Raw genomic sequence first — 72,089 nt, forward strand, 5'->3', positions numbered from 1 at the left:
GTTTCACACTAAAATTATTCATATATAAAAATTAAACTCTGTTAAATAACTAATACCCAACCAACCAATTACTAACTAACTTATTAATAATTAATATTTTTAAATTTTTAAATTATCATTAATTAATAATTATTTAAATTATTTTTAAGAATATAAAATTAATAAATATTGATTATAATTATTTAAAATTGTCTAATTAAAAATTATTTTAACTATACTTTTTCATAAAAAATTTTAGCCTAAAATTGTAGATTGTAAAATTGAATCACCACTAAATAATGAAACAATCCTAAGTATCACAACTTGTATTTTAATAGATTCTTTTTTTTCATCTCTACTCACAATTAGGGTTGGCAACATGCATCTTACCTATGGATATTCAACCCGTTCCTATCTGATCGAATAAGATTGTCAATCTCATCTGCAGTAGGTAGAATAGAGTGCGAATAAGGTTTTCGTGTGGGTCGAATAGGGTGGGAGTTGAACCTCAATCCTATCCAACCAATCCACACTATATATATATATATATATATATATATATATATATATATATATATATATGTTTTAAGTAGATGATGAATCAAAGATTTTTCACTAAATATAAAAGATCTTTAACATTAATAATTTAATACTTTTTTTTACATAAAAATCAATTCTATTTTAAATTATCATCAAGTTTATAACAATATTATATTTTTTCACAACTCGCAAATAAAATTAAATACTCACAAATTAAAAAAGATAAAACAAAAATTAAAATATTCTCAATTTACAAATAAAATAAAATAAAATTTATATAAAAATCTCAACCACTAATAAAAATAAAATTGACTTCAAACCTTACTTTAACTTTCCTATTGTCGCCCCTATTCACCATGGCAGTAGATCAGACACGGAGCTTGGGTAGGCGGATGTAACAACTTTTATTCAATTTTCCTTCTCCGTAATTATTCCATCCCAACCAACATGAGGAAAAGAGCAATACGAGTTCCCTGAAACCAACAACACTGGATTTACATTTTTATCCATGCTAGCCTTGAGCATGATATAATAGAGCATTTAACCAGGACCCAATGGTAATTAACATCCTTCCGCAGACTCCTAAACACGAAAAACACGTCAGAGACAGAGTCACACTTCGTTTGCATCGACAGCTCTCACTCTCTCCGGAGCTCCCAAAGCTCACACACACTGCCAACACTGCTAACTAACACCCAACTGAATCCCCCCTCTTTAGAAACCAATCTCTCTCTCTCTCTCTCTCTCTCTGGCTTCTTCTCTCATTTCCCATTCTCGCGTCCTTCTCGGAAGAACAGTTATGGCTTCTCTCTCCGCTTCCAACTGCGTGGCCTTCCGAACTGCCAACTTCTCCTCCTCCGCCGCCGCCGATAACTGCAAAATCGGTCATCTCCGCCAATGGTCTCCGATTCCGACTAAGCTCTATCGCCCGCAAGGCCTCCGCTGCGGATCCAATGCTCCGTTTCGCTTATCCGGTACTGATCTCTGTGTGTGTGTGTGTGCGTGTTTCGATTTGTGTTTTTGAGTTTTGGTTTGATTTGAACTGCAGGTGTGAGAGCGCAGGTTGCTACGCTTGAGGAGGCAGGAACAGTTGCGTCTCAGAATGTGGAAGCACCGGTTGTGGTGGTCACCGGAGCCTCCAGAGGTATCGGCCGTTCAATCGCGCTGGCATTGGGAAAAGCAGGTTGCAAGGTTAGTCCTTGCAAACTCAAGACTATTTTTCGCGACTTTTATGTGTTGTGTCTGTAACTTTCAAATGTTGCTTAAACTTGGTGTGTATTTGGATTAACATATTTTAAGTTAAACGTAGGTTATAATAGAAGCTTCCTAGACGTCTCTAGAAATAAATTAAAACAGCAAATCATGCTCTTACTTGTGCTTCTTCAAGTAGGCAATTACATTTCTCTTTTAACTTTAATCAAGCAAAACTAAAAGGAAGACAAATCTGTTGTGTCGATAACAGTGCAGTGTGTGTTCGATGATGTGGTTCTTTGGTTAAAACTTGTTTACTTTTCAATTAATTTACTTTTGTGCTAATGTGATTTACTTTTGATCCTGATGCTCAGTTATTATTTGGGCTTTGTATTGCAGGTGCTTGTTAACTACGCAAGGTCATCTAAGGAAGCTGAGGAGGTTTCCAAGGAGGTACCAGACCTCTCATTTTATAGCATTTTGTCAATATTATTCTGTGCAGTGTTGCTGTTTTGTTATATAGTTTTTGACCCGTTGATTTCATGTTAACTGTGATTAAGCATACTTTTTTAGCAAGCATAATTCAAAACCTTATGCAATTACTTTCATTTCATACATGTTCTTCATAATTCTTTGGCAATAATGCACAAAACTCGATAATGTATAAGATTAGATAGCTTAATTCTCAATCTACTTGTTAGTGTTAATGTGTTATCAGTAAATTTCTAATGTGAAAATTCGTCTTTCTATTCCATTTTTGTTTGATGTGTGTCATTTTCCTTTCCACTAGAACAAAATGTTTAATTTGTCCCATGCTTGAACATTTGCTTCTTATTTTATTTGTGAAGTCAGCTCTTTTTTGTTTGTATTATTTATAGATGTTGTTCACTATGTTATATCAATTGATTTGGCTGCATTTATTTGACTATTACCTTTTAGATCGAGGCATCTGGTGGACAAGCTCTTACATTTGGGGGAGATGTTTCCAATGAAGCTCACGTGGAATCCATGATTAAAGCTGTAAGCTTCTATTCTCAAATTATTATGCTGAGATTTTTCTGTCTTGGCTGCTTTCATGACTTCCGTATATGCAGGCGACCGATGCTTGGGGAACTGTTGATGTACTGATAAACAATGCAGGTACCTTAAGCTCTTCTGCTATCATTTTTCTTTTCGTATTCAAATATCATACTCATAAGATATTATGGATTCAGGAATTACTAGAGATGGTTTGTTAATGAGAATGAAGAAATCTCAATGGCAGGAGGTTATTGATCTAAATCTCACAGGGGTTTTTCTTTGCACACAGGTAAGTCAGTTAATAATTTGAATGGAGTTAAAATATATTTAGCTTTCTTTATGGATTGGATCTGACATTTTTTTTGGGCAGGCTGCAGCTAAGATTATGATGAAGAAGAAGAAGGTAACATCCACTTAATAAACCAATTGATTCCATCTCTGGCATTCTTCCAGCATCATTAACCAATTAAGTGATTGTTGTTCCTAGACTGGAAATAATTAGCATTCAGTCTTTTGCTGTCTAATGGTCACTAATCTCTTTATTTTCATATATATCAATCCACCTGTGTTTCACAGGGAAGGATAATCAATATTGCATCAGTTGTTGGTCTGGTTGGCAATGTTGGACAAGCCAATTATAGTGCTGCAAAAGCCGGAGTAATTGGCTTAACAAAAACTGTTGCAAAGGAGTATTCTAGCAGAAGCATCACTGTATTTCTTTAAATCTATGCATTTCTTCCTGATATCAAAGAGCAAATAGCCAGTTGATGGAATGAACTAAAACCGGATTTTACTTGCCAGGTTAATGCAGTTGCCCCAGGGTTTATTGCATCTGATATGACTGCAAAGCTAGGAGAAGACATTGAGAAAAAGATTTTGGAGACAATCCCATTAGGTGAACACTGGAACTATGTCGATGGATGCTTTAATTAGTTGGTGTTATTAACTTACAATTTCTACCATGGATTCAGGGCGATATGGTCAACCAGAAGAAGTTGCTGGGCTGGTGGAATTTTTGGCTCTTAATCCTGCTGCTAGTTACATCACTGGGCAGGTAGTTTATTCTATTTCCCTATTGCTTTCTAATGCAGAATTACTTTATTACACTAGTCACCCTCTCAGTGCAATACATATAATTCAAGACATACTGAAATTTGTTGATGAAATACTCTAATAACTTGTCATATCATTTTTTGAAGGTTCTGTAACGTGTTATTTAGCCTCATTTCTTTTCTAGCCAATTAGGCACTTACAGTTAAGCTATTAAATGTGTTGCAGGTGTTCACCATTGATGGAGGTATGGTGATGTAAATCAGCAACCAGAGCTACTGAAGTGCAGAGTTCAAATAAAGGGCTTTCAACTTCTGTTGTACGGTGATAGTTAATTCTAATGCTGATTTTTCTCTAGTCCTGCTCTACCTGATGACTTTTATTAAAATCTCATTTTAGCTTTTCGACAAAACCAAAGGTGTAGTGCAGGCAAGCTTCGAAACAGATTGTATTTTGGGTGTGGTTGCATTTTGGTCATTTTAACAAAATAGGTTTAATTTAACTTTTATATTTTAAGCAACTCATGCTTCGAGTAGTAGCTCTTCCTTTTGGACCTGCTTTTAAGGGAGCCAGTTTATTTATGCATTTTACACAATTAGTTCACGTAATTAATACGTGAAGTGATAAATAAAACAAGATGTTTCGTGGCTATAGCTAAGCAACTATTTGGCATATGCTGTTCTCTTCATAACTTAATTTACAACTGCACAAGTGCTCCTGTGAAGCTTAAAGGCACATACATTACTATGTCATTTCCTGATTTCCAAGAGTATACTTACAGAGGAAGGCACGTAGTATAATAAAATTGTTTTATATAAAACAATGAATACCAATAACGTCACGAATTCCGAGTTACTTTCAATATAATATAACAATGCACAGCAAAATTATGTACAACTCATGATACATAAAGGAACACTTCCCCGTGATGAAGCGAGTCACCATTTGAATCAATTCAAATTCTGACTGAGCCAAAAATAAGATTGCTTCTACTAGTGGATACAGGATACCTGTAGAAAATTAAACTAGTGTATATTGTTAATCATAACAGCAATGCTACACATTAACAATGTTTCAGAGTGGATTCTAATTTTTACTCAAGAAACATGAGGGCCTGTGTGAGTTGAGAGAACGGGAAGAAGAGGCTGGCTGAGGATGAGAATTACAGATCCAAAGTAATCTCCCCATCCTTTTTTTAAAATCACTTTTACACTCTTTCATGGGCTAAACATGCATGAGACTCAGATTACATATTCTGCATTCTAACTTTTCTAAATATTTAAGTCCTAGCCAAAAAATAAAAACAATATCTATAAATTTCACATGTTACTCCAAAACACAGGCTAAGATGCATCACTGAAAGCAATTTTCCAGAGCATGAACGACAGTTCAAGGGCTGTTACGAATGCGCACCTCCTGACTACAGATGCTCCGAAACTATTCATATGCCAATAACTGATGCATTAATTTTGTCGGAACCACCACGATAATCAAGCTCTACAAAAGTACCCCCTCCTTCTCCCTTTGTTAGTCTTCCTGGATTCACAGCAATGCATTTCTTGCAGTTTGTCTCTTCACTTCCCACATTAAGCACCTATGCAGTAATGAATAAAGTCTATTTCATCAGAAATTAGTATCCACCACCTAATTCTCAAAAATTCAATCACCGTCAAGGATTGAGAAAAAGTAACAAGCACAAGGTAAAAAACATGTGTACCTTGACAAAGTACTTGATATCCGAAGGCAAGATAAGAAGATCTGGAACCAACGGGAGTTGAAGGGCTTCTGGTGCAAGAGAAAAATCCAAAGGAACACCTTCTGCCGGCGGATAAAGTGGATAAAAGCTAATCCAAAAATCAAAGGGTGTCAACTGTTTGTGATGATTTCTGAAAGCAAAAAATCACAGGAGATCAGACCTCACCTTTGCTGGCTAAGAATATGATTTGCAAGCCTACTCAAGCGATCAGTAGGTTGTCCATCTGGCGCAGTTCGTGATATCTCTTCCCCACTGATCTGCTTGAGAATATCTACACTGCAGCAACCAACTTTGACCTGAAAAGCAATAACAAATGGTAACTCTTACATGCTCCTCTCTAGACACAGCAATTAACTAAACCTTGTACATTTTTTCTTCCACTATTTGGCCAAGAGAATCAGTAAGTGGATAATAAAACCTAAAAGAAATTTAGTAAAGCATACTATGTGGTACAGCAGATGTATTTGCAAAATATGCATCTTGTGTCGGTCAATTTTTATTTTTAAAGCCCAGAGGTATAACATGGGAAGTAGAACACAATAAATTACCAAGTCATAAAATGAGATCACCAATGCAATACCTCGTTTGCCTCAAAGATTCCAGGATTAGTGAGACTGATTATCTGTATAATAGAATAGAATAATTACGTAAGCATCAATGTTAATAGTGAATGATATTTTTGTAAGTACATGCAACAGTTCCAAGATTATTTTGTCAAATGCTTCGAGATAATTTACCTGAGATTTGAGATCAGGAAGATTGATATCCAGTTCAGGCTGCATAAAGAAATAGTCGATCTCAATATTTAGATTTGGGATTGAAGGAAACAAATATACTAGCATCGTGAACAAAAATCACCATATCTTAGTTGATTAAATTCTATCTGTACCTGAGGGAAAACAAAATCATGGTTCGCATCTCGTATAGATGGTACAAGAAGAACACGTGCAGCAGCACCCATACATTCTACATAATCTTGTAACTGGATACCAAAAGTGATACAAAGGGGTTAGAAAAGAACTAAATAAAAATTCCCAAAAACAATGTCTACTGTTAAGAATTATTACCTTGCTCAGGATGTCGTTATGAAATATTTCATCAAAGGTTCTGTCAACGGTTCCTTTCTTAATGTTGGAGTGTTCAGAATCAACAAATGGTCCCAACTGAGATAGTCCAGTATGCAGGATCGAATAATCAAGGTTTGCATATTATCTAGGACCTAAACTAAAAAGATGCAGATTATGCATAGGTGGTATTACCAATACGAGTAACTGTGGCTGTCTTCGCTTTGCATATGCTAACAATTCTACAAGGGGCTCAAAAAATAAATTGTCTGTTGTTGTAAAAGGGCCTGCTGCAATAATCTGTTAAGCACCAAGAGCATGTGTATAATACAAATTATTAAGAGAAATATTCTTCATATTATCACAAAATTATTTTTAAAAAGAACATGAGATATTTTAAAATCTATAATATGCGTCAAAATGCAAGTAAATAAACAGCTACAAGGTTTTGCTTCACATGACTGCCTTATAACCATACTTTGGCTGGCTAATTAAGATGTTAGTAATTTGTCATTGTTAAAAAATAAACTATAGTAAAAATCTGTAAAATTTTACCAAAATACCAAAAATGGAACCTAGTGCATAATATAATTTTATAACAGAGCTCAATGACTAAGAAACAAGTAGAGTAAATACCATGGACAACTCTGTCTTTTTAGAAGTAATATCAATTGGTTGACTTTTATCAATAGCTAGCTTCTTTGCTGGATTCAAATCCTTATCATCAGCAACAGAGGTAGGTGGTATAGAATCTACCAATTTAGATGCAACTAAGCAATGCCCACTAGGATTATGCCCTTCAATACCAACAACCTATCAAAAGATGAGATCCTTGTTTCATAACCCATAATTCCAGCACAATTTTTTACTTTCAAAGCCTGAATTTAACCTGCCATGCCATTACTCACCTGCCCAGGGAAAATTGAAAAATGGCTTAAGCGTTGCAAGTCCAGACGAACACATTCTCCTCCAGAATGTTCAACACTGTCAACATATCAGAAAATAGACCATATATGATGGTAGATAAGTTTGTAGAGCTAAATGGTAGTGAACATAAACTCTTGGTCAAGCTGAATTGATCAGTTGACTGACTTTTGTTTCTCCATTTCGTTCATTAACAGATCCAACACCTAGTATTTAGATATATCAAGGTTACAATATACTTGTATAAATACTATCTATATGGTGATATATAGTGCCAATTTACCTGCCCTGCAGCATGACAGACTTGTCATTTAGACGGCCTTCTGCATCACAGCAAACCATACCGACAGCAAAAATGCTTCTCTGATAAAGTATATTAGTTTAAACTATCAGACCCATGCAAGGAGGATTTAATGTAGATACAGAGGTTTAAACAAGATAGCAAATAATCTCATTAGCCAACAGACAATCATACAATTAAGTAACAGCTTCCGAATGATTGTAAAGGCCTACTACAAAGAACATTTTGTCTTGAAATATTCTGCAAATGCATCAGTAAAATAGTTAGATGCATTAAATATACCTGTGAAGCAATTGTAGGGTCTGTTGGTTCTCCATAAATCCCAGAAGCAACAAGGGCCCTTGTATGTTTGCGAATTCGATTTTCTATTACATTCATCTAAACAACCAAAATCAGAGTTCAATAAACCAATGAACAAGGCCAAATATCTAAGAGATAGACCATATATCATACCCTATCCTCTGTCCTATCATGCATGAATCTGCAACCACGTTTAGGCCCTGATCCATGAACCACCAATGAACACCTTTTACAAGGCATAACTTTCCTAATAACATCATCCTCATCGATCTCATGATTCGGCACTTGTATTTCATTCTCTATATCAGGCACTGTGTTGATGCTAAATTTCACAGCAAACCTATCAGTTCGCTTTGAAAAGGGTGTCACCAGCTCAGTTGGTTTTCCAGAAGATAAAATATTCCCATGTGTTAGAGACATTGCTTCGTGTGCAGGTGAACGAAGATGTTCATCATTATTTGTTGGAGTCCCAGGAGTACTAAACTTAGCATCATCATCATTATTTAAGACCCTACAAAGAAGGATTGTTATGAAAATATCTGTAGCTTAGCGGAAATTCTGAAATACAATTCAAACAGTTTTGTCCACTTTATAACTTATTAGGCTATTACACAACCCAACAGGAGATAACGATAAATAAAAACAAACAAGAATCAGTGTAAGCGATAGACAAGAGCAAACACAATTCTAATGAATACATAAAGGGAAGGGACCTGACCAATAACAGAAGTTGTAAGAATGCAGCAGCCACAATACTTGCACTTAAATTTTAAACTATGCAGAAGGTTGGGTCTAAATAAAACAATAAGCTCTTACCCCCCTTAAATAAATAAAGCTGAAATCCCACCCTCCCCTCACCCCGCATAAATTTTACGGTTAAAGCAAGTCAATCATTAAGCAAAACACATAAGAAAACCACACACGAATTTATTGTAAATTTAGTAAGATGTACTTACATTTCTACATCTCTGATAGAGTAACTATGCAAATTAGATTCCTCCTTTATAACTTCTTCTTTCTTGTTAGTCTGCAGGTGCATCAAAAAGCCATCCATTTCAGCATTTTGCACTGTTGGCTCATTCAGTTGTCTGTCGGATTGAGAGAGATAGAGAGAAAGAGAAGAATTAAGCCATAAAGTAGAATTACCACAATTTTCATTTCAGATATTTTATAAAACAATGCACTGTTTTTTTCTGTGGAACCATTAGCAACGCAGCAGAGTGTATCCTTCATAAACTCAGAAATTCAAAAAAGTGCAGAGAATAATTCAAAAATTGAAACAAGTTTTGACAATTAAACTTAAAAATATATATATATTGAAAGTTCATTCTAAAATTAATCTAATTACCAAACACACAGCTTTAGCTTCAAATATAACAGTAGAGAGAGAGCGCAAAAACCTGTTGAGGTAATAAACCTCCCAGTTTGAGACGAGATCTGCAGGGCTGAGGCTGTAGTTGATGCAGAAAGTCATACCTGCAAGCATATGCTACATACATTAGCACATTCAACGCTTTTTCTTTCTTCTTCTTCTTCTTCGTTTTTTTTTTCTCTACTCTTCAATAATCGAGAGAAAGGAATTGGAACAAACGAGAAAGAAGAACTACTTACACTTGTTCAGTATTTCTTCTTCTTCCTCAAGGTTGAACCCGGCTTTTCTGAATTCTGACTTGATTTCCTCTTCCATGGCTTCTCTCCCTCTCTCTAGAGTCTAGGGTTTGGTTTCTTTCTCTGATTTGACGAAGTGCGAAACAAATTGGCGGGAAATTTGCCAGTTGAGTTTATATATAATATCCGAACACTGAAAATTTTCCTCTTTTGGACATGGAACACTGAAGATTGAAGACTTAAGCCGAGAGATGTAATGGGCTTGGGTTATTGTTGGCAACTTCACTTAATTTTTTGAAATTAATCAAGTCCAATTTTTGGGCACAAACTTGCTTCATCCTTTTTGTTGGTCTAATCTGACGAGTGACGAGAAGCCTTACTTATCTAACAAAAATAAATTCAGGACCAAATGTTGTTTTCATTAGTGATAAATTGCTAATTTGCTATGTTGGGTTGGTCTAGTGGTTAGCTCATTAGTCCGCTTAAGCAAGTGTCGGGAGTTCGAATCCCGCCTTGTGCATGCAGCAACCCATTGGCCAGCGGCAAACCCTTAAATGGAGCTCAGTACCGCGGCGGATTAGTCCTTGGCTTGCCGAACTGGGGGATACCGTGAAAAACCAAAAAAAAAAATTGCTAATTTGCTATGCTTTTTTCCGTATATTTTAAAATTGCTAATTGTTGATACTCTGATTCAATAGATAAAGTCAGGTTCAATAAGGATAAGAGGTTTGTGCCAATGAGTTATAACTCAGATGGCATAATCTTTCCATACTCATCTAAGAAGTCGTAAATTTCAGTTTCTGATCTTTAGTTAAAAAAAAAAAGATAAGAGGTTCATTTTAAAAAAAGAGATCTATTCTCGTACCATCTTTATCTCATCTAAAAAATAAATCTCAACAGACTTTTAAGATAAAGGAAACATTATCTATCAATAAAGTTAAAACTATTCAAATAATTTATGTTCAAACCTATTAAAATATGTCTAAAATCTTTGCTAACTTATATTAATATTTTTATATGTGTTATTTTTACTGCTTATTATTTTTTATATGCTAAAGAAGGTTAGGGGTGAAAGAAAAGTGAGTGAAAAAATATACGTTTTCTTCCATTTCGTATATATTACACTAGAGTTGGAGGCTTCATGTCGTGGGTGACGTAACTCATGTGGCCATTTCGCATATGTCAGAAGTAACATGGATCCTCAACTTGCAACTCCTCCAAACTTTGACTTGGTCCAGACCTGCATCTTCTTCAATAATTTTATCTATGCACATTTTAAGAATTAATAATTTTAAAATTATCTGAATTCTATCAAGATCTCGAAATTTTTTTTAACAAAATCGGTATCTCAAAATCTGGTTTAGAGAACTTTGAACAAAGCCTTCCAGATGTTAACGCTAATATACTTCGCTGCATACAAGTCCATAAACTTGACAAGCATTTAAGTTTTTGTTTCAGATCTTAAAAAGAAGTAAAGAATGGTTTAACTCCCTTCTCGTCTGCTTTTACCGATTTTACAATCGATCTAACATAATTTTTTTTTTATATAAAACAGTTTACACTAGTTTTTAAAATTAAAATTAGTTTTATTTTTTTAAATTGATTTAAACCTTTTTTTAATTATAAACTGCGGAAATAACGCCCAAAATAACAAAGTATTTGTCAGCCAACTAACTTCCAGACTTTCTCAAATGAAAAAGTCTAAATACAATATAAGTCAACTCAAGTCATTTTTTTATAAATTAAAATAGTAGAGTTAATTTTTTTTTTAATAACAGATCTCTTATTTATCAACTAGTTAATTCTAATTAGCTATTCTCTTAATTGATTTCTTAGCAAAACCATTCTAAAAACAGCAGTTCTCAGGTCCTCCAAAAAATTAACTTATAGGCCGATTTTATGGTGAATTCTCCGTTGGAAAATCCTTTAAGCTATCTATACCACCAGGAACCCAATGATCCATCAAAAAATTAGTGTCTTATGATATAAACTTATTTAAAACCTATTTGCTAAGTGAGAAAGTAATTTGTTGCAATTTTTAAGTCATTTAAAAAAGTTTAGTTTAGTTTCAGTTTAATTTATGAAAAAATTGCACCATAAACATTTTTACTAGAGAGATTCAAACATAGGTAGTTGATTCTTTATTTAAACAAAGTACAGACTAAATTCACAAATGTTCAAGATGAATTGATTTATCACATTCTCTTTTTCTTCCAAATTTTAGAAGAAATAAATATTGGCGTACACCAATATTAATAAATTCATTAAAGCACTTGACTGTCTAATAAACTCTCTGTAATATATGTGCACTTGATTATAAGGCAAAATAAAATCCTACTAAATTAAAGCTAGACCTTAAATTCATAAAGACATCTTTTATATATATATATATATATTTATATATATATTTCATAAAAATTTATTGATCATATGAAGAATTCATCTTTGCACAGTGCCTCAAAAGTGCTTAATTCCTTTTCTTTTTTGCATTCTCCCATCAACCAACTTTGAACCCAATAACAGAATAATCATTCCTTAAAGCTCATGAGAAAAATTTGTAATCCTTGGCTGACATAATGATATTCCTCAATGCACCAATAGGAGATAGTGTCATTATCAATATTCCAATAATAATACATATCTGAAATTCAAGGATGAAGGAACAAAATTAGTTAGTATCCTCACGAATAATTTTTCAAATTGAAGATAAACTTATTAATAGTTAAATACAAATAAATTTACCCAATTAATCGTCCAAGACAAGCCATATTTTTTAGGTTTCTTGAGCTTAAGCCATATGATGCATGGTAGCTGCAAGTAGCCATAAAATTAAATAAGACCAATAATAAGTTAATAGCTAAACATGTATATGCATAGTGGGTTGGATAAAATATAAATATTTATTATTATTTATTCATTTTTTTCACATTCTCCATCAGTGTCTTTATAGATTAGATTTTTAAGAAATGAAGAAAAAATTTTTATTTTTTTTAAATTCTTTTTTTTATCTCTCTCCAAAATTATATTTCACAAATACTTTTAAAATACAACCATATTACATATATACAAAAAAAATTAGTTATCCGTACAAAATATATATTAAAAGAATAAATACAAATTAAAAATAAATTAAATAATACATGTATTTAATAAATAGAAATAATTTGTTGACTGGTTTTTTTATATGCATTTAATATTTCTATTTAAAATATCAAATAATAATAACATATCGTACTTACATAATAAGAGGTGGGAGCAAATGCGAATCCACCAAGAAATCCAAGAAGAGACCCAAAAAATGGGACACAAATTCCTATGAACATTGTAATTGCTGCACAATATATATAGAATTAGAAAAGTTGGAGTTTTGTTGGTAGAAGGCAATAGAAGCCATTCCAAATCAAAGTGATAAATGAAGAACATACCAACATATAGAAAGCGAGTTGTGAATCGCAGGGTAGTAGAAGGTGAGAAATTCAAGCGTGTAACCAAGAAGGTTTCAATCATATCAAACACTGGCATTGCAAATACCTGTTTTACAAAAATTAGTTATAAAAATGAAGTAATAAAAGGAGTAAAGTGTGACCCTGAAAGTTGAAAGTGAAAAGCGACCTGGTAGCCTCCAACAACATGGATGACAACAAACAAGTTAGCAATGCCAATAAGCCAAGCAGGGCGTTGGAGTGTGATGAGGATGTTATCATCCACAGAATTTCCAAACATGTAGTACCCAATAAAGGCAACAGGGAAGTAGCATAATGCAACTCCAATGTATGCCAAAACACACCCTCTCCACATTGGTATCTTAGAAGGTTTCTCCGCAGTTGAAGGCATTGTAGCTTGGATTTCAAGAACCACATTGTGGCCTGCGTATGCAAATGCCACATCTCCCAATGCAGAGAAGAAATTGAACACACCATCGCTCGTGCTATTCATTTTTACAGTATAGTCTATGTCCTTTGAAATCCCTTTCTTGATAGACGCAGCCCAAGCGATTGTTGAGTAACTGCTCCAAAAACAACATTAAGTGAAATTCTCATAACATATTTTATATGTTGTGGCGAAATTCATGCTTACCTGAGAGACATGACGGCTGCACCAGCAGAGATAGCGGAAATAGAGTTAAAGTTAGGAATTTGTGCAAGCACAAAGTTTACAGAAGCAAACACCATGATCCAATAAGTGGTTCTGATTTGTTTACAATCAGGACAAAAGGTTTCATGAACTTTTTTCAAAGATTTGCCTCCAGTGACCATGTATACAATGCATGTACCAACTTCAACAAGCAGTTGTTGAGGAACCACATTCCACAGACCAAGCTTTTCTCCGAAAGCTTCTTGTCCCAACTGATGATACCTGTCGTTTCTCTTTCCCCCAGGTACCATTTCGTGCATCTCAACCATTTGCCATAGCGTGTATAGTGTGATTATCCATGACAGGATCATCACTGTAACACCAGCACCCCTGTTTTTTTTTTATATTAAAAATTCATTTCAAATAAATAACATAACAACAACATTATAGATATATATAATAATTGGCGAAAACTTTTTAGTATTCAAATAAATTAAACAAAGCCATTTTACAATATTCTTATCTTTATCTTCTTCAATTCAATGCATATGAATCGTCATGTTGGAATATCCAGAAGCCAGAGTGACTTTAAAACAATGGATTAAGTTAAGATATTTTAATATAAAATAATAAAATTTGACCAAAAATCTAAAAACTTGTTTGTTTACGTTTTTATCTTTTATTCTCGCTTTATTTTTAGTGTTTTTTGTTTTCATGATTTTAGGAGAGAAAAAAAAAGAAAAAATAACAAAAAATTAATTTTTTATTTTTTTATAATTCTAAAAAAAAATATTAAAAAATAAAAAATCTAAATAAACAATCATCTACAAGTCATCCATATTATGTCAACCACAGTAATTAATCCATTTTAGTGATAAGAAAACATATCATATATATATAATAATAAATTGTGAAGAAAAGTAGCATAATTAGAGCTTGAAGAAGAAACACAACTACTGTATATATTACGTACCATCCCATATGTGACATGGCATAAGGAAGGCTGAGAATTCCAGCACCAACCATGGCCGTGAGGTTGTGAAAAGCAGAATACCACCATTTCGCATTTCTTGAAGCAGTTATGGGAAGCCAATCATCAAGGTTCTTTTGCTTTGAACCTGTTGTTGTTGTTGTTGTTATAGCTGCAGATGCCAAACCGCCACCACTTATTTCCTTCTCAGAACCCATCTATCTCTTTTTCTTTTGGTTCTTTTTAGCAATTAGAAATCAAGCCTTAGTTTCTTCTGCTTTAGATTTCCCTCTCCAGCTTCAAACAAGAAAATGTGACCAAACAAATTATAAAGAGAGCATATGCAGTTTGTAGAATAAATATTTAAATTAGTCAATATTCGAATTTTAGTTTTTAGATTGAATAAATTGATTTTTTTTAATAATTTTTATTTTATACAAATCCTCAAATTTTTAATTGTACGTTAAGAATAAATCGCTAATAAATTTTATTATAAATTAATTAAAACTATCAAGAAATCAATATCTCTAAAGGAGTATTTTTAATGAATATTGAGATAATAATTTGTTTGAGAATAAATTATTCAATTTTAAATTTTTTGAGGATCAAGTCACCAAAAAATTTTTGAGGATCAATGTAAGTATCTACTCTAGACATTGAATTGAATAATTATTTCTATCACAGAGAACGGTTGAAATAAATTAATTACAAATTAGCTATAATTAGGGAACTCAATTAAATTAGTCCTTTCTTTTATTACTTCTTATAGAACGTTTTGGATAGGAATGGATTGAGGTACTTTTAGTGGCGGGAAATTAGCTATAATTACTGTTGCATTTTTTGGATAAAAAATTAAATAAATAAATAGGAAGTTGTAGTTGAAAAGTCGCATTTGAGAACCACAAAAGTAAACACTAGTTTGTCAAAGTCTTCTATTTTTGTACCTTTGCTCCATAAATAGTTTTTAATAATTGGGGAGGGATGGTGAATCCTATTCCTATTTCCTATGTATTTTAATTTCTAGGAGTCAGCGAGAGTGACGTTAACCACACATAATAACTTAATAAGTAAACATATTAAGGAAATATGCTCATATGAAAATGAAAGAATTTGAAAATAAATATCGTTTGTCACCTTGTCAAGACAAGTCTGTGTTGACTAATAATTTAAAAAAAAAATGAAGAATATGGAAAAGTATAACTCATGTTTGGATTATTTAAGAGGTAGCTAGTATATAGGTTCATCTACTTCGTATTACAAAGTTGATTTTATGAAAATTCAATTAGAAAAAAACTTTTAATCTAAAATGGATTTTGCTATTTTGTCTAAGTTAATAAGAAACAATTCAACATCATTTTGAATGTATAATTACTAAAATTGACAATTTTAACACTATGTTATAAGCTATATTAGTTTTACTATAAACAAATTACATAAATTAAACTTTCAAGTGTGTTATATAAATATTATATTTTAAGAGGTTATAAATGATTATTTATCCTATTATGAAATTTTAAAAACAAAAAAACATCGAAAATATTAAAAACGAAGTTAAATGTGATATATCATCCTATAATCTCCTCTGTTACACGTTTTGTTTTGGTCTTTTTGAGATTGTATGATTATTGATCACGAATTTAGATCTTCTAAAATTTAAATTTTATTTTAAAGAGTAAAGTGTGATCTTCTACCCTTGAATAGTTTCTCTTTCATATTTATTCTTGGTCCCACCTATGAAATCAATGGTAAGAGATCACACTTTACTCTCTAAAATAAAACTCAAATTTTAGAGAATCAAAATCCATCACATATGAAAAACAAAAATCAGAGAATCATAGTGTGAAGTCTCCAACCGAAAAACCCAACAAAGACGCAGCATTTTCTTGCTTGAGTTTCACATGCATGGGTTTGAAAATGGAAACCCGTTTAAATTGAATAAGAAAAATATTAGAGGACATCAAAATTTATTGTTTTTAATTATTTAATTAATAAATTAATTATTAATATTTAAAAATATATTATTAAATTATTAAATTAAAAAATATTAAAAAATTGAATGAATAATTAAATGATAATAAAAAATAATAAATTTTAATATTTTTTAATATTTTTTATTGAATAATAAGAAAGGATTAAAAAAATCCAATGATAATTTGCTAATTACAGCCAAATTAGTGGCCATCACTGTTTTGTGGAAATTTGGGGCAATTAATGTGACATTTAGTTTTTTCTAGGGATTCATTGACTTAAAAATATTCAACGTATAAGATTTGGTTTGGTAAAAATTTTTAAAAAAGTGTTTATATTTTAAAAAAAATATATAAAATATTTTATATTGTCTGTCACTGTCAGTACATTAAAACTAAATTCTTTTAAAAAACAAAAATTCTTTATTTTATATTTGGTAAACTAAAAAGACAATGTACTTATGTTTTCAGATTTTAAAGAATAATAAGGATATTTTTTAAGGCACTTAGACATAATTTGGTAAGTCAAAAAGCTCATTTGTAATTTTAAACAAATAGATATGTTTTTAAAAGTATCTAAGGTGACGCTTTTTAAAGATAACTTATAATTATCAATATTAAAAAATCTAATTAATTACATACATTAACTAATATCCAAATTTAATTCTTATATTAATATCTATTAAAGTATTTTTAAATTTAAAATGCCATTTTACCAAACGCAATTGTTATTACTGATACTTATTGAAAGTTATTTTTAATTTAATTTATCAAGCATAGACATTATAATTTTTAAAAAGTTATATTTTAAAATTAATTTTTATAAACTATTTTTGAAAATTAAAAACTTTACTAAACTAAGCTTTAGGCTTAATTTGGTAAAATTTTTACTTTTTAAAAGGTGTAATATTTGTGTTTGGTAAATTAAATTAAAAATAGCTTTTAATAAGCAAAACAATAAATATTTTTGGTAAAATAATTTTTAAAATTTAAAAATACTATAATAGATATTAATATAAGAATTAAATTTAGATATTAATTAATGTAATAGGTTATATTAGACTTTTTAATTTTGATAAGTACAAGAACTTTGAAAAGTTTTTTTAGATGTTTTCAAAAACACCCCTAACTTTTAAAAACTACAAGCACAAGCATATAAACTTTTTGATTTATCAAACACAAAATACATAATTGTGGTTTTGAGGGAATTGATCCTCTTAATTTTTTTTAACAATTGAGCGAGTAAAGTGTGATCTTCCATCATTAATTTTATAAGCGGGACCAAAAAAAATATGAAAACAATAAAAGATTAGAGATCACACTTTACTCTCTCAATCTTTTTTAACAATTAAAAGGATCTATTTATTGATTTTAAGAAACAAAAACACCTCTTTAAAAAGTTTTAGTAGAGTTTTTCAAACATAACCTATAATCCTATACTTATTGAAATTAAAAACTCTAATATAACATCATGTATTAATTCATTTCCAAATTTAATTCTTATATTTATATCTATTATAATATTTTTAAATTTTAAAAATTATTTTACTAAATACATGCTATAACTTTTAAAAAATAAAAGTTTTGCTAAATTAAATCTAAGTATTTTCTCAGCAATGAACATTCATTCTATTTTTATCACTAGATGATTATAATACCCCCATACCAAAAACACAAAAATGTTTAAAAGAAATTGTATTCACTCCGTATTTTAAAGTAATATAATGAAAACAAAAAACAGATAAATTTTAAAAAAGTAATCAATTAAAAATACTATATATATTAAAAAATAATAATTAAATTATTCACCATGTTTTTATGTATAAATAAATATATATTATTTAATTCATGTTCTTTAAAATAATTCACACCCTAAACTTAGACTTAGTTTAATAAAGTATTTACTTTTTAAAAATAGCTTATAAAAATTAATTTTTAAAAAATAGTTTTTTAGAAGTTATAGTATTTATATTTGGTAAATCAAATTAAAAATAATTTTCAATAAATACAAGTAATAACAAATATGTTTGATAAAATAACTTTTAAAATTTAAAAATATATTAATAGATATTAATATAAGAATTAAATTTGGATATTAATTAATATATAAAATTATATTAGACTTTTTAATTTTAATAAACACAAGTCAAAAACTGCATTTTAGATGCTTTTAAAAATATCCCTATTTTTTAAAAACCACAAATATAAATACATACATGATCTTTTTATTTACCAAACGTAAAATTAAGAGTTTGTGCTTTTAAAAATTTGTGCAAAAATATCTCTTCAAAAAATTTTAGACCAAACTTTAAACATATTCTTAAATATACGAGATTTGAAAAAATAAAGTAAATTAAATAGACAATAATACCCTTAGTCAAATATACTTCTCAATAATTTTTCATGAAAAAGATGCAAAGAATCCGATTGATCTTTGTCCTATATATTTCTTTATCTCAGAGACTCTTTTATGAAAAAAATACATCGTGTTTTTGATATGTTGAAGAAATAAAAAATGCTCAAACAGATCTTATTATCATGCTGGCACAAAATTTATCAGCAAAACGGAAGGACTTCATATGCAAATTCAGTTGGCTCTCATCAAATTCAATAATTTCAGACATATAAATCAAGATCACCAAAAACCAGATAACTAGCTTTTGACTTTTTGTTGTTTCATATTTTTTCTTCCGTTTATTAATGAAGACAAAACCCACTACAATGACAATACATGTGTTAACGTTGGAAGAGGCTATGACGATAAAAGTGCAAATACGACATTTTACAAATTGTATAAATCTTATGGAACAGTTGAGACATCTTTTAAAAAATATATAAAATTCTTAATTTCAAAAATATTTACCTGAAAAATAGTTTGGAAGATTCCCAAATAAGGTAGCACGAAACTCCAAGAGCAGCAGCAGCAACACATGAGTAGTGAAGATAGATCAGAGTATAATAGTTTGTGAAATGCACTCTGAAACTGAAACACAAAAACTCAGCTTCAATTCTCGTGTCACTATTAAAGTCTTTGCCCCTGCTTTCACGGTTACACACTTTGAGGTACATGTATGTATGTTCCTTTCTCATTCAGAAAAGGAAAATCATCTTAACTCTTATTCGTTCTTAAAACGTATTTAAACGTATATATTTAATGTTTATTTGGATAACGATTTGACTATTATTGCTATATAAAAAATAAATACGCGTAATGATTTATGATAACATAGTATATAATAATTTAGCTGTTATTTTTGAAAAAAAATTCTTAAATGTAAATAGGCAAATTGGAGAAATTATTATTATTTGAGAGCGAGAGAATCAATAGTTATAAAGTAGTCAATGAATTGAATGTAGTGTATAAACAAGTGTTTGTGTTACCATGAATTCCGTGATTATGGGATCAGATCAGATCAGATCTCATTCATAAATGTGAATGGGCCTCCCACTTGTTCCGGAATTCGGACTTGGACTTTACGCTTTTTTTTTTTTTTTCATAAAACTTTTGCAATGCTGGGTGATTTGGTCATTTGCATTGTTGATAAAGTTTAGCGCGTCATGTACCGAAAAAAAAAAAGTTTAGGGCGTCAAAATTGGTAAAATTCATCGTTCCAACTTGTTTATTTTATTTTATTTTTTTTAGTAATTCGTTTATTTATTTTTTAAATGAGTGGATTTTTAGTTTTAAAATCAAATCCGTTTAAACTTGGTCTAAACAGCTAAGTCCAATTAATCTGATAAAATAACGGATTAATTTATTAATAATATTAGAAAGACAAAAAAAATTAAAATTTATTTTATTTAACGTGTATTAATTATTGTTAGAATTAATAAATATTAAATAAAATAAATTTATACTATTTTTAGCATTTATAGAAAAAAGAAGCAAGATTCAAGAAATAAATCACTACATGAAAGATTTTTTTTAATATTTGTCTCATCTTAAATTGATAATTATTGTGCAAGGTTAATATGTAATTTTATTTTTCTTGAACATTTTTTTTATTACATCTTCTGTCTTCATCATATCTTCGTAAACATATCCTAATAATAGCTTATCATCAATATTTACAATTCTCAACAATTTAATCAACGAACTTACATCTTTGTATACAGTAAAATAATTATTCTAATTTTTTTTGTTCAGAATAATTACACTAATAGCTCTATCATTAACATTTCTTAATTTATAATCAATAAAGTGTGCATCCACAACCAATGTTAGCAAATTCGATTTGCTTTTTTACATCCTAAGGAACCTTATGACACTTTTTAATGTCTCTTCCTATTTTTGTCAAATATTTTTTTATTCTGTTAATTCTGCCTCCTCTAAAAGTACTCAAATAAAATAAGCATTGGTAATATGACTTTTCGTTCACTACTTATAAAGTAACATATCTCCAAACTCTATCTATTTTCCTCCGAATATTAAAAGTTTGTGATTGACTATTATTGGAATCAGAAAGATGAGAAATATCGTTGAAACCAAGAGGATCAAAAATCAAATTATTTTCTGCAAATGCATTATTATCCCTTAGTGCATCTTGATTGATACTAATATCCATAACTAAGAAAAAATAAAAATTATCGATACTAATATCCATAACTATGAAAAAAATTACAAATAAGACATCATTTAATAAAATTGATTGGTACTATCATCTTTCTAATAACAAAGTTTAGTTATCAACAACCCAATAACAAGAATAATGAATTAAGATCAACAATGTGAACTAAGATCAGAACAACAACAATAAGATCAAGATCAAGAACTATAAACCACAACAAATATTTTTTTTTATCAAATTAACAAGTTATTAAAAGATTAAGAACAACACAACAATCTAGCAATCACAAGGTTAAGAACAACACCACAACAATAATTTATCAAAATTAACAAGTTAATAAGATCAAAAACATAAACAGAAAATCATAATAATAAGAAGAATAATTAAAGTTTTAAAATACAACAAACCAATAATAAAACAAGAACATTCACTCTAAAGTTCAGATTAGAAATCGTAAAAACCGCATCACTAAACTGGAGAATGAGGTGGGAGAGTGCAGTTTAGACGCAGTAGGTATTGCAAAGATTGCTCAATCATATTTTGTGAACCTATTCAATTCATCTAAACCTATGGATCCGACTGCTGTACTTAAGGATATGCCAATTAAAATTGATGACGGTATTAACAGAAGATTGACAAGAACAATCTTAGAAGATGAGGTAAAAAAGACTATTTTTTCTATCAATCCTTTTTCTACGGCAGGTGAGGATGGTTTTATTGTAAAATTTTTCAATTCTTCTGTGATGTGATTAAGATAGATGTTATTATAGTTGTTATTGGTTTTTTCTTGGGTGGGGGAGATGACATATGTTAAGGGCCTTTAATCACACTCATATCTGTTCTTAAAGTTTCTAATGATGAGTTTGAAAAACTCCAAATTAAATTGATGATGATCAAACATTATTAACATAATTAATTACAAAATTATTAATTGAAATTTTAATTCATATTTGCTAATTAATAATTTTGTTACTTGCAGATTTTATAATTGGGCCGAAAGAAAGAAAAATTAGCAAGCCCAATATGAAGTCTAAAGTTCAGCCTTGTGCAAAAATGTTTAAGTTGTTATGGCTGAAGCAATATTTTGTTAATTGGGCCAGAATTATGTTGAACAAGCCCAAAATAATTTCTGCCCCAAGACCATTAAGGCTTGGTCCGAAAATTTGAAGAAGAGAGAAAGCAAATCATGCATGCTTAATTCGGTTACCTCACATGCTCACTTTTGGTGGAATTCAAATGTGATTAAATAGAGTTAATGTCTGCCTTGGTAACTGGAAAGAGAAAGTTTGAAATTGATTTGATTGCTTTTATTGCTTCACACGTTACTAAGCAAGGGAAGTGGAAAACTAATTCATTTTTAATTTTATTCTTCATTCACATTGAAAGATTTCTCTCAAACTTTCGGTCACTTCACAGAGAAAATATGGAAACTAAAGCAAGCTATCAGAAAGAAGAAGAAGCTAGTAGCAAGGCCATTGTGATGATGGCATCAAGAAAAAGAAAATCTGAAGTATGGTGTGACTAAAATTTTTGCCACAAAGGTAAGATGTGGTGAAGTGATTTCAAGCTCTCCATACCAAAAATGGTGAAGATCCAATTCGATCAGAGGAAGAAGATCCCTTGGAAGCATGGCTCGTCTCTACCTTTGCTCAACCACTACAGGAGGTAGCTAGTGTAGCTACGTGGAGGATGAGGCAGAGGATAAGGGCAGGAGGAGCTGTCAAGCATCAAGAACTCATCAAGGGCTAGGAATCCATCCTCGAGAGCAAGTCAAGATGGAAGGCCCGGATTGATGATGCTTGGTGTGAAGGGAAGACACAGAGGTAATTGCATGTTAGATTTTACATTCGGTTTCCTCTCCTCTCTCTCTAGCGGAACCGGTTTTTGGTTTGAAGAAGAAGAAGATTAGCTTGGTTCAACAGTTCAATCTTAGAGGCTTCCCCTTCTATAAATAAGGGAGAACAGCCAGGGTTTGAGGTAAGGAGAGTAAACACAGAGTTCTCATAGCTACCTAAGCTAACAGAAGTTCTTCTCCTTCAATGTTCTTCATTTTGTAATTTTTCTGTTTAGTTTTGTCTGTCTTGAGTCTCATGGAAAAAGGCAAACAGTGAGGTTTGTAAGAAAAATCCAGAGTATATAGAATTAAAAGAAAAAGCCATATATATCCTAGAGGTCTTTTGTACATCTGTGTTGTGTTTCATGATTCTGTGGGAATTTCCTTGCAATTTGGGTTAGCACTTAGCAGTTGAAAGCTTGGTAGGTGACCAAGTCAAGTTCAGGATTAGGGTTAGATTCTGGACTTGTCCCGGATAGGAAGGGTAGTTCCTAGGGAGAATTGGTGTATGTAATCATGATGATTATAGTGAAATTCCATCATTATTGTGATGGAGACTGGATGTAGGCTGCATTGCACTTGGCAGCTGAACCAGGATACTTCGTGGTGTGATTCTCCCTCTCTATTCTACTCCATTTCTGTTTCTGCTGCATAGAAGATAAAACTGAAAAATATCTCTTGCTTGGTTACGAGATAAAAAAGAAAAAGTCTCGTGGCTAGATACGAGACAAAAAGCAAAAAGTTTCCAAAAGTTATTTCAAAGGCCAGCAAGTGTTAATAAGCAAAAAGGGGACTAAGATTCAACCCCCTTCTCTTAGCCACTGATAACCATCACCTAACATTAGCAGCATGAAACAAATCTGGTCAATTAGTCTTAATAGTGTTGTCTACAAGATCAACTCAAAAATCCTGGTTCATAGATTGCAGAACGCTGTGGATAAAGTCATCAGTGGAAATCAGAGTGCGTTTATTAAGGGCAGGCTAATCAGTTATAATGTTCTTATTGCGCACAAATTTATGCACTTCCTTAAAAACAAGAGGTTTGGAGGGCATGATTTAACGCTTAAATTGGATATGAGTAAGGCATATGACAAAGTTGAATGGAATTTTCTGTGGACTATCCTAGAGAAAATGGGTTTCTGTCGAAAATAGGTGTACTGGCTAAAGGAGTGTGTGATGACGGTCTCGTATTCTGTTATTGTGAAAGGTCAACCTCATGGCGATTTTAGACCATATTGTAGGGGTTGCACCAAGGCAATCCCCTCTCTCCCTATCTCTTTTTTTTTTTGCAGAGGGTCTCTCCTATCTACTCCACAGAGGAGAACAAAGACACAAAATTGTTGGACTGAGACTAAATCGCAGATGTCCTACTATTAATCACTTATTTTTTGCAGATGATTCTATTTTATTTAGTAGAGCTTCTGAGGAAGACTGTCATAATTTAATGAATGTTCTAAACACCTACTCACTAATTAGTGGTCAAGTCATCAACTTAGATAAATCTCCGATGTTTTTTAGTCACAACTCTCTGGCAGAGATAATGGATCATTTGGCTGCAATCCTTCTGGTGCCTTATGTAGGAAATCAAGACAAGTATCTAGGTTTTCCGTTGATGATTCACAGGTCTAAGAAAGCTACATTTACCTATATTAAAGACAAAGTTTCTAATAAGCTTCAATAGTGGAAACGGTCTCTATTATCAGCGAGTGGGTGAGAGGTACTTATCAAAGCAATGGCAATGACAATACCTATTTATACACTCAGCTATTTCAAGCTTCAAGAGACCCTCATGAAAGAAATTCACAAAATAATCATGCAGTTTTGGTGAGGCCAATGGGATGTGAAGAGAAGAATACAATGGGTAAGATGGAACATAGTATGCAGACCAAAGAACTGAGGATGTCTGAACTTTAAAGATCTCAGAGCCTTCAATTTAACTATGTTAGGAAAGCAAGGTTGGTGGCTACAAACAAGAACAAACTCGCTAGTGCACCAAATATACAAAAGAAAATATTTTACGTATTCTGATTTTTTAAGAGCAGAGATTGGGAAAAATCTCTCTTGGGGATGGAAGAGCTTATTAGAAGGCAGGAAGGTGGTTAAAAAAGGAGTTAAATGGAGGATTGGGGATGGACATTTCGTGCGTATCATAGAATACTCATGGATTAAAAATTTTCCACCCTTAGCTACTCAGATATTACCTAACAGTGACTCTCAATTAATTTTGGTTAACCAGCTCCAAAACCCAAAATAGACAATGAAATCATCAACTTATCACAAAACAGTTCAGTCTTAGTCCAGACATTATCCAAGAAATTTTGCAAATAGAAATTGTTGAAGGAGATGACTCAGTTAGCTGGTCACAAGAAAAGAAAGATAGCTACATTGTTGCTTTAGGTTATACACTAGCTCATCAATTTTACTGTCCGCCTCTTTCTCTATGTGTATTTTAAAATTTTAAAAATTAAAGTATAAATTTTAAAAATCTTAGAGACTGATTTGGATAATTACCAAGGTTTTGGAAACCGGTCCTTTGACCGGTTCGATTGACCTATAAAGTCGTCTTGCCAAAAACGATAAAAAATCAATCGAATCGACAATTAACCGGTGAACTGATCCATATTTTCGAAGGTCCGATTCAATTTTCCTCCATCCTAATTGGCGCCGTTTTTAAAAAAAAAAAATCAAAACCTAGGAGAACACCCACCCCACCCCTTCTCTCTCTCTGTGTGTGTCTCTCTCTCTCTCTCCCAATATCGAAGGCAAGAATCTCTTTTCTTTGAAGAACAGCTACCATCCACCATCCACCATCCCACAGAGCTCAAATTCATCGCCCAACGCCCCAACCCTCATTTCCCTTCTCTCTCTCTGTCGCCCTCTCTATTGGAGCTCTCTCTTTCGCTGCTCCTAGCGGTGGGTCGTCGCCGCTTCTTCGCTTCTCGCAGTGGGTCGTCGCCATTTCTTCCCTCCTCACCGTGTGATAAAATTGTGATCTGATTCTGATTTTATTGAAGAAAATAAGATTGAAGTGGAAGAAGACTCAGAGAAAGTGAATTTGTCATATGAACAAATACAAAACCTAAAATTGAAAGAAAGAGCACAGAGTACATTAGAGTACATATTGTTATCCACTATTTATAGCTATTAGAAAATTAACCTTACGAAAACCTAACTCAATATGGTAAATAAATTAACTATGGTTATGAGGTAATTACTATTGCTAGCTTTAACCTCTAACCAAAATAAACTTTTCTATCATTATAACTAAAGTTACAAAAATGAATACTATCAAAAAATTATTTAACCATAATCAGTTACAGCTTGCTTTTATGAGCCATTAGATACCAGCTTAATATCATCTCTAACATCCTCCCTCATGTTGAAACTGAATGAATTAGTTGCAAGTTCAGCAACATTATAATCATCCTCCCTTGAATTAAGACTTATTGAAACCTTTAACCTCTTATCATCCACAGAATATCCTCCCACAAGTGGGGCGTGTAAGTCAAGCATGCCCAACTTGAAAAGTAAAGGTTCAAAGACACCTGGTGATAACGCTTTAGTAAGTAAATCATCCGTTTGATGAGCTGATTTAATAGGTAGCAATTTCAGCACCCTTGTTTGAGACTTTTCACGAACAATGTGACAATCTAATTCAATGTGCTTGGTTCTTTCGTGAAAGACCAGATTAGCTGCAATATACAGCGCATATTGATTGTCACAATAGAGATTGATTGGTTGAGGATGAGATACATGGTAGTCATTAAGAAGATAAAGAAGCCATTGACCTTCCCGAGTTGCTTGTGCCATGGCACGATATTCAGCTTCTGAGAAAGAACATGCTACAGTTGTTTTCTTCTTACTCTTCCAAGACACTAATGAAAAACCTAGGAAAAAACAATACCCAGTTATTGATCGACGAGTATTAGAACAAATTGCCCAATCCGAATCAACATAACCAGTCAATTTGAGATCATTATTTGAAGAGAAGAAAAGACCTTTAGAAGGAGATTTCTTGATGTATCGAAGAACGTGTAGTGCTGCCTTGTAATGCTCATCAGTTGCACAATCCAAAAATTGGCTGAGCTTCCCAACATCAAAAGTAATGTCCAAACAAGTATTGGTGAGATACAGGAGTCGTCTGAGTAGTCTTCTATATTGTAATGGATCTGGCAATCTTATGCCACTCTCCTTAGAAAGTTTCCCATTATACAGCATAGGAACTGAAGCAGGTTTAGCTTTCAACATACCATATTCCTCAAGCAAATCAAGAGTGTACTTACATTAATACAAAGCAATTCCTTTGAAACTACGAGCAACTTCCATTCCAAGAAAATATTTCAATCGGCCTAAGTCCTTAATACTAAATTCAGCATCAAGAGCCCTTTCAAATAGCTTCGATTTCAAGCTTAGTGTGCTTGATGAACAGAGAATGATCATGAGGAGACTTGATAAAACCATGTTGTTGAAAAAAACCAATTAATCTTAAATTTCATTGACGGCTTGCCTGTTTCAAGCCATATAAAGAACGATTCAACTTACAAATAGCATCATTTGGAACATCGAGACCTTGGGGAGGTTTCATATAAACCTCTTCTTGCAACTCACCATGCAAGACTGTTGTATTAACGTCTAATTAGTGAAGTCTCCAGCCATGGACAGCAGCAAGAGTAAGAATAAGTCGTAAAGTGGTAATTTTTACAACCGGACTAAATGTATCAAAGTTAAAGGTTGTAGAAGGCTTAGAGAAAGGGGGTTGAATCTATGACCTTTTTTACTTTAATTAAATAACCCATTAAAATAAACTTTCAGTCTGAATCTGTTTGAACTCAGCAGCAAAAAATTTATGAGACAATTTCATTTTGTCTCATGAATATCAGAAAACAGAATAGAGCAGGGAAGAGAGAAGCTGACACCATCATGTATCCTGGTTCAGTTACCTTGTGCAATGCAACCTATATCCAGTCTCCACCACAACAGTGGTGGAATTTCCACTATAGTTAAAATATTATATACACCAATTCTATAGGATCGACACAATCCTTTCACTCTCAAGTTCTAACCTAACTTGAATTGGTTATACTAATACCTAACACTTCACTCTTAGCGCTCACCCAACTAAGAAAGGGGTACCTCACAAGTACAAGATACAAGACATAGAATCAACCTAAAAAAATCTGAAATCACTCTAGGCTTTTCACTCAAGTGTTTCTCTCTGTCTCTTTCCACTCTTAGGCTTTTACTTGAGCTCTCTCATTCTACCTTTTACCTCAAGAAATTACATAAAGATAAACATTGAAAAGAAAATTACAATCTGTAAAACATGAAGGAGATTAATGCTTCAACAGCCTTTTTGCTATGTGATGAACCAGATTTGCTTGCCTCTGATTTAGTTCCTCATTCTGGCGGAATGCTCCTTTGACTAGGAAGCACTATCCAAGTTGATGAACTTCTTTAGAGAACTCTTCTCAGAACATAAACCTCAAAACACTGGTTCTCTCTCCTTGCTTCAGCAGAAACAAAATTTTTCTTTTTGTATCACCTTGCATGTTGCTGAGTTGCTCTCTTCCAAGTTAACTCTTTGAGCTTTGTGCTTCACCAACTTACTTTTTCACTTTCTTCCATTAATCCTCAAATTAAGAACTTTGGTTCTGACCTTCTTTCTTGACCGAAACCCTCAGGACAGCAAAGAAAAATGTTTTCAATGGTAAACCTAGATCTGAATCCTTGAGATACTACTCAGTCCCCAAGAAATAATCTTGGCCTTTACTTCACATAAGTGTTTATCAGAGATCACCTTTTCCATGTATCCCAAATTGGATTGGCAGAAAGTTGGAGATGAAGAGAAGAAAATAAAATGCATGTAGAATAAAATGAATCACCTTTAGCTTCTGACTTACTTGATATGGTTTGATGTGGGTGATTAGACCTCAACCTTTTTGCTTAACCCTTCTCTTTCTTTCTTCTTTGGTAAATGCTTAGGAACGAAGCTCTCTCTCTTTCTTCTCTGAGTTTTGACCAAAGAGAAAAAGTGGGCGTTGCTTTGGAGGCAACACTTTGGAGAGAACAGCTTGAGAGGAATGCCTTAGGTTTGGATCATATTCACTTACCATTCAACCCATTTGATTTCTTTGTTATTTGCAATTGGGTTTGTTTGAACTTGTTGCCCACATACATAGATTCAGCTTGTTCTATATTGGGCTGCTGCAACAATGAATTTTAGCCTGCAACACTTAACAGAAATAATCAGCACTAATTGGGTAATTAGTCTAATAAAATAATATTTGTCATCATCAATTAATTTAGTTAATTTTTTAACTCAACAATCTCCCCCTTGATGACAAACATAATTGTAGCATTTAATCAAAAGGATTTAGAATTGGATAGAGTTAAGAGACTTCCCTTTGATTTTTGTCATTTGCTTTTGTGTTGCTCCCCCTAAATTTGTACTCTTTTCTTTCCTGTATGCATATTTTTATTGGAAGAATAACAATTTGACTATACACAACCTGTTGTGAATGAATCAAACAACAATATTTTTGAAAAGTTTGACATCTGAATGTCCATCTCAAAGCCAAAATAACTAATCTTTAGTTCATAAATTTTCAACATTCAACAAATAGAGTATTAAGTCTAACAATGGCAAAACAACAATAATCAATTCAAGTTCAGATGTGCAAAACTAAGCAAGACATAGAAGCTTATCATGTAAGGCAGATTCATAAACTGAAATTCACTTTCAGAATTCATATGACAGCACATTCAAAATTCACATGACAGCAGCTAAATTTAAAAATATCATAGTAGCAGCAATCAAAATCCACAATAAAAATTCATAAATTCATGCTACTACTCCCCTTTTGTCATCAAGGGTGCAAAATAGTCAAGATCAAGTAAAAACCGCATCTTAAAACCTGCAAGAAAGTGTTAATGCATAGTCTAAATAGCAAATTAATTGAAAGTAAATGTAGCAGTAGTTAAAATATTACAGTCATCTGAAATAAATAGAAAGTAGTTCAAAAGTAACAAGAGAAACAATTTCATGAGACAAAAGTGAAAACAGCGCAGCAGCGACATGAGACAAATCTAGGCATCTGAACCATTGTCCTCAGAATCAGCTTCCTCTTCAGCATCAATGGCAGCATCCTCATCTTGTTGGAGATTATCAATGAACTTGAGGAAAACAGCCACTCGATCTCTTGATTTTCGGAGGAAGTTCTCATGCTTGCTTGCTAGCTTCCTTTGTTCCTTACTCCTGGAAATCATATGATTGGATTGGGAGACAAACTCTTAGACCACATCTTTAACAACATTAAACAGAGCAGATTTTTGTCCAGTGGAGATGGAGGTACCCTCGGTGGAAGGAGGAGGAGAATCCTCAGGAATGAACTCATCATCTTCATCATTTAGAACCACCCTTTCAAAGAGAGTAGGTCCCTTATGCTGTTTTACTGAACCACCTCCCTTTAGATAAGAGTGTCTATTCTCATATGACTCATTAGACAAATCAACACCAAAATGTTCAAAAATGCAAATTAAGAACATGCCATAAGAAAGAGCTTTATCTTTCTCACTTCTAACAGAATCAAACATGTATCTTACCATCAAATAAGCAAAAGAGATTTCTGTTTTAGTGAGAAGGGCATACAAAACAAGAGTGTCAGTGTAAGATACCCTTTGATATGAACCACTCTGAGGAAGGATGATATGATTAAAAATACGGTGCAACTGAGCACGTTCATAACCCAGGGCTTTGTGAGTAGGGGTGATGCCATCAATCAGAGAAATATGTTCACAAATATGAGCGAGAGCATCATTGAAAGAGATACCAACTACTTCATCCCACTTACCAGAGGTATATGCACAATCCCCAACATTAGTGTATTTCAATGAATCACTGATTGTTTCATTGTTTAACACAATGTCTCGGCTTTTGACATAAGAATAAATTTTGCCCTCATGATAAGTCATGTTAGCATAAAACTCTTTGACCAAAAGTGGGTAAACAAGCTTTTTGATGTTAAAGAGATGATTCTAGTCCAGAAATTCTAAATTTTCAACAAAAAAAAAACTTTTCTTTTTCAGATTTGGTAAATCAGCTACAAAAGAGGGACACAGGATACAGTACTTAACAACCCCTTCATAAAAATCATTATTCATGGTAGATTTAAATCTGTAAGGGTTATAGTTTGAGTGGGAGGTCATGAAGTGTGATTTTTGTGCAAAGGGATCAATGTCTGGTTCTCTAACAGATTTAAGAGGGATACGAGGTTTACCTCTCTGAGAACGAGTGGAACAGACCTTGTCTTAGGTTGAGTGGGCTCAGAGATAGGTTCGGCAGCAGCTGGCCGTTTCCCTTTCGAGGTACTTGGCTTCGATGAACTAGGTTTTGAAGGAGGTTCTTAGGCATCTGCTTGGCTGAGGGTGGAAACCTAGAGAGGTTCTTAGTGCGAGCCATGGGATCAAAACTGTTTAAACTTGTTGTTTCACTAAGGGTATATGGTAACCGTTTCTGCTTAGCACAATGGCAAAAATCACATGGTTTAGAGCAAGTAGATACAGGAAACTGCACACAAGGATATATTTGTTTGATAATATCAAATTCGCTTTAGGGTACATGACCCAATCTAAAATGCCATAAATTCTCAATAGAAAAATTTGAAGTTTCTGTAATCAAATTTGCTGTCCTAAGATTAGAAGAAAGTAAAATCTTGTCATTATGACTTTGCATGTCTAGAATCCTAGTACTCCTATTATATGTTGTATTTTCCATGTTGTCTTTATGTGCTAACTCTAATGCAGGAAAATCTAGCATGTATAATCCATGCTTTGCTCTAGTTGTCCAATCATCTTCAAAGAGGTCCAATTATATATCTCACAAAGTTTGTTATTAAAAACACATTTGCAATGCAGGCCTTTTGTAAGTTTGGAAATAGATAAAAGATTGAAGTTAAAACTTGGTATGTACAGCACATCCGTGAGATTGAATGTAGCTGAAAATATCACAGTTCCACTTATAGTTACAGTTGTGTGTGTTCTATTTGATAATTTTACCAGAATTAGTCTAATATGTCTAAAATTTGTAAAAAATGCAATGAGTGTGATACATGATCAATAGCTCCTGTATCAAGCACCCAAGAATTTGAGAAAAAACTTTTTACTGACAAAAATCGTGCAATATGAGAGCTCATGTAAAGTTTATAAATCTCTACAGGTATACCTCCACTCCATGCATTTGATTGACTGACATCTCTCACATTTGCTCCTTGAAAAAACTATGCACACTCCTACCGAAGAAAGGTAAACAGTGCATCTCTCAAATTCTGATGGAATTAGGATTGACCATCAGCTTCCTTGTCCTACTTGACATTGTGGGTGCGGCTCTCTTCAATTCCAGCAGCAATATGATTAGCCATAACTCCGTTGCTAGTCTCTTGTGGCCATTTCTGCCTTTGTAGATAAGGTAGAAATCCATGTTTGTGGTAACAAGTATCCACAAGATACCCTGCCTTGTAACAATAAGAACAGGTCTTAGGTGCTGAATTCCTTCCACATCTACTTCCACGAGTTCCTCGTCCTCTTTCTCTAGAAACATTGCTTGGATTATTGTTGAAATTATGAACTAAATTGCCCAAAGTTGGGTGTAGGAAGTAAACACTTGCTAGATCTGCAAGTAAATTGGTACTCAATTGTGGCTGCAAACTTGATAGTTGGCTTATAATGCGAGCTAGATTTCGAAGCTGAAAGCTCTCATGTGAGCCGTCCCTCGACATTAGGTCAGAAGGAGTATTGGCCATTGATGCTAATTCAATGCTCTATTTGTATTAAAAAACTTCACCTCTTTCACGATCCTCCACGCTTACCGCACCATGATAAAATCGTGATCTGGATCTGATTTTATTGAAGAAAATAAGATTGAAATGAAGAAGAAGACTCAGAGAAAGTGAATTTGTCATATGAACAAATATAAAACCTAAAATTGAAAGAAAGACCACAGAGTACATTAGAGTACATGTTGTTATCCACTATTTATAGCTATTAAAAAATTAACCTTACTAAAACCTAACTCAATATGGTAAATAAATTAACTATGGTTATGAGGTAATTACTATTGCTAGCTTTAACCTCTAACCAAAACAAACTTTTCTATCATTCTAACTAAGTTACAAAAATGAATACTATCAAAAAATTATTCAACCATAATCAGTTACAGCTTACTTTTGTGAGCCATTAGATACCAAATTAATATCATCTCCAACACTGTGCCTCATTTCTACTTTTTTGCTCCCTGGTAGTCTTGTTATCGATCTCTGTTCCGCACTGTGTATCACCGTCGTTGCTTCTCTTCTTCGCGTGGTGTCTCGTAGTCGTTGATTTTCTGCCCTTCGTCGTGTCTAAACCTCACTCACTTTTACATTTTATCTCCATGGCCAATATTTTTAAATTTTCAACCCTCTCAAGTCTCAAGTCTCAAGTCTCAAGTCTCAAGTCTCAAGTATCAAGTCTCAATCTCTAACTCTCTCTAAGTATATCTCTGTGATTCTATCCCTCTGAAATTTGAAATTTATTCTAAATATGCATATGATGTATTATTGATGATTCTGCAGAATTTTGAGATATTAATTTTTTGAATTTTTATTTGAATTCAGTGTGTTGATATTGAGTTATAAATTCAATTGTTTAATTTATTAATTTTGCTGAGATTGAATCTTAAATCCAATCTGTTGTACTTATTGTTTTGTTAAATTTTTTTGTTTGACTGTTATTGATTCAAAATAAAAATATTACCACAATTCTATATTAGATTTACTATATAGCTTCATATGATTTTGTTGAATTATGTTTATGATTTTTATGTTGGATGCATTTTTTGGATATTTTAGATGAGTGACTTGATTGGCTTGCAAAAATTTATATATACAGAATTGATCTTTTAATAATTTTATTTTATATTTAATTAAATAGATTTAATTACGATTTAATTCTGATTAGACTATTGAATCTCGCAACGTTGATAATTACTCTTTATTCTTTTTTTGTTTTTTAACCCCTCCGCCAAAGGAGAGTTAATACTCAAATTGGCCCCTAAAATTTGACCCTCGACATAATTTATCCCTCAAGGTTTCAATTGACTCTAATTGTACCATGAAATTTTGACACGCGCCTCAAATTGGCCCTTATATCGTTTTCCGTCACCGGAGAGCTGACTTGGTAATTTTAAATGACACCTGGCAGTCTCAAAATGACGCCGTTTTACTGTTGGCACCGAAATCCTTAGAAACGACGTCGTTGACATGAGAAAATGGGTTAAATGAAATCCAAACATTAACCACTTCAAAAGTGAAACCCAATTGACCATTTCTCTTCCTTCTCTTCCCGCCGTATACGTTCCCGTCAGAGAAGCACCATGGTGTCGCAGTAATGGAGGTTTGAAGCTTTTCTTACTTGTTTCGCTCCTCATTGTGAAGATTAATTACCTGAGAGTCATCTTTTGGAAAACAGGTTAGCAACAAAAATGCTGCTCTCAACTACCATGCTCTGTTTTTCTCAAAATGTTGGTTGTGGGTTGTTTTTTTTTTTTTTTTTTTCTGTAAAACCTCAGATTTTAAAAAGTTATTAATAAATTATTTATGAGCTATTGTATTTATTTTAAAATTTTATTTTTAGAGATTTTTATATATAAGTTGAGTAAATTATTATTTATTATATAGAGTTCTTATAATTGAAAAAAATAGTGAATATTTTATATACCTTAATTTTAATATTTAGATTTTTGACCTTATTTTATAAATAAAGGAGAATTAATTTACTTATCTCTAATTTTTATTAAATTAGTATTCGAATGGAAAATAATTTACAACTTGTAATTGGAAGGTATGTTAAAGATAGAAATTTTATACTTAATTTGGTTTTTTGATTATTATTTTATCTTCCTAATTATTTTATGAAATTACACTACTAATCCTATTTTTAATGAAAATACCTAAACTACCCCTAAACCCTAACACTACACTCATCTCTCTCACCCAATCCTCCACCCACGGCTCACACACTCAGCACACACCTCACTCTTCCTCACCAACACACACAGACACGGTTTTGTGAGTGGAAACAAGAAAGAAAAGAAGAAAGAAAGGGAAGAGGGGGAAATAGAATCGGGGAAAGGGGGAAAAGAGAGGAAGCGTCGAGGGGGTGAGGGAGAAGAAAGGGAGCTGCCGCCTCCCACCGATCCGCCGAATCTGCCACGCCTTGCTGCCCAGCTTGCCGTCGCGCCAGCCACCCACGCCGGAGGAGAGAGAGATCGACAGAGAGAGAGACTCAAAAAGGGAGAAGGATTTGCGTCGCTGCAGCCATCCATGCCATCGTCACCGAGGGAAGCCAGTGCCACCACCGCGTCACCGTCGCCACCATCTGTCGCGCCACAACCACGCTGCGTCACCGTCGAGAACAGAGACGCGAAGGAGAGGAGGCCGCATGTCACTGTCCTCGAAGCTTTCGTCGTCATCGTGCAGAGCCGCCGCCATCGCCATCATTGCGGGCTGCTGCTGCTGCACGTGTGATCGTCGCCGCCTCTGGGTTCGTCACCGTCGAGCAGAGCCGCCGGGGAGAACCGTAGCCATCGCCATAGCTCCAGTCGCCGTCAGAAGCTGCTGCCGACACCGATCTGCATGCGCAGTCACCGTTTGGATCCTCTGCCACCGTTCGGGTCACTGGGAACATGGCTGTGATCACCGAAACCACCATCGGAGTTACCACTGTTTCAGTTCAGCCGTCCTTCCTTATTTGGGTAAGCGTTTCATTCCGGAACCTTTGAAATAGTACTTCCGTTTTAAGTTGTTTAGGGATATGAGATTTTGGTGTCATAGGATTGAGTTACGGGTCTTGCATGCTGGGTTCTAAGACGGTTGCATGAGACATCAAGCTGCTGCATCGTCATCGGAGTTGCCACTGCTATGTTCTCTGGCTTATTCATCTTTTACGTGCCGTGATTAAAGTTGCTATGGTTGAAGTTGTGTTGTTGCGGGCTGTGAGAAAAAGAGTTTCTATCGCGTGGTTAAGTCGTATTCGAGTTAGGGGCCTTTTCAAAGAACTTAATTTTATGATTTGGAGTTGTTATAAATAGATATTAATGTGATAAATGTACTTTTGGTGGTTGTATAAGCCTTATGTATTGCTGGGCCGTTTTGTGATGAACGTATTTATGGTTAGATTGGATTGTTGTTTGATTTGGTTATATGGTTGGTTGCTGAAATATTTCATTACAATTTTGGAAAACGAGTTTGGTTCATTGAAAATGGATTGAGTTTGGCTTTGATTTCTTGAATTATGAGAAGGATATGAATTTTTGAAATTAGTCTGATTTTAAACTGATTTGGTTTTGAACCCGTGGAATGGGTTGTATACTGGTTTGGTTGGGACCCAAAATGGGTGGCAAAGTCCAAGTTTTAGAGGAGATGTTGCCGAAATTTTATGAAATTCAAGATTTTGTTTTAAAATATGATTTAGAAAAGAATTGGATTCAAGAGGTTCTATTGTTGGGTTTTTGATTTATTAAGAAACAGGTGATTCAAGTTTAATCTTTTAAGGAAAGCTTATGTTTTAAGTTTGATTTAAACATGAGGGGACCTATGTTTTGCGGTTTGGTCAAAGAAGTACCTTTGGAGGAGTTTTTGCGGATTTTAAAGGAAATTGAACTTTGATTACTTAATTTCGCATTGCTTTTGAAGTATTCTTTAAATCTTAACTAAACAAAATCGAGCCTTTGGGAAAGTTTCCAATTTAAGAATGAAAAGAAATTGAGTCTTTGGACTTAAATAATGTTGGTTTTGAAACTGGTTCGAAACTTTTGGCCTATATGCCTTGGTTTTGGTTTCAAGTCTCCATTTTAAATGATTTCAGTTTGAGTAATTATGATTCTGAGGATTTCTAAAGAGTTTAAGAAGTGAGGCAGATTATTCTTCCCTAGAGTCTTGTGTCTTCTCAAGAAAGTTCCGTTTTAAGGTGATGATTGAAAGTCTCTTAGAAGTTTTGTAAAATGTTATATTAAGTGACTAAGATTTGAAAGAGAATTAATTTTGAGGAAAAGTTGATTTATGAGTTTGAAGAGATTTGAGAAATAGAAAGTGACTTATGGCTTTGATGAATGATTAAATAATGATTATGATTATGAAATGGCTTATGAATAATGATATCTGAGATACGAGTTTCCCTGGGTAAGAACCGTGGCTTGCCACCACGTGTTCCAGGTTGAATCTCGATACTCTGTTGACCCTACGTCGTAAGGGTGACCGGGCATGTATAAATTTTCGGGTATGGATAGCCCCCAGTGAGTGATTTGAATGATATATGAATGTAAAATCTATGCATAGACTCATGGGGATGCGCGACGGGGGACAGTCTAAGGTTTTCGGACTTGTCGGGTTGGCTGGATAACCGACAGATGAGCTCATTAGTCATAGGACATGCATGCATCATATGTATTTATATGACATTGTTTGGGTGTGCATATTGTATTTGGTTTGCCTATGTGAATAGTTATGTTTAATTGCTAATTGCTCTACTTGATATAACTGCTTGATTGTGTTTGAACCTTCTTACTGGTTCAGCATAGACTTAATGAACCTATGCGCGGAACAGTTTGGTCATTCATGCTGTCTAGGAAAAACTTTTAAAAAGGTTTTTAGATTTTTGAGAAATTAACAGCTTTCCCTTTTAGAAAGGATTTTGTATTTTGAAGATTAAATCTTTGGTTTTGAAAAGAAGCATAAGGCGGTTATTAATCACTGTACTTTAAAAACGGTTTTATTTTCGTATCTTATTATAGCAATTCTGTAACCTTATAGTGAGAACCCTTTCGAGGACGATGTTCTCACTCCCCTACAGGTTTTTCCCTTTTCAGGATATGGACGACGAAGCTTTAGAAGGGTTATATTCGTTTTCTGTTTATTCGACATTATTTTGTATTATCTTAGTTTTTATTTTTTCCTCGCCTTTATCTCTAGCAATTTTCGCAAGAGGGATAGGAGTTTCGATGTGTGAAGTTTATATTAGTATGATGTATATATATATATATCTTTTGTAAGTATTGTGGTTTGTTTTGTAAATGTAGTTGTATGTTGTCAGATAAGAAGTCTCTTGAGCAGTTATACGGTTTAAAATTTTAAATAGGCTCATATTTTAGTATTAAATATTTTAAAAGTCATCGTAATACCTGAGCTATTAGAGTGGCGCAGCCGGAAGCGTGACATTTTGATAGTCAGGATGTTACATTTTCAGTCTACTTCATCAGTGAAACTTTGGGAGAATGTGGTTGATTATGGTTGTTGATGATGATAGAGTTTTTGTTTGTTAGGGTTTAATTTTTTTGCATGTGTGTGACTGTGATCAACTGAATCGTTCAGTTCTTTGTCCGTTTGAGCAGTCTTTGATTCTTCATATTCCATTTTAAAATAACAATTTTACTCCTTCATATCCCATTTTAATTTAATTGTTGACTGGGTAATTTCTTGTAAAAATAAAGTATTTTTTGTGCTGAACATTGTCTGCATCAATGACCACCATAAGTATTTTATTATACATTTGAAATTAAGTGATAATGAACTTCTTGATTTTTCTTGGACATTGACATTAGTACTATGACTTGGAAGTGTCATAGATGATCATATTTAAGATTTCAGTGCATTTATATATTAAAATGGGATCCTTGAATTTTTGTCCCTCGACTAATGAACACACATGATAATTTTGCTTTCATGTGTTTCCTTGTTCCTTCTTGTTCTGTTATTTACAAGAGTATTGATATAGTAGAAAGGGAGTACTGCATTATATAATGATCATAACAAGAATATAATTTTGATAAAAAAAAATCCTACTTTTATATATGAACTTTAAGGGTATGATTACTAGTTGGAATCTTTGAGGGAAGGAATGACTTAATGATTAAAGTGGAGTCTATTTTATTTCTCAAGAACCCTTCCCTTAAATTTTCTGCATGAGTATTTTAACACGGCACTTGTTAAAAAGCAAAAAAGGCATCTTTTTAAATGCTTAATATTTTCGATAATGCATGTGATAGTTTACTTTTTCGTAATTCCTTAAAAAATTTTTACGAGATTCATTACAAATTACTTGTTCTTGTTAAGATGTGAACATTATATTGTTGTTCCATGCATAATTATTGTGCAGATTATTGCATTAAGTGGTACAGCAAATAAGCTGTTAAATGGGAAATAAAATGGATTTTTTTTGCTTTTGGTGTCTGAATTACTCTGCCATTAATTATCCTTGTAAAAAGCATAATCCTTCATGTTTAGGTATTTCAGATACTTGTGACTGTTAGTTATGTAATTGATTGTGTGAAGATTTTAACTTCTTTGTTCTACTTTGGCAATCAGTTGTGAAAAATCTTTGCCCTTTTATTCTCTTTTTTTTAGATAGGACAATGAGTTTCTCTTATTTGCTTTTCCACTTGAAGATTGAAAAAAATGCTCATTGGTTTTAACAATAATTAAAACGCAGATCAAGCTGGTATATTTTGTTGAAGGTTTTCCTGTTTATTATTATTATTATTATTATTATTATGGTTAAAGACCCCCAGTCTCCTAGTCCCTATTCATTTTGGCCATTCATAAAGTAAAATGGATTGTACTTGTTTCATTATATTCTGTGAAGTATTGGCAATGTTGAGTAGTGTTGTATGGCATAATAGTTTGATACTTGAGCCAGAGTTGAATTTACTTTGATTAGCAAAGTTGTAATTGTATCCAAATATTGTTGATTTTACTTGCTTTATTCTTTCATGTTTCATGATTAAGGATTGTATGAGACATATTAAAATTAAACCAAATACCTTTAACAAAATATTCATGTTTTTTAATGGTAGCCAAAACACTTTTAATTGATTAAGTTGTTTAATATATTAGAACTAAGCCCCAACTGAATTGTCTGTAATCTGAATTACTATTTTCAATTTATTGAAGTTAGTGTTGTTTTTAACTATTATGTCTCCTGAATCTTATTTATAGATGGATGAAGGTATAACAATTGTGTATCATCATGGAGGCAATTTTGTCACCAAACTAAATGGCAGTTTGGTTTATGACAATGATCACACTGATGAGTTGACTGGGCTGGATGAGGACGTATTAGATGTATTTTCACTAAGAGATTACTACAAGATCCTAGGTTATGATAACATGGTTGAGTGTTGGTGGCTTGTTCCTGGTAGACCTATGAAGAGTGGACTGCGAGCACTAAGTCATGACAAAGAGCTAGTAGAGATGGACTTCTATGCAAAGAACAATGGGGGAACAGTGCACATATACTATGAGCATGGAGTTTCCCAACCCATGGTAGAGGAAGAAGCACCTGAATTGATAGAGCTAACATCCAATGCCACTGGTGTAGAAAACGTTGTCAAGGGGACCACACCTAGCCCAAAGAATGATACACCAACCATTCCATCCCATATCAAATCACCCATCAATAACACAAGTGAAGGCCCTTCCGAAGAGGCATCCAAGTCCCTACCAGCATCTGCTTCCATCCCCCTGGTGAAGAAGATACCTCAACCAAAACCAGCACCTAAACCCACATCTAAGCCCAGGCCAGCAACTAAGGAGAAAACTAAGCCTACACCTAAGCCCAAACCTGCACCTAAGGAGACACCTAAGCCCATATCCAAACCTACACCTAAGCCCAAGTCCACATCCAAACCAGCACCTCAACCCAATCCCACATCAAATACAATTAAGTCCACACCCAAGTTTGGGTCCAAACCCAATCCAACACCCAAATCAGCATCCAAGCCCAATCCAACACCCAAATCAGCCCCCAAATCTAAAGCCACTTCATCCAAATCAATTCATACTGCAACAAGATCCTCTGCTAGACTAAAAGGAAGAGTAGTGGGACAAAAACAAGATACTGGCAGCAAAAAAACCTATATAAGCCTCGATGACAACAATGGCAGTGACAGTGATTCACATGACTCGTATGAATCTGCAGAAGACAGCCTATAGAAGCCTGGACCACAAGACAGTTCTACTGAATCAGATATTGAAGGTGGTCTTTCGGAAGCTAGGTTGAGGAAATTTAAGTTGAAGCATGCTCCAGGTGCTGCCTGGAAGAAGGACAAGGAGAAAATAGTAGAAGAAGATGACGGTCTGGTTGTGGAGAATTCTGATGAAGAAGTAGATTGGGCGCAAGTGCTGGGCAACAGAGAAAACAACCAAGAATCTTATGATGCATATGATCCAATTCATGATGATTCTGATGGAAACGACTCTTGAAAGTCTGAAGAATTGAAAACTCCCCCAAACTCAGATGAAGAGTGGAGTGATGATGATGTGCACCCAATCTTCTCCGAGGGTGGCCGATTCGGTGAACTAAAGCTACAAGTTGGAATGAAGTTCAGTAACAAGAATGAATTTATAGATGCTGTGAGAGAATTCACCATTCAAGAGGGTAGGGAGATTAAATTTAGAAGGAATGAGAGCTACAGAGTCAGAGCTATTTACAAGTGGACAACTGGAGAAGATGAGGATATGGTTAGATGTCCATGGGTTGCTTATGCATCCAGAGATTCTGAGGAGACATGCTGGCAACTAAAAACATTTAAGAATGAACACATATGTCCTAGGATGAGCAAAAACAGGGCAGCCAACAGGAGATGGCTTGCTGGCAAGTTGGTAAAGAAATTGAGGAGGTATCTGAGCTTAAAGCACAGTGAAGCTAAAGCATATTTCAGGAGAAGGTGTGACCTGGATCTAAACAAATCATCACTAACCAGAGCTTTAATGGACGCAAGAAATATTGTTTACGGTGATGCAGCTGCCCAGTATGGTTTGGTTAGAGATTATGCAGAAACTCTACTTAAGAGTAATCCTGGTTCAACAGTAAAGATTGGTACATATCTTCAAGGGAATGATCCTATATTTGAAAAAATGTATGTATGCCTGGATGGATGTAAGAAGGGTTTTAAGGCTGGCTGCCGCCCACTGATCGGACTCGACGGAGCCTTCTTGAAGACTCAATTTGGTGGACAAATACTCTCAGCAGTGGCTCAGGACGCCAACAACCATATATATTCAATTGCGTGGGCAATTGTTGATGTTGAGAATAAAGAGAATTGAAGGTGGTTTTTGGACCTGCTTCTTGATGACTTGGGTGACTACATGGCTAACAAATGGGCTTTTATGTTAGACATGCAAAAGTTAAATGAGTAAATGTATTTGTATAATCAATTCATATATGCTGTGACGACTGTGATTAAAAAGATTTATTTGTATAATCAATTCATACTTGCTCTGAGGACTGTGATTAGTAAATGTATTTATATAATCAATTCATATTTGCTGTGAGGACTGTGATTAGTAAATGTATTCGTTGCGAGGGTCTGTTTGAGGTCACTTAATATATTTGGGTGGTCTGTTTGAGGTCACTTAATATTTTTTTAGGGGACTGTTTGAGGCACGATAATTGAAATTTCATGTGTTACTGGTTTAGGGTTTGGCTTCAACAGTAAAGGAGCTCATGCCCAATGTACACCATTGATTCTGTGTCTGGCATCTATGGAAGAATTTTAACAAACAAAAGAAAGAGCAGGAGTACAGAGGACTATTATGGGAGTGTGCTAGGGAAACAACTCGCCATGGTTTTGATCAGAAGATGGATAGGTTAAAGAGACTCAACGAGGGAGCTTGGGTATATTTGGATAAGTGGCCTAGAGAAGCATGAACTAGGGCATATTTCTGACACGATCAAAAAATTGATAATATTTGTAACAATGCGTGCGAGGTTTTTAACTCGAGGATCAAGGAATACAGAGCTAAACCAATAATCACCTTGTTAGAGGAGGTTTGGATGTTTGCGATGCGGTCCATTGCAAAAAACAAGGTTAAGTTATCCCACCATGTTGGTAAGCTCCCACCAATCCAACATAGTAGATTGCAGAAAATCCAGAAAGAATCTCAAAAATAGACACCGATTTGGAGTGGAGATGAAGAGTATCAAAGATTTGAAATCCACGGTTGGCCTACCAATATGGCTGTTGACTTGGGAAAGAGCATATGCACCTGTAGGTTTTGGCAAATAACAGGTACTGAGGTAGCCAATAATTGCTTATTTCTATTTGTTTGTATCATTTGATTAAACATAGTTTAGATTAGATAGTGACTGGTTTGTATTCATTTAAGTGTTGTTATTTGTTTAACTATTTTATTTGTCTCTGGTGATTGGTCTTTATTTAAATAGATTGTTAGATAATGTTTCATAACATATGTCTTCGTAGGCATGTCGTGTGTCCATGTATGTGCAACCATCTCCAAGATAAATCGAAATCCTGAGGATTTTTGTAATCATTGGCTGACCATGGAAGCCTATAGAGATACCTACAAGCACTCTCTCAATCCAATACCAGCACAAGATCTTTGGGAGAGAAGTGAACAAAATAGGCCTCATGCACCTAAAATGAAGCGAAAGCCAGGGTCGATAACCCAAAAATGACGGAAGGATGCTGATGAAGAGCCATCTAATGTTAAGAAGTCAAAAACTGAAACCAAGTTGAAGAGGAAATACAAAGAATTCACATGTATTTACTGTGGTACGAGAGGGCATACAAAGAGAAGTTGCGCTCATAGGAAAGCTGATGACCTTGCTAGTGCCCTTGTTAATGCAGCAGCGGCTGTTGTTGCAAAAGAAAAAGGTTCTAAGGCTGGAGAGACTACAGATTCAGCAAATGCTGGTACTACTAACACTCAAGCTGCTGAGATTAATGAAAATGCTCCATTAGCACCAGGACAAGCTGATGATGATGCAAATGCTTCAGAGATTGTACTCACCCAACCCACTTACTCACAGCCAGAAAATCAGGAATAGGTAGTGATTTGTTTCTAATATTTGATTAACTGTTAACTGGTTTGTATTGGTTTATAATACATGAGTAAATGTTGGGTAGATCCAATTGATTGATACTATTTGATAATATATTGATTGGTTTTTATTGGGTTGTATTGGTCACTAATTCTGTTAACAATTTCACTAGGTCCCTCCATCAGACCCACATCCACCTCCACAACAGGTCACAAGGCCTGACAAGTTGCAATCTAAGAGGAAAAAAACTTTTAATGTGGACCTAATGCAAGGAGCAAGTTCTGGGATAACTACACGCTTGGCAAAGTTTATGACATTCGTCCCCACCCCGGGCTTCAAACCACCAACAACAAAATAGAAAACGATTTGCAATGTTGACTGGAAGTTGTGTAGAACATATTTTGTAGAGAGAATTTGATCAAACTATGCTCTTTTGATATTTTGTTACTATATTATGTAGAGTAATCTGTTTTGGTTTAGGATATTTGAAACTATGTTATCTAGGGTATTTGAAGTATGATACAGATACTGCTATTGCTAATGCTGTGATATTAACAATGATTAATGACTATGAATTACTTAATGAATTACTTATTTGTGGGTCCTCTGTCAAGTGCAAGAACCACAAAAGGTTCTATTAGATTTTCTTTTGTCATAACATCTCATCTATTTTTGTTTGCATAGGAACAAAGAAGATAATCATTGAGAGCCGAAGTTATTATTTTGTATTCAATGTTTTCACAAATAAACTATACACTTAAATTTATTCACTAATGGAAGTGCATACTACATATATAATTATCAGAGCCAGCTCCTGATCTTGTCTTCATATACAGACTCATAACAACTTGACCAATTTGATCAAACTATGCTCTTCTGATACTTATTTGGTCATAAGTTATACCTCCTCTTTTGTATAATCTCAGTTTTAAAGAATTTTTATAGGATATATCATTATCAAGAGAACATAAAATTTCATTTCTATTTTGTCATTAAATACATAACAATGCTTCATTCACATAACTGATATCACAATTACATATATTTCATCCCACCGAATCCATAAGCTACAATCACAATTCTAAAAATAATAACAAACACAGACAACATAATATTTCACATTTTTAATATTCTAGTTTCAGCTTTAACTGCACTAATTTTCCATCCCAAAGATATTTTCCAATGGTCTTCACTAACTGAACTTTCATTTCTGTCAACTATGGCTTCTTCTTCTTCAACATCTGCCATTTAAAAAAGTCGCACCATCTCATACCGGTAGTCTATAACACCAAAAATCCAAAAAAAATTGAGAGGAAGAACAACTACAAAACCAACAAGCATTTGAAAAATAAGACACACAATCAACTTGCAACAATTCAACCAACTCACATTATAGTTAGAGCATCCATACAATGGTCTTTCTGGATTGGAATCCGTCCTAGACCACTGAAGAATAGGACGCAACCCACAACCGCACCAATGCGGAACCTTTCCACCTCTGTCACGGTGTGTGTTCTTCACCCAGCCACCATGCGAACGAGCTTACTAGAGCTACCTGAGCCTTGGCTGCTGCTTCCCAACATTCTTCTCAACTTTTGGAGACACTCTTGTGATTTGGAAAAATTGGAACTTCTAGGTTTTATTTGAAATTTTTAGGGGTTAAATTAATGCCTTCAAATATTTTGCCACGTCATCTAATTGCAAGGGTGCCAGGTGCCAACTAAAATTGACAGGTCAGCTTTTCAGTGATGAAAAACGCCGGAAGGACCAATTTGAGGCGCGGGTCAAAATTTCAGGATACAATTAGAGTCAATTGAAATCTTGAGGGCTAAATTGAGTCGGGATCAAATTTCAGGGGCCAATTTGAGTATTAACTCGCTAAAGGAAGTCATTCGTGTTAAGAAAAAAAAAAGACCCGAAGCCTAATCTTCAAAGAAGTCCCCCAACATACTCTCTCACACTCACAGCACAGAGGCGAGCTTTCCTCAACCTTCTCTGTCAGCGCCTCTCGCCGGCCTCCATCTCGTCGCCGCCGCTCGCCGGCCCCTCTGCGTCACTGCGCTGTCTCTTTGCTCGCCCTCACTGCTCGCTGCTGCCTCCATCTCTACTCACCCTCTGCCCTATTCTCTTGTCTCCTCTGCCTCCCTCTTTTCTTCTCTGGCTCGGTTCTCTCCATCTGCGTGTGGCTAAGGTGAGTTTTTTTTTATTTTTATTTTTAGTTATTCAATCATTATTGTTTAAAATTTTGGGTGATTGTTGCTGCTGATCCTGTTTTCATTAGTTGCCATGGTTGGTTTTTTGCTGTTTTTTTTATTGTTGCTCTTTTTTGTGATTGTTGTTGTTTAGCGTTTCTTGATGCTTGCTTTTAGGTTGATTGATGCTAACTGTTGCTGTTTTTTTTTTGTGATTGCTGGTTTTTCTCTGATTGATGCTTGCTGTTTTCTTTTCCTGATTGATGCTTGCTGTTTAGATGATTTGAATCTGCTGATAGTATGATTAGATGATAGGCTCTGTCAATTAATTAGGTGATGTACTAATGTGATACTATAGTTAGATGATATTTTTTTTTTGCTTTTAAGATGGTTTAATCAAATACACTAATTTGAAGACATGTATTTAAATTTTAAATTTAATTTTAATTTTTTGAATATTTTATATTTTTAACCTGTTCAACCAGTGAACCTGAGACCCAGTAACCAGCAGCCTAACCGATTCGATGGGTGGGTTCTGACAACTATGCTTAACCTAGTAATCCCCAAAACTCCGAACCCCCATTCTCTTTTCTATTCTCCATTCACCCCTCTTCTCACTCCTCTATTTGCCTTCCTTCCTTCCTTCCATCGTTCGGAGCTTGAGTCTTGTCCCTTGCTTTTACTGTGTCCTTCTTCCATTGTTACCTCAGTTCGGGTAGGTCCTCTCATCCCTGGTTCTCCTTTTAGCTTTCAGTTTTATATTATTTGTTGTCATACCCTGTTGAACATGAAACGAACCTACCAGGGGATTTTGCCATTTTGATTATATCCAGTAGAAAAATTTTATTTTTGGTAAATGATTTTTGATTGGTGAGCTGGTTCTGAAATTTGATATGAGACATTATATAGTATCTGAAATTAGATTAAGGATGTGACAGACTTGGATGATGTTTGTAGTAACTATGAGTTTGGGTTGGAGAAATTTTTTTGGTTCTCTTCTTACATACTTTTAATTTTTTCTCTTAAGTAGTCACACTAAACCTTTTGGTTCAGTTATTAATGTCTATTGTGATTGAGTTTTGAGTGAAAAGCCTTGTTGTATATGATGATTGGTGAAGAAGCTTTCCTTTCCATCCACAATTACTTGTTCTGTTAGGAATACACAAGCTCAATTACATTCCAGCACTTCCTTTTTATTTTTTTCCTCTGATTTCTCCAATTCAAATCAATTTGTACTTTTTAAAACTTGAATAATTAAAAATCCTATGTGTAGAGCAGTGTCAATATTGAGAAATAGATTTTATATATAATAGATTTTGATATGTCAAAGCAGTCGCGTTAGCTATGTTAGCTTTCAGGGAAGTTTGAAGTTAGAGCCGTAGAGGCACTTAAAAGGCATATCTAGTTCTATAAGACATGCAAACTTTTAACTAATTAAAAGGAAACTGTGATTTTTTAGAGATCTGTTGTCATGAAAATAAAATTGGAGTTTCGTAATTTAATTATTTTCTAGTGTTTTCTGGGGAAATATAATGTTGTAGTGCGATTTATATTGTAGAGCACTTTGATTTGGTTTCCGTTATAACATATAATTTGATGGATAATTGAGCATATAATCCTATAATTAGAAATTTAGAATATAGTGTGTTATTAATAAGGGGTAAAATTGTTGAAGCAAAAAAAAGAAGAATCATTAAAGGTTCATTCTAAATCATGGAGTTCAATTCAATGATCTCGCAGGCCCACATATAGACATTCCAAACAGCCTATCAGTGTGCACTGTACAATGTGGGCAGCCCTACAAGCTCGAGCATCAGTTTCGTCGTGGTGGCTTTCTTCACGGCAATGGAAGCTAGCATTTTCGTCTTCCTCTTCTGCCGTTGGAAAATGCACCCTTGATCTTCACGAGATTGAGAAGGTTCTAACGGATGTTAAAGCTGACGACGTTAAGGTTATACCGTCTCCCAAGTACTGTGATTGGGCTGATTTCATGGTTCTAGCAACCGGCAGGTCCACGTGGTATGTCAAGAACATCGCTCAAGCTCTAATTTACAAGGTAGGTCTGCTCGTTCTTTTTTCACATCCCTATTTACTTTTCAATAGGTTGAAAAGTAAAAGGTTTTTGGTATTGAAACCTGAAAATTTTGATACTTGAATTGGCCATTTTTATGGGTTTAATGCTGCCAAATAAGAAACCAAACATGTCTATCATTTTGTAGTTTCTAGGTTTAGTTCTTGCTATGTTATGATTTATGAATAAAACTGCTGATGCATTTTTTTGCCTTGTATTATTTTTTAAAGAAATTCAAAATTTATTTATTTATTTATTTATTTTGTTCGTTTTTGTTATAAGCAGGCTAAGCAGAAGCAAAAAGGTGCAGACCGAATGATGCTACCTAGTGTGGAAGGTCAAGCAGGAGGAAAGTGGATTGTAATTGACTCTGGTACTTATTTATTAGAGTATATACCCATTTTGGTCCTCAAAGAATTTCAAACTGGACACTTTAGTCCCCAACTAAAATTAATTAGTTGATTGGTCCCTAACAATTAATTACATCAGTCACTTAGGTCTTTTACTTCGTTAACTCTAACGGAGGACAAAATAGTCCCTGACAATTCTAACAGGGGACAAAATGGTCCCTGACAACTCTAACAAGGGATAAAATGATCCCTGACCCCTTTATTCGAAAATGACACTGTTCTTCTCCAATTTTTATCATATCTCGCATAACCCTAACATTTTCATACTCTCCTTCTTCACCTTCACAGTCTTCTTTTCCATCTTTTCCTTCCTCCTCTTTAGCTCCAAGATTAAGCTATGGTATAATTGTCACACGTATCGCACCTACCTCAACATGTCATGGACTACACACTTCCTAAATCTTTGTGACTGGTACATCCACCTCCTCTGCACTTCACCCACCAAAAGCATCCACTTCCACGTCTTCGATAACATCACCTCCAACCCCGACACGTCCATGACATCATCAAGACCAAGTTCCACAACTACTCCAAAGGCACGCCTTTCTCCACTCTCCAACAAGCAATATAGATTGTTGGACATTAGGACATCATGAGAAGATTCTCCTTCGACATCATATGCAAATTCTCATTTGAAATAGACAGCGAGTGCTTGATTCCTTCTTTTTCAAAGTCCAAGTTAGCAGACATCTTTGACCTCGCATCCAAGCTATCAGTACAACAAGCAATATCGTCGTTGCCGCTCATATGGAAACTGAAGCGATTACTGAACATTAGTTCAGAGAAGAAACTGAAGGAAGCGATTGGAGTGGTGGACAATGTGGTCATGGAGATGATAGGGCAGAGGAAGAGGGAGATGGCAACGACGATGACGGGTCTTAACAAATCAGACTTGCTGTCTAGATTCATGGGATCCATCGAAGACGATAACTAGTTGAGAGACATAGGCATTAGTTTCCTGAGTATGAATTGGTTGAGAACAAGTTGAGGATTTTTTTCTTGTGAACATTAAATTTATAGAGTGTGCAATGTGTAGTTTGAAATTACAGTGTTAGACTGCTAGTGTTATGCGAGATATGATGGAAATTGGGAGAGAACAGTGTTGTTTTCGAACAGAGAAGATCAGGGACCATTTTGTCCCCTGTTAGAGTTGTCAGGGACTATTTTGTCCTCCGTTAGAGTTAACGGAGTAAAGGACCTAAATGACTGACGGAATTAATTGTTAAGGACCAATCGAATAATTAATTTTAGTTAGGAACTAAAGTGTCCGGTCTAAAATTCTTTGAGGACCAAAATGGATATATACTCTATTTATTATTATTATATTCTTTTCCATCATTCTTTGTCTCTTTTCAAATTTTCTTGTAAAATTTAGAAATACAACAAACCGAGGTGAAATCTAAGTCTGCACACAGGTAATGATATTCAGAATGACATGCAACACTCAAAATACATTCCCATATTGGTTAAGAAAAAGAAATGTGCTTTTATCTTGCATAGTATTTTCTATTTTTAATTTTTATCTTTGCCTTTTTAACTTTTGTTATAAAAGTAAATGTCAATTTATTTGTTGGGTTTTCTTATTCTAAACATTTTTTTTCTTTTCCTTTGGGATTTAGGTAAAGTGGTAGTTCATGCACTCGAGAGATTCAGACATGAGTAGTTGATTTTTTATTTAAACAAAGTACACACTAAATTCACAAATGTTCAACAAGAATTGATTTGTCACATTCTCTTTTTCTTCCAAATTTTAGAAGAAATAAATATTTGCGTACACCAATATTAATAAATTCATTAAAGCACTTGACTGTCTAATAAGAATTTGGATCATCTACATTTTGAATTTTTACTTTAGAAAGTAAAGTGTGATCTTCTATTTTTGAATGGTTTTTCTCTCATATTTACTTTTGGTCCCACTTATGAAATAAATGGTAAAAGATCACACTTTACTTTCTAAAGTGAAATTCAAAATTTAGAGAATCCGAATCCGTCTAATAACCTCTCTTGTAATATATATGCACTTAGGGGTGTGCATGGGCCGGGTGAAACCGGGTTTGATGTGACCCAGACCCGACCCGAAATATATATCGGGCCTATTTATTAGACCCGAACTCGGCCCTAGACCCGATGAAACCTATACACTTTCGGGCCACGATTATACCGGGTAAAAACTGGGTGAAAACCGGGCCGTTAACACTATATTACCTTGATACATTCTTATAAGCTAGCATGTAAAAATATCCAAATTTCCAAGACTCCAACCATTATTTAACATGGTAAAATTCACTTAGAAAATATAACAAGAACCAACTCTTCTCTAAAATTAAAGCATAATCATAATCAATACTAATATTGTCTAATAACACCAAATAGTTAAATCAATATAAATAACACAATATTATACAATAGTCTAAAATCTTATGTATTTTAAATATAAAACATTAACTTATAGTCTTATACTAACTAATAACACAAAATATTAAGGTTTACAATACTTAAATTCCATATAAGAATAGCCATCATACATCACTAATAACACAGAATATTAATGGTGTATGATGACGGGTCACCGGGCCGACTTCGGGTGACCCGAACCATGGCCTGGATCCGACCCTAGACCCGGTAAAATCACACCAAAATAGCCCCTAAAGTATTCGGGACCGAGTCGGATCTTCGAGCCGGGTCGGCCATGCACACCCCTATATGGGCTCAATTTTATCGAAATGGAACCTATACGTGTGCTTTTCTTGGATATGGAAGCATGGGGGACTAGACGTATATGTGGGACAGCTTTTTGTCAGTGTCACAGAGAAGAACTCGGACCGTGCGTTTTCTTTGTTTATAAATTTTGCCTATCAAATCGCACGGTCCGATTTGTATGCTAATGAGAAATAAAATTTGGGGTGCTATAAATCGGACCCTCCGTGTTACCTTAACGTGGTTTTTTAATATGCAATGTAGTACAAGTCGCATGGTCCGAGTTCCATGCTTTGATTTTGAAAAGAACTCGGACCCTCCGTTTTGAGTACAGATCGAAATTGTTTTGGTGAACTGAGAGCTGAAATCACATGGTGAATGAAATCGGACTGTCCGTGGGGGTGGTGTCAACTCGCAGGGTCCGAGTTGTTCCCTCCTAACACCACAAACATGTTAAGCACACCCCTTCTCCATAATGGAGTCCAACACGTACTCTAGCGCCATATGTAAATTAAAAAGCGCCCTATATGCACTTGATTATAAGGCAAAATAAAATCCTACTAAATTAAAGCTAGACCTTAAATTTATAAAGACATATTTTTACAAGGCTAGGCAAAACAATGCAATGTCTTATATATATATATTTCATAAAAATTTATTGATCATATCAAGAATTCATCTTTGCACAGTGCCTCAAAAGTGCTTAATTCTTTTTCTTTTTTGCATTCTTCCATCAACCAACTTTGAACCCATTAACAGAATAATGATTCCTTAAAGCTCATGAGAAAAATTTGTAATCCTTGGCTGACATAATGATATTCCTCGTTGCACCAATAGGAGATAGTGTCATTATTAATAGTCCAATAATAATGCATATCTGAAATTCAATGATAAAAGAACAAAATTAGCTTCTGTCTTTACGAATAATTTTTCAAATTGAAGATGAACTTATTAATAATCAAATACAAATAAATTTACCCAATTAATCGTCCAGGACAAGCCATATTTTTTAGGTTTCTTGAGCTTAAGCCATATGATGCATGGAAGCTGCAAGTAGCCATAAAATTATATAAGACCAATAATAGCTAAACATGTATATGCATAGTATGTACTAGGTTGGATCAAATATAAATATCTATTATTATTTATTCATATTTTTTCACATTCTCCATCAGTGTCTTTGTAGATTAGATTTCTAAGAAATGAAGCAAAAAATGTTATTTTTTCTAAAATTCTTTTTTTTTATCTCTCTCCAAAATTATATTTCACAAATACTTTTAGAATACAATCATATTACATATATACAAAAAAAACCAGTTATGCCTACAAAATATATATTAAAAAAATAAATACAAATTAAAAATAAATTAAATAATACATGTATTTAATAAATAAAAAATAATTTGTTGACTGGTTTTTTTATATGCATTTAATATTTCTATTTAAAATATCAAATAATAATAACATATCCTACTTACATAGTAAGAGGTGGGAGCAAATGCGAATCCACCAAGAAATCCAAGAAGAGACCCAAAAAATGGGACACAAATTCCTATGAACATTGTAATTCCTGCACAATATATATAGAATTAGAAAAGTTGGAGTTTTGTTGCTAGAAGCCATTCCAAATCAAGTGATAAATGAAGAACATACCAACATATAGAAAGCAAGTTGTGAATCACAGGGTAGTAGAAGGTGAGAAATTCAAGCGTGTAACCAAGAAGGTTTCAATCATATCAAACACTGGCATTGCAAATACCTGTTTTACAAAAAATAGTTATAAAAATGAAGTAATAAAAGGAGTAAGTGTGAAAGTGAAAAGTGACCTGGTAGCCTCCAACAACATGGATGACAACAAACAAGTTAGCAATGCCAATAAGCCAAGCAGGGCGTTGGAGTGTGATGAGGATGTTATCATCCACAGAATTTCCAAACATGTAGTACCCAATAAAGGCAACAGGGAAGTAGCATAATGCAACTCCAATGTATGCCAAAACACACCCTCTCCACATTGGTATCTTAGAAGGTTTATCCGCAGTTGAAGGCATTGTGGCTTGGATTTCAAGAACCACATTGTGGCCTGCGTATGCAAATGCCACATCTCCCAATGCAGAGAAGAAATTGAACACACCATCGTTCGTGCTTTTCATTTTTACAGTTGAAGCGGGAGAGGGAAAACTAAAGTTCTTTTTAGCAATTAGAAGTCAAGCCTTAGTTTCTTCTGCTTTAGTTTTCCCTCTCCCACTTCAACGAAAAAAAATGTGACCAAACAAACTATAAACATGTATGTATGTTCCTTTCTCATTCAGAAAAAGAAAATCATCTTAACTCTATCTTATTCGTTCTTAAAACGTATTTAGAGGCCGATTGGGTTGTTATGGCTTTTGAGAAAGAGGGAGGGGTTTATTTATATAGAGGATTCGGTGAGTATGCAATTACCTTAATGCCCCTACCTATTCCCAACTTTCAGATACGCGTCTTCCTTGCCGGCATAGGCTCGCATGGTTTAGTTGAGCCTTACAGGTGTGTGTGGTTGAAGAAATTTAGATTCTCTAAATTTTAGATTTGTCCTTTATAAATAAAGTATAATCTTTTATTTTTGAATAATTTTTTTCTTATATTTATTTTTAGTCCCATCTATAAAATAAATGGTGAGAGATCATACTTTAGTCTCTAAAGTGAAATTCAAACTTTAGAAAATCCAAATCCTCATTAAAAGATTAATTTTTATGCCTAAGAATATCATTATTAAGAATATAATTTCTTGGAATAGTATTACAAAGTATATAGCATTTTTATATTTGATTTGTAAAAATAAAATCTATAAAATATTAATAATATATCTAAAAATATTTTAGTTTTTGTTTAGTTCATATTTAATATATTTAAAAATTATAAATATTTTGTCCAAAATGTCCTTATAATTTTCAATTAGAATATTAATGATTAAATTTAGTAAATATATATAATAAAATATAAATATAATAAAATAAAATATTTTTAATCAATTTTTTTAGACTCTAATTTTTTAAATAAATATAAATATAATAAAATATTATTTTTTATTTTATTTTTAAATTTATTAAAATATCTTTAATATCAAATCTATTTAATTAAAATTATTACTGATTTTAATTTTTTTAAATTTATTAAAATATTCATAATATTAAATATATTTAATATGTCAAAATTACCCTTACTCATTTAAATTAAAAGGTTCATGACTAAACTTAATAAATACATGAAAAAATTTACCTATAAACATATTTTAAGATAAATTTAATATAATCATTTTTAGATAAAAATATCCCTAATATTGAATTTTTTTTAATTTTTTTAAATTTAAATATAAAACTAAGCGAATATTATTATTTTTTCACAATTAAATTTACTAAAATACCCCTAATAACAAATATGTTTAATTAAAATTATTATCGATTCTAATTTTTTTAATTTACTAAAATACCCCTAATAACAATATCTTTAATTAAAATTAACATTATCACAATTAAATTTACTAAAATATCTCTAATAACAAATATTACAACTAAAATTAGCACAAATACTTATCTAAATTTAAAAAAATCACGTAATCCATAATTTGTCTCATAATTCATAATTGAGCGTATACAAAACAAATCTCTACCTTTCTAAACACATATATATATTAAAAACAATATCAAATCAAATATACATAACAAAAATTAAGCTTTCCTTCATTTCATTCCTTTCAAAAGTTATACTGTACAACAATATCAAATTTCACCATGGCATTCCTTCTTCTTGAAAAGAAGCCCTAGAAGAATAAAAAATAGGAAACTTCCAGAAAACAAATGAAAAGGAATAGATACAAAAAAATAATTACAATCCCTCACCTCTTCACTCAATTTACACTCCTCACACCAAACTCAAATCAAATCAATAAAAATCAGAAAGTATAACTGTGTATGAACACTAAAGTTTTGCTAGGTTACTGAGAATCGCTTTCAATGTCTTGCAGCAAAAATTGGAAATCAGACCTTTGACTGAAGATTGGTGGTGGATCCACTTCCATATTTGATAGTCTGATGTCACTCAAAGACCGGAACATCTCCTCCATCATGAATGGTATGCTGAAAAACAATCAATCGAGCATGTATATATATGGAGAAAAGCACCCACCAAGTTGAAGCAACAATTTATTTGAAAAATAAAATAAACAGAATTCAAATCACAGAGTTCAGCAAAAGAAATAAACAGAATTCAAACCAGAGTTTAGCAAGTTATTTGACAAATAAAATAAACAGAGTTCAAACCAGTCAAATGGCTGATTATATAATTTACTATGATGGCAATAATAATTTTTAAAGCATATATATCTTACTTTGAGGTTTGGAGTTAATATAGGAAAACTAACACCTTTCACATCTTGAATGCCTTCCAATACATCCCTTGCATCTGCCAACTGAATTTGGTTTCAAAGATGTGAAATCAATTTGTCCGATAACGTGTGTTGAAGAAACATACAGCCTGAAAAAATTTAAACAATTAACCATATAAAATAACATAAAAATAAATTAAATCGTAGTCATAAAATTTATTTCCAACACAACCTACCTTTCAGTTGCTAATTTTTTAGTATAAACAATGTCTGCATATTAATGGAGGTAAAAGCCAATTGTGGCCATAACAGCATAACTAGCCAAATTCCTGAGATGAAATATATATATATATATATATATATATATATATATATATATATATATAAAATACAGCATAGAGCTCTCTGGTCTTCTGCACCGCTAATTCTCCAACTTTTGTAACTGTACGGTTCTAAAATTATGGCCATCAAGTTGAGTTCACAATGCAATCAAAGACACACATACCCTTTTGTCCTTTCTTCATTTCACTTCATATATCTATCTATAATTCTATATATCTATCTTTCTATCTATGTCAATGTTAATGTTAAGGTGGCCTTTCGTATTCATAATATAAACAGCAGAGTAGTCTGTCTCATGCACCCCTTTTTCAATTCACACACCCTTCTCTTTCAACTCTCTTCTCAATGATTTAATTATTTCTTAAGTCCCTCTCTTTTTGTCACATGTAATTTCCCTTTTCTTTATCAGTTATGTACATGTGAATCTCGAATCTACCCTCTACTTTGTTTAACATAAATACCAAATAGTCAACAAGTAGAGTTTTAGTGGTAAATGAAAAGCAAATAACAAAGAGCTGACACGAACCTGAAGACGAGCTATTGTTTTGTGATCAGGAACTTTCTCAGAAATGGCTGCTACTTCTTCTTCAGCACCGAAGTTGAAGCGCACGAATTCTATTAACGGAGAACATGCTGGATGCATTGAGGCAGAGTAGGTACCATATGAAGAGGTGCTTTGCCAATTACTTAGAGAAGAGAAGAAGGATAATGAAACTCCATCACGTGACGGAGGAAATGGAGCAAGTCATAGATGACAAGATCAAGCTAAAGGAGTATGCAATGCAGGAATTGTTTTAGTTTTTTAACAATCAAATTAATAAATAAGAATAATTTCTACTCTTTGAATAATAATTCTACTCTAATATGCCAGGTTTAAATTTAGACTTGAAATGAAAAACTGAAAATCCATAAAAAAAACTCCTTCAATGTTCTTGAAATCTAAATTTATTGTTGTATTGCATTTCAACAACAGATTGGCAGAGAATTAAAGATAATAATAAATGAAGGCAGAAAAAAGGAACAAAAATTAGCATGTTTTTAAAGAGATTGATTTCAGGCATAAATGAAAACAAAGTAGCAATTAGGAACTTTACTACTACTACTATTATGCTAATATCATAAGTTCCTAAGCTACAACTACTTCATTTCAACCAACATAAAACCGAACAAGATCCTTAATATGCAACAAGATAAGAAATGAAATTAAATGCTTTGCAAGTTATATAAGAAGATTCTAAATGAGAAAAGAAGTGAAGCCTTAAACAGAGGAGGCAAACAAAGGGGAGATGAGGAAGATTGAGCAGTCATTCAAACCAAATTAAGGATGTAAAAATATATTTTTGTCAGATTCAAGAAAAGAAACCATAAGCTTAAACTCTTTATTGAGGTAAATTAAGCATGTAAAAATATGTTTTTGTCAGATTCAAGCCAAATTAAGCATGTAAAAATATGTCACAAACTTAAACTCTTTATTGAGGCAAATCATCAAACATGTTGTTTGCATGCAACATAATCACAGAGAGCGTATAAGAAAGCAAGCAAAATTAAAAATAACTAATCAAATTAGCAGTCTATTGCAGGAAATTAGTGTAATATGATGTAGAAAGCATAAAAAGAACCCAAACCTTAATGAGAGATTCAAAGAGAATTCGCAGAGAGACGCAATGCGAACATGAACTCGAAGAAGAGAAGGAAACCAATCTTCCGTTTAGGGTAACGGTGGCGCCGGTGTAGCTCCGATGGCGGTGGCGTTGGTGAAGCCTCCACTGTTTTGGGAAAAAACTCAAACCTTAATATGACATTCGAAGAAAATTCACAGAGAAAAGCAGTGCGAACATGAATTGGAGAAGAGAAGGAGACGAATCTTCTGTTTAGAGTAACGGCGGCGCCGGTGCCGGCTCTGGTGGGGGTGGCGTTGGTGAAGCTCACTGATTTGGAAAAAAAACTGCTCTGCTAGGGTTTCATTCTCCAGAGAAAAATGAAGAAGAAGGTGAAGCCTAGTATTAAATAAGAGGGATAATTTAGTCTTTTTATTTCATTATTTACATTCCATTTCCATTAGAATGAGGGGAGATGACTAATTCAATTTTCAAGAAATAAAAGTTATTTTAAAATGTTTTTTTATTTTATTTTGAACCACATATAAGAATTTCACATTTCCATCTTAAAATTTATGAGAATGTTCTATAATTCTCCCAACCACACACGTCCACAAAGTTTATGGCGTAACAGAAGATACTCTTATGGGTCAGTTCAAGAAGTTTTGCATGGGCCTTCACCGTTTCTTTCATAGAATTTTTAATTGGATTGATTGTATACCGAAGTTATGTCAAAAAATAAGTTAATGTAGATATTTATGTCTAAAAAAAGAGGTTGATACTTATTTAAGAAGGTAAGAAATCATCCAAGAGGATAGCAAATGGCCACCCATGAGCAGAATAAAAAAAAATGGAATGATCACCCGAAAAATAAATAGAAGAATAAAGGAAATGTTTCTGGATTCTTTTCATCTTTTTTATATAAAATGATTAAGTTAATATACGGTAATTCAATATTTATTTTACATCATATTCTTCTGGTGATCGACGGTGAAGAATCGATCATGTTGAACTCTTTGAATTTTCAAAATATGGATAAAAGTGTTGAGACAATAATAGCTAGGTTTCTGTGAGTTGTCACTACACCATAAAATTGCGATTATGATTGTAATAATTCTAGTCTTCTCTAGTACACAAACAAAATAATTCAGAGTCTTCACTTTAAAAACTACTCTACCTAATTGCCAATTTTGACATGAACTATAATTAAAAAAAAAATCCTATGCAAAATAGTAAAACACATATTAAAGCTATCAATATTAAAATAAGGTGAATTCTATCATGTAGAAGAAAGATTCCTTCTATATGTGTAGAAATGTGTTGTCATGTTTTGAGTAAAATAAGTGTCTAGAGAGAGAGTATAATTATAAGTACAGTGGGAAACAAAAACTGATATGTGGACCCCACTGCAATGAATTAATTTTTTTAATAATTTAATAATGTAAAGTTGATTAGGTATTAATGATGAATGATAATGATGGGCTGTTTTTATTTTTTTTTTCTGTAATGGATTTAAGTTTTTGGGCCAGGCCATTTTTTTTCTCTGGATTTGGGTCTTAATTGAATTATTTTTATGAAAAACCAAAATAATAAACATAATATCTTATGGATTTGGGAGTTATTTGAATTTTTTTTTGTTTGGGTCTTAATTAATTTTTTCTGTGTAGATGTAGGTGTTGATTGATTTTTTTTTATGAAAAGTGGACACTTTTTTTTTGTCATAAAAGATGTATTTTTGTGTTCTTGAAAATATTAGTTTAGTGTTTTGCACATATTATTTTTATTCTAATACTATTAATAATCTTATTGTTAATAATATTTTAGACTACAATCATTCCTTAGTTGTGATTTTATTATTAGTTATATGGTTAATTTTGTAGTAGGTAAATTAATCATTAGTTATATGGTTAATTTTTGTAGTAAGATACATAATTTACGTTATAAAAAAATTATAATAGTGTACAAGAATAAAATGGTTTAGCATTTAGAATTTAATTTTGGTTCGTTTAGGGTTTATTTTGATGATAATATATTTGGTACGTGATAAAATTTTTGTATTGTAACAATTGTAAATCGATGATAGAATTTAGTGTTTAATTAGAATTCTTTTCATAAAACTTTCGTAAAAATTTTGAATATATTTAGTTAATATAGTTGTTAGAATTTCAAAATATAATTTATAATTTTTACTAAAAAATGAAATATGTATGTATTTTTCATGAGTATTTTACTAAATGGCATCATGTTATTTAACAAGTTATATTCATGCTTGACAATAAATAATTTATTGACGTAAAAACGATCATAAAAAGAATATGTTAGATGAATGTTAATTTAGAATGATATATATATATATATATATATATATATATGTGTGTGTGTGTGTGTGTATGTGTGTGTATGACCGGAAAGATTAAAATGAGGGTAAATCACATAAACAAACTGAATGTGTTCTAAATTTATATGAATGTCTAAAATGCAAAACGGTTATATGAATTTATTACAAATTTTTGTCAAAATCATTAAATCTAAACCCAAGAATTTGATTTACTTTGAGTGTGGTTCGATTATTATAATTTCGATTTATCTCCGTAGAAGCTGCTCCTATTAAATTGAAGCTATTGACTTCGTTTACCTAAATTAAATCGAATAGATTCGATTTACATGAGATAGTCTTCACTAAAATATTTTTTCATAGTAAATTGATTCCAATGAATTCCATTTACTAATATACCTACTAATTCGAATCACATGTAATTGAACATTCATGTAAATTTGAAATTCGTTCTGTTTATTTATGTAATTTATCCTTAAAATGAATGTTGTCACTTTTATACGTTAAATTAGTTAATATAGAGATTAAGTAGAGTATTATCTATTATTGGATATGATATGATATCATTCTTTCATGATTCATTTAGGTGAATTTTATTGCAATTTTTTTTCTTTCTTTTTATATTTAATTCGTTCTAAAATTATGAAATGATAAGTACTGTTATAAAAATGAATCCTTTAAAAAATGAGCCTTATAAAAATTTTTTAAAAATAATTATGTACTTTGTATTCATAATATTTAAATAAAGTCTAACATATTAAAATTGGATTAAAAGTCATTTAAATTCTTTTTGTTGTTTCATTATTTTTAAACTTATGAATAAAATGGTTTAGTTATTCAAATTTATTGTTACTTGATTTAGGGTTTAGTGTAAGATGCTTTAGGATTTAGGTTTTAGTGTAGAAAATTTTAGAATTTAGAATTTAGAAATATATTGTTTAGAATTTAGGGTTGGATGGTTTAGAGCTCAAGATTGGATTAGTTTAAGTTTTATGATTAAGAAATCAGGATTTGTTGTTTATTATTAGAGATTAAAATTAGATGGTTTAAGTTTTTCATTCTAAAATTGGATTGCTAAATATTTTAATATTTAATGATAAGGGGTTTAGTGTTTACGATTGACATTTTTTATAAAATTTTAAAAATAGATACAGTGTTGATGATTATATTTTTTATACTTAACAATGTTAATTTAGTTGTTAATTCATTTATGTGTAGGTTAATTTAATGATAACGTAAATTATGTGTAGGTTACTGGTTAATGTGAAAAAAATATTTAAGTCATTGTTATTTAAATTTTTATTTGCTAGTAAATTATTTTTAAAATAAAAATACGGTGAATAATTGAATTTGTAAAAAATTATTGTTTTATTGGTTAGAATGGTTATTTGAATTTAGAATTTAATTTCTTATGTGTCAGTTAAATTTAAAGCTGTTAATATTTGATAATAGATATACTTATTGCTGGTCAAAATTTTATTTTTGTATTGACAGAAGATTGCTCTTGGGACGTGACAAATTATGATGATAGTAATATGTTCAGTATTGTTGAGGAAGAGATACTAAAAGTGATTCTCATAAGTTAGGAGGGGTATGTCTAAAATGAGCTCAACACTTATGTGCTTATTGAATGTGCCACATTTATATAGACCATTAGATTTGTTTAGATTAAAATCAAAGGCTAATATAAAAGAAGAGTATTGATAGGTTCTAATAAATACAGAATATCATAGTACATAAATAAATATTTTAAATGACAATACTTTAATACACAATACTTTAAATGACAACATAATCTTTTATTCTTAAATAATTAAATATAAAATATATAAATACAAAATATCTAAATATTTTTATTTATTAAAATTAATTATTATGCAAAATTTTTTATAATATTAAAAAATTATATTAAAATAATATTTTAAACTATAACATAAAAATATAAAATTATTAAAATTTTATTTTATATTACTTGATAAATAATTCAATTATTATATTCAAAATTTATTAACTAACTACTTTTATTAAAGTATATAATATAATTTTTCATAAAAATATTTTTAAAATATAATTTATTTAAAATATTATATATAATACATGATATATATACGTTGATTATACAATCTTATATATACGTAAATTATATTTTTAATGACATAATAATACACGTAAATGTATATATATAAAAAAATTTACTCTTATCAGTATATAGGAATTAAATTCGTACCTAATGAATAAATTATTATAGAAAAAAAAATAAATTTGATAAAATAATTCTATAAAGATTTTTTTATTTCATTTTTTTTCAGCACACTACCCAAATCAAACTCTCACAGTGAAGTGAAGTATGCTGAAGAAAACCAAACAGGACTTAAGGATCAATTAAACTGGCATTATTCGATATAGAAATATCTGAAATGTGTTAAATAAAATTAATAGTCTAATAAATAATAACTAACTAATTACTATTAACCTATATATAATAAAATATAATTTATTTAAAATATTATATATAATACATTATATATATATATATATATATATATATATACACACACAGATTATAAAATTCTATATATACGTAAATTATATTTTAAAAATATTTTTATGGAAAATTATATTATATACTTTAATAAAAATAGGTAGTTAATAAATTTTGAATATAATAATCGAATTATTTATCAAGTAATATAAAATAAAATTTTAATAATTTTATATTTTTATGTTACAGTTTAAAATATTATTTTAATATAATTTTTTAATATTATAAAAAAATTTTACATAATAATTAATTTTAATAAATAAAAATATTTAGATATTTTGTATTTATATATTTTATATTTAATTATTTAAGAATAAAAGATTATGTTGCTATTTAAAGTATTGTGTATTAAAGTATTGTTATTTAAAGCATTTATTTATGTACTATGATATTCTGTATTTATTAGAGTCCATCAATACTCTTCTTTTATATTAGCCTTTGATTTTAATCTAAACAAATCTAATGGTCTATATAAATATGGCACATTCAATAAGCACATAAGTGTTGAGCTCATTTTAGATATACCCAGTTAGGAGGCGCTTGAATTAATAAAAGAAGATATGTTTTAATTATTAATTTATATTAGAGACAATTAACCCAACTAAAAGATAAATTAGAATAATATTTTTCATAAAAAAAATTCAATTAAGACCCAAATCCAGAGAAAAAAAATGGCCTGACCCAAAAACTTAAATCCATTACAGAAAAAAAAACAAAAACAGCCCATCATTATCATTCATCATTAATACCTAATCAACTTTACATTATTAAATTATTAAAAAAATTAATTCATTGCAGTGGGGTCCACATATCAGCTTTTGTCTCCCACTATACTTATAATTGTACTCTCTCTCTAGACACTTGTTTTACTCAAAATATGACAACACATTTCTACACATATAGAAGGAATCTTTCTTCTACATGGTAGAATTCACCTTAAAATAATCAACAGACATGTGTCACTTAACTTGCAAATCTATTCTATTATATAAAAATCGGATGTCTGCACTTAATGATGAAGTTGACGTGGCATGTTTCGGAGAGTGTTTCCCAATTTAATTATTTTAACTCATTCAATATAATTTATTGCACTGACTTAATTATATCAACTAATTGATTTGATTATATATTTAAATATTTCTTTTTTTAATATAATTTATTATAATTTATATTACTTAATTAATTATACTACATTAATTATAATTCGTTATATTAGTGAATTAATCTTTTCATTTATAAAGTCTAAAATAAAATAAATAAATTGTTATTTATTCTAATTAAATTTGTTTATATACTATATATGAATTAACGTCTATTCTATTATATAAAAATTGGATTTCTACACTTAATGATAGAGCTGACGTGACATGCTTCTGAGAGTGTTTCTCGATTTATTTCTTTTAACTCATTAAATATAATTTATTATGAGATTAATTATATCAACTAATTGATTTGATTAGATATTTAAATATTACATGATTATTATAATTTATATCAATTTGTTTTAATAGTATTTTCTAATTTATTTCTTTTAATTTTCTGGTAATATTTTTTAATTTATTAAATCAAATTAGGTATAAATTATGTATATTAATTAATTGATTTGATTAAATTATTAATAATTAAAATAATAAATCTATAAATAAAATAAGCAATTGAGATATTTTTAACTAATAATTAAATCAAATTAAATTATATGTATTGAGTCAAATTCAAATAATGTGAATTAAATACTAAACTAAAATATGATCATTTCTTGCTTATTCAAATTAAATGAAATAAATACAAACTAATTTTGTTAGATAATCATGATTTTTTGGTCTTCTATATAGACGGTCAAACAAAATGATAAGAATAATCATTTTTATCGCTCTTGCTATTTCAACTCTTCTTTTCTTCTTTTTTTTTTATGTAAATTTTTTTTATGGATAAATGAAAAGGTATGGATAAATAATGTTTCGTTGATTGTTTGTTTATAACTCGAAAATGTCTCAATTTAAGCATTACCGTTGCTCAATGGAGCTGCCGACTACCACTGAATTCATTGTATAGCTGGAGCAAATTATGATATAGCGAAAAAACGTCTATGCATGCATGCTATTCTCCTTTATATATGTATCCCTCTATTTTTACAATTCACATCTTTATATATTAGATTCTTTTTGACATTATTTAAATTTGATATTTTTTTCTATTTTTAGGCTTCTAATCATTTTTGTCTTAATATTTTGTTCTCATCAATTTCTATATTTTATTTTAGGTTAACTTTGTAGTTCAAATATAATCATTTATGTCATTATTGAATGTTATGAAATTGACCAGATATTAACAATAAATAATTCAAAAAGGGTATTTTTTGAAACAATTCACCTAAATTTAAAGTGTTACGTTAAATAGATAATGATAAATATTTTTGTATTAAATCTCTTATAAAAAAAACTTATAGAAATGTTATGTTATATGATATAATTTGATTATATATCTTTTTTATCTCCAATCTAAATTATTTGAATTGGCATACTATTTATTTTTAAATTTAATTAAATATCTAAATATCTTACAATTTAATATAATTTAATTTATATAAATACATGACTTTTAATATTTGTGTAATAAATTCTAAAAATATTTTTGCAAGTTATAATTTTTTATCTGTATATTTAACTTTTGATAATATTTTTTATTTATTAATATATTATTTCTATTATTTGAGTATCAATAATGCGTTAGGAATTTTTTATGTATAAGTTACTTTGAGAAAAAAATGATAAAATTTTATTTATAAAAATTTAAAATTGAGCGTTTACTATGATTAAGTTCAAATTTTAATTTATTTTTTATATTATATAAATATTAAATTCTTTTATTAAACACTTATTTGTTTATGATAGGATATTATATATAAATTTTATATTGGCAATTAAATTTCAATTGCTACACAAAAGTAATATATTTTAGGTAATTGTACATTTTTTGTTATTTTAAAAATCATGATATATTTTTAAAATTATTTAATTAAGTTTATTCTTTTAAAAAGATTGCTATTATTAGAGAACAACTAATATTTATAATAGTCTAAAATTAAAAAAATAAAAAATAAAAAATATTAATATTATGAATTTTTGAAGTATAAATCTTAAAATAAATATATATGATTATGATTAATGGGTATAATTGGAGTTTTTATTTTATTCTAATTTTTTTCAGAACATATTTGCCTTATTTAAGTTTTATTTTTTTATTGATTGCTTTTTTTTTGGTATACTTAACTATCATTAATTTATATCAATTAAAATTTATACCTTGAATAAAATAATTATGTGTCTAAAAAAAATGAACAAAAAAATATTTTTATTTTCAGTAAAAATTTATGTCGCTTTAGCTTTTTCTACATCACATCTTATATTTTTACTATATTTATAAGAGAGTTTTTATTCAAATTAAGAAAATTTTTTAGTTATTTTTCTTTCTTTTAGTTTTAAATATTATTTACTAATATAATAAAAAAAAATAATAATTACTCACATAATTAAAATAGATATCCTAATATATACATGATCCTATGTATACCAAGAATTATTATATATAATAAATAATTATTTATTTTTTTAATTACTATTTATAAAATTTATTACATAATTTTCTCCTCTTAGTATCAACATTTAATGAATATAAGATATAAAATATTATTTATATTATTTAACATACAAAATAAATATCTTAAGTCATTATGTAGAACAGGAAGTATAATAGTGCAAATACTTACTTACTTATTTATATTATTGGGTTTCTGCACTTAATGATGGAGCTGACGTAGCATGCTCCAGAGAGTATTTTTCAATTTAATTATTTTAACTCATTTAATACAATTTATTACAATGACTTAATTATATCAACTAATTGATTTGATTAGATATTTAAATATTAATATAATTTATTATAATTTATATTACTTAATTAATTAGACTACGTTAATCGTAATTCATTGTATCAGTGAATTGGTTTTTTCATTTATGAAGTCTAAAATAAAATAAATAATTTATTGTTTATTCTAATTAAATTCATTAAATTGGATGACGCATAGCAACGCACACAACGGCGGAGCAGACACGACAACGGTAATGACTGGACAGGTGGAATAACGGCGACGAGATAGAAATTGCGTGTGTCTTCTCTATTGCATTCGAAAGCAAGTCAAGCAAGAGCACCGTGTTAAAGATTGTATATTCTTCATTTCTTTTTTTTTAATGTAGATAAATATAAAATAGATTAGGAATTGTCTACGAGAAAGTTAAATTAAGTTACACAAATATATTATTATTATTATTATTATTATTATTATTATTATTATTGTAATTGAATAAATTAAAAAATTAATTAAAAAATATCCTTATCCTTGAATTTAACTCTATCTATTATACAAAATTTTTATTTATATAATTTATTTCTATCTCATTATATCTAGCTTACATCTCATTAATAATTATAGATAAATTTTTTTTATTAATTGCATTTTAAGTTTTCAATTATATGTGAGAACTAATTTTTTTTTATCTAAAGTTAATGTAAAAAATAAAAAGAAATTCACATCAAGTTATTTAGACTCTAGAGTCATTAATAAATTTTTTGACCAATAAGATGCCATTAATAATCTTCTCTAAAAGTTTAAGTTGCATAAATATAATTAGATAATTTTAATAAGAATAATATTACGCATTTAAATTTATCTATTCTATTATATAAAAATCGAATTTTTGTACTTAATGATGAAGCTGACGTAGCATGCTTCTGAGAATGTTTTTCGGTTTATTTCTTTTAACTCATTAACTATAAGTTATTACGATAAATTAACTATATCAATTAATTAATTTGATTAAATATTTAAATATTATATAATTTATTGTAATTTATATCAATTTGATTTGGTAGTATTTTTTAATTTATTTATTTTAATTTATTAATCCAAATTTATTGTGTGTACTAATTAATTAATTTGATTAATTTATTAGTCATTAAAATAATAAATCTATGAATAAAATAGGCAACTGAGATATTTTCAACTAATAATTAAATCAAATCAAATCAAATCATATATATTGAGCTAAATTCAAATAATGTGAATTATGGACCAAATTAAAATAAAATAATTTCTTACTTATTAAATACACTTTTTGTATTTATAAATAAATTGTTGTCTACTTCAATATTAGAAATTTTTATGAATTTTTTATTGTGTAATTCACTTTAACACAAATAAATTAATTTATAAAAATTTAAATTTGAATTCTTGCTATGATTAAACTCAAACTTTAATTTATTTTGTCATATCTATTCTATTTATACAAAAATTGGATTTCTGCACTTAATGATGGAGCTGACGTGGCATGCTCTGAAGAGTATTTTCTGATTTAATTATTTTAACTCATTCAATACAATTTATTATAATGACTTAATTATTTCAACCAATTAATTTGATTAAATATTTAAATATCAATATAATTATTATAATTTATATTACTTAATTAATTATACTATATTAATCGTAATTCGTTATATTAGAAAATTGGTTTTTTCATTTATGAATTCTAAAATAAGATAAATAATTTATTGTTTATTCTAATTAAATTCATTAAATTTAATTATATATTATATATGAATTAACGTTAATTTATAAATTATTTTATATTATAATATTCAATCAAATAAATTGTAAATTACTTTAAATTATATACACACGGAAAAATGGATTTAAATGTGGTTTATATAGTATAGATAGTATTTAATTAAGAATAGTGCATTTTTAAGTGTTTTGATATGATTTAATTATATCAGCTAATTGATTTGATTAGATATTTAAATATCAATATAATTTATTATAGTATATAATACTTAATTAATTTTACTACATTAATTGTAATTCCTTATATTAATTAATTGGTTTATTCATTTATAAAGTCTGAAATAAAATAAATAATTTGTTGTTTATTCTAATTAAATTTATTAAATTTAATTATATTATATATAAATTAAAGATAATTTATAAATTATCTTATTTCCTTGGCCTTTTATATTCCATGAATTGTTAAGTTTTAATTTTTATATTTTGTTAAGCAAAAATAATATAAGGCAAGACTTTCTTCATTTTAAATAGAATTATTCTATGTATTATTAACTAATATCATTAGATTTGATTTATTAAAAATATGAATTAATTTTATATAACAAATTATTAATTAAACTCATTCTAAAACGTAAGCAAAATAAATTAATTTCCTAAGCAGCCCAATGTAGATCTATAATTTATATAACAATCAAACAAAGCATAGAACTTGTGAATTATGATAAAAAGAAAATAAAAAAGTAGGAAAAAAAGAGAAAAAATAAACAAAGATGCATATGAAGGAAAAAAAAAGAGAGAAAAATAAACTAAGCAGTATAGCTTCCACTGATTTAACATTCAAATTTTTAGACTAAATCAATCACATTAAACAAAGATGCATATGGAGGAAAAAAAAGAGAAAAAAATAATAAGAGCATGACTAACGCATATGCATGATTGTCATTAGTCTTAGAGCACCTCCAATGGTGAGTTTCTCTTTGACTTTTTTCTGACATATAGGAACTCAAACCATTGGAGGAGCGGAGGAGTGAGTTCCCGCACAAGGATCAAGGTAAGGGAGTCCCTCGGACTCAAATTAACCAATAATAACTTGCCATTTGGCAAGTTATTATAAAAAAAAAATAATATAAAATCTGAAATAATTAAATAATTAAATAATAATTAAATTAGTAATAATTATAATAAAAATTATATTAAATAATTATATTTTATTTAATTAATAATTTATATTAATTATTTAAATAATAATTAATTAAATTAAATAATTAAGTTTTTATTTAATTAATAATTTATATTAATTATTTATATTATAATTAATATTGAATATTATTTATATTATTATATTAAATTATAATTAATTAAATTTACTTACATTAAAAAATAAATTTAATTTTTATACCTTATAAAATAATTTTTAGTTGAGTTGGTTATTTTTATTTTTAAAATTTAAAATGCTAATGATATTATTAAAATTAGCAGTTGTAAACATAAAACTATAAATTAGTATAATCTCGAATTATATATTGTGTATTATTATTATTATATATGAATTTATTTAATATTAATATCTTTTAATAATGAATTATTTTTAAATTTATAAATTTAAATAATATTATTGAAAAAAATTAATTTAATTAATTTTAAGTATTTTAATTAATTAATTAAGTGGGACCACAATAGGGACTAAACTTAGTTCCTCCTAATGGAGAAGAGAGAGATGCTTTGAGTTCCTATTTATTGTTTATGACGCAAAAGCTGATGTGGAGTTACTTTTTTATGACAGATGGGCCATAAATAGGAACTTGGATGAGTTCCCTACTGGAGATGGTCTTAACCCTCTTCTACATAACATTTAATTCTGATGCATGATTGTCATCATAATTTTTTTTTTAATATCTATGGTTAAAAAAATAAATCAAAAGTTTTCTCAACCTGTTTTTCATATGAGTTGTGTGAAAAAAAGTCAAGTACAAAAATTTTATACTCAAGTGAAAGTTAATAAACAATAAAATTAGTCATTTTAAATTAAATATTTTAATTATTGTGTTAATACATAATTAATTTTTTTGTATAAAATATAATGATAGTATACATTAAAGTATTAAATATTTGAATCCATTATATGTATATTCTTCCTTTTGGGTGAATATAAATCTGTTAGTTAATACTTAATACTTAATATTTTGGAATTAAACTATATTTTTAATTTATTCAGTTATTTTTGTTGAAAGAAATATTTTATATAAATTTTGTTTGTTTATTTAGTTGGACCTTATTGGTACTGTGTGTAGAAAGTGAATAATAAAATATTTTGCTTCGTGAAAAAATAGAAAACAACTATGTATACTTCTGTAGGTAAGGATCTGATATCTGTGTTCGAATCATTGATATTGGAGAGAGTTGTGTATGTTTTTACATACTTTAGAGTTGGCAACAACTGTGGATTGTACCGCACAACATCACATCATTTTCGATTATTTTTTCAAAAAAGAATTACTATATCTTACTCTCTTTCTGTGATGCAATACCGTTATATGGTATTAAGTTAGTCCCTTTTAGAAAAATTATGGGATACTCTCCTCAATATCCTTTTTTGGTTGGTAAGTGTATGATTTATGACAAGTACATAAGTTGATTTTTCTTTTGTTTTTATGATAAAATATCACTAAGACAGGTGATTTGTGCACAATCTTCTATTTGATATTTATTTTAGACGTTGTTGGAGTTATGACCGGTGTAGAAGGTGAGAGGAAATATGTGAAGGATAAAAAATTTATTGACATGTTGGTCATTCATATTGAGAATGACGGGGGCATTTTTTCGATGCCTTTACTCAGCACTTAATATGTTTATATAAACAATTTTTTTATTTTCTAAATAATTTATATTTTCTCTCCAGTTTAAAGCTTAATATTACTGTTATTGGAGAGATGGTAGACCGGATCAAAGGTCTTGTGGCAGTGGGTGAGCAACAGCTACTGGTAGTTATTTTTTAATTTGCAAGAGTAAAGAATTTTCGAGGTATGTGAAGATTAGACCACTATCGAATGGTTATATCTTATTGTAGCAATTTCTACTAATTATTGGGATGCAATTCAATAGATACTTTTAGTTTTAAAATTTTATAGTGTGATGTTATATATAATAATAATTTTTTTTGTTTTTAAATTTTAGAGTGTGATACTACATGTGATGGAAGCAAAATTATAAGTATTATATTTTGTGTTTTTATACTTTTGATCATGTGAAATTACAAGTGAAATTATAGAAAACAGTAATAACCATTCCGGCAAATGGCTAGCATTCTAGAAATTAAAATTTGAAGTAATAAAAAATATTATTATATACACGTGGATAAATTGTATCACCAGTTTTTTTTATTGTAAATTTTATGTTGAATTACTCAAGAATTAATTAATTAATATATAATTACAAGCTATATTTTTGTTATTATATAATACTTTTTATTATTTTATATTTACAATAAATATTTTTTGTATAGCTCATTGCTAGAATAAAAAATTTTACTAATTAATTAGGTTCAGAGTAGATTATAGTTGTTTTAAATCTAAGGACACTTCTGGTTACTTTTTTTTCGATAATTTTTCTGTCATGTATAATTGTACAACTCATTTAAGCAATGATTATTGTACATAGGTACCAATATTTTACAGAACATTATGTATGGTACCAGGCTCATGATAAATTCAGATGTTCCTGAGGCTATGATGCTTCGAAAAAAGTATTGTACCAATATTGTGAATTATTTATGGTTGTGCATATTGACTGTATTTTTATGGCGTTGTGATTGATAAATAGCGTGTAGTATAGAGAGATCTCGCAGTACGTGTCTGTACTTTATGGCAAACCGGGGTATGTTAACGAAGATGAAGTTTTATATTCCA

The 72,089-nt window shown here is 31.1% G+C and overlaps 5 protein-coding genes and 1 long non-coding RNA gene across 7 annotated transcripts; 2 read left to right on the forward strand and 4 right to left on the reverse strand.

The window, feature by feature from the left end:
• The first annotated feature begins 847 nt into the window (after positions 1–847).
• LOC112782751 (3-oxoacyl-[acyl-carrier-protein] reductase 4) lies at positions 848–4,431 on the forward strand. The gene is made up of 11 exons (XM_025825310.3): positions 848–1,493; positions 1,568–1,710; positions 2,110–2,163; positions 2,650–2,730; positions 2,805–2,850; positions 2,925–3,019; positions 3,101–3,133; positions 3,307–3,441; positions 3,532–3,625; positions 3,702–3,784; positions 4,009–4,431. The coding sequence occupies exons 1-11, from the start codon at positions 1,319–1,321 to the stop codon at positions 4,039–4,041; spliced, it is 972 nt and encodes a 323-aa protein (XP_025681095.1). The 5' UTR covers positions 848–1,318; the 3' UTR covers positions 4,042–4,431.
• Positions 4,432–4,500: 69 nt separating this feature from the next.
• LOC112782750 (uncharacterized) lies at positions 4,501–9,949 on the reverse strand. Of its 2 annotated transcripts, XM_025825309.3 has the most exons (17): positions 9,737–9,949; positions 9,526–9,601; positions 9,082–9,213; positions 8,279–8,636; positions 8,108–8,203; positions 7,808–7,887; positions 7,509–7,584; positions 7,237–7,413; positions 6,796–6,900; positions 6,604–6,699; positions 6,426–6,518; positions 6,274–6,312; positions 6,117–6,158; positions 5,702–5,832; positions 5,498–5,624; positions 5,194–5,374; positions 4,501–4,790 (listed from the first exon to the last, which is right to left on the reverse strand). In XM_025825309.3, exons 1-16 carry the CDS (start codon positions 9,810–9,812, stop codon positions 5,222–5,224), a joined length of 1,857 nt encoding a protein of 618 aa, XP_025681094.1. In that variant the 5' UTR covers positions 9,813–9,949; the 3' UTR covers positions 4,501–4,790; positions 5,194–5,221. The 2 variants fall into 2 exon arrangements, with proteins under 2 accessions (XP_025681094.1, XP_025681093.1); XM_025825308.3 differs by having other exon boundaries at positions 4,501–5,374.
• Positions 9,950–11,851: 1,902 nt separating this feature from the next.
• Positions 11,852–20,076, reverse strand: LOC112784835 (lysine histidine transporter 2). Its single transcript, XM_025828166.3, has 8 exons — positions 19,608–20,076; positions 14,781–15,074; positions 13,811–14,197; positions 13,346–13,739; positions 13,159–13,264; positions 12,973–13,064; positions 12,476–12,544; positions 11,852–12,374 (listed from the first exon to the last, which is right to left on the reverse strand). Exons 2-8 carry the CDS (start codon positions 14,993–14,995, stop codon positions 12,276–12,278), a joined length of 1,362 nt encoding a protein of 453 aa, XP_025683951.1. The 5' UTR covers positions 14,996–15,074; positions 19,608–20,076; the 3' UTR covers positions 11,852–12,275.
• Positions 20,077–47,953: 27,877 nt separating this feature from the next.
• Positions 47,954–49,753, forward strand: LOC112785484 (protein Iojap-related, mitochondrial-like). The gene is made up of 4 exons (XM_025828947.1): positions 47,954–48,265; positions 48,566–48,653; positions 49,332–49,513; positions 49,727–49,753. Exons 1-4 carry the CDS (start codon positions 47,996–47,998, stop codon positions 49,751–49,753), a joined length of 567 nt encoding a protein of 188 aa, XP_025684732.1. The 5' UTR covers positions 47,954–47,995.
• Positions 49,754–51,948: 2,195 nt separating this feature from the next.
• On the reverse strand, positions 51,949–53,769 carry LOC112786869 (lysine histidine transporter 2-like). The gene is made up of 5 exons (XM_072229618.1): positions 53,214–53,769; positions 53,041–53,146; positions 52,866–52,957; positions 52,366–52,434; positions 51,949–52,264 (listed from the first exon to the last, which is right to left on the reverse strand). The coding sequence occupies exons 1-2, from the start codon at positions 53,535–53,537 to the stop codon at positions 53,066–53,068; spliced, it is 405 nt and encodes a 134-aa protein (XP_072085719.1). The 5' UTR covers positions 53,538–53,769; the 3' UTR covers positions 51,949–52,264; positions 52,366–52,434; positions 52,866–52,957; positions 53,041–53,065.
• Positions 53,770–55,078: 1,309 nt separating this feature from the next.
• On the reverse strand, positions 55,079–58,277 carry LOC112783542 (uncharacterized). The gene is made up of 4 exons (XR_003193447.3): positions 57,715–58,277; positions 56,616–56,854; positions 55,751–55,896; positions 55,079–55,499 (listed from the first exon to the last, which is right to left on the reverse strand). It is a non-coding gene; the product is annotated as an uncharacterized lncRNA (long non-coding RNA).
• Between the last annotated feature and the right edge of the window lie 13,812 nt (positions 58,278–72,089).

Source organism: Arachis hypogaea, chromosome 20 (genome assembly GCF_003086295.3).
Source record: "Arachis hypogaea cultivar Tifrunner chromosome 20, arahy.Tifrunner.gnm2.J5K5, whole genome shotgun sequence".
NCBI classification, from domain to species: Eukaryota; Viridiplantae; Streptophyta; class Magnoliopsida; order Fabales; family Fabaceae; genus Arachis; species Arachis hypogaea.

Excerpts from the sequence above, each read along its gene's own strand:
- LOC112782751 (XM_025825310.3), top strand. The coding sequence starts at position 1,319 with ATGGCTTCTCTCTCCGCTTCCAACTGCGTGGCCTTCCGAACTGCCAAC. Across the intron at positions 3,442-3,531 it reads ATTCTAGCAGAAGCATCACT|GTTAATGCAGTTGCCCCAGG; the intron begins GTATTTCTTTAA and ends TTTACTTGCCAG. Across the intron at positions 3,785-4,008 it reads CTAGTTACATCACTGGGCAG|GTGTTCACCATTGATGGAGG; the intron begins GTAGTTTATTCT and ends AATGTGTTGCAG.
- LOC112782750 (XM_025825309.3), bottom strand. The coding sequence starts at position 9,812 with ATGGAAGAGGAAATCAAGTCAGAATTCAGAAAAGCCGGGTTCAACCTT. Across the intron at positions 9,602-9,736 it reads AGAAGAAATACTGAACAAGT|GTATGACTTTCTGCATCAAC; the intron begins GTAAGTAGTTCT and ends ATATGCTTGCAG. Across the intron at positions 8,204-8,278 it reads ATGATAGGACAGAGGATAGG|ATGAATGTAATAGAAAATCG; the intron begins GTATGATATATG and ends TTGGTTGTTTAG.
- LOC112784835 (XM_025828166.3), bottom strand. The coding sequence starts at position 14,995 with ATGGGTTCTGAGAAGGAAATAAGTGGTGGCGGTTTGGCATCTGCAGCT. Across the intron at positions 14,198-14,780 it reads GCCATGTCACATATGGGATG|GGGTGCTGGTGTTACAGTGA; the intron begins GTACGTAATATA and ends AAAAAAAAACAG. Across the intron at positions 12,375-12,475 it reads TGTCTTGGACGATTAATTGG|ATATGTATTATTATTGGAAT; the intron begins GTAAATTTATTT and ends CTTGAATTTCAG.
- LOC112785484 (XM_025828947.1), top strand. The coding sequence starts at position 47,996 with ATGTGGGCAGCCCTACAAGCTCGAGCATCAGTTTCGTCGTGGTGGCTT. Across the intron at positions 48,266-48,565 it reads CTCAAGCTCTAATTTACAAG|GCTAAGCAGAAGCAAAAAGG; the intron begins GTAGGTCTGCTC and ends TGTTATAAGCAG. Across the intron at positions 49,514-49,726 it reads TTGGAGTGGTGGACAATGTG|TTTGAAATTACAGTGTTAGA; the intron begins GTCATGGAGATG and ends TGCAATGTGTAG.
- LOC112786869 (XM_072229618.1), bottom strand. The coding sequence starts at position 53,537 with ATGAAAAGCACGAACGATGGTGTGTTCAATTTCTTCTCTGCATTGGGA. Across the intron at positions 53,147-53,213 it reads ATGTTGTTGGAGGCTACCAG|GTATTTGCAATGCCAGTGTT; the intron begins GTCACTTTTCAC and ends TTTGTAAAACAG.